The 63,164-nt window shown below is 35.4% G+C and overlaps 1 protein-coding gene across 1 annotated transcript; it reads left to right on the top strand.

The window, feature by feature from the left end:
- Positions 1-34,182: 34,182 nt before the first annotated feature.
- Positions 34,183-56,182, top strand: LOC125842613 (uncharacterized). Its single transcript, XM_049521932.1, has 8 exons — positions 34,183-34,384; positions 36,111-36,195; positions 36,277-36,345; positions 37,348-37,460; positions 49,357-49,468; positions 49,542-49,685; positions 55,498-55,672; positions 55,907-56,182. The coding sequence occupies exons 1-8, from the start codon at positions 34,333-34,335 to the stop codon at positions 56,030-56,032; spliced, it is 876 nt and encodes a 291-aa protein (XP_049377889.1). The 5' UTR covers positions 34,183-34,332; the 3' UTR covers positions 56,033-56,182.
- Positions 56,183-63,164: the final 6,982 nt, after the last annotated feature.

Genomic DNA, 63,164 nt, shown 5'->3' on the forward strand with positions numbered 1-63,164 from the left:
AGGCAATATTCTGATCGCATGGAACTATAGATCCAGACCATAGAGATGACCGAGTATGAAGAAAGAGCTCAACTAGCAGGAGATCATTTTTGGAAGAACAGATACTTCATTTGGCAAGAAGTTAATGCTGCCAAAAGAGCAAAAATTGATGGAGGACCAGGGGAGATTTGATGTTTATCATCATCCCTAACGTAAGATCATCACTTGTATTTGTACTTTGTTTTGTTATTTGTGTTTCTAAACTTGTATCCTCATGGGATAAGTCACAAGTACTCTGATAAGTGTACGCTATCAAAGATACTTCATCCAATACTAAGAATCAACGATTGTTCAATAGTAATACAACCCAACTAGTGAGTTGGGGTTAAGTCCCAAGGGAGCGGTTCGTACTCAAGAATCAATAGAAAAGCACAAATATGCTCTAGTCAATCATAGCTAAAAAATATTAACGAAGAAAAACATAGTTTAAATTATAGGGTGACACAAGTGTCAAATATCAAGGGGGTTTTGTATTCAATTATCAACTAAAACAACAAATAGCATGAAAATACGAATATGGAGACAAAATTCTTTGGATGCGATGGAATTATGGGCTAAGGTAAACAACCGGGTAATTGCAATTAATAGTAAACAACTGCAAATCGGTGAATAAGCTATACTTTAGTGGGGGTAAACTTTCTCTCGAACAATTTATGCCGAATCAAATTGGTTTCTCTCGAACACCAATAAGCAATAATGAAGCACATCCTTCGCTTTAGTCCATTCACTCTCTCGAGCTGAATGCGTGGAAAATGGTTTAGGATTCACTCTTTCGAGCTGAACCCATGGCAACCCAATACCCACAGACTATCGATTCAGTAATTTTGGTTTTAAAACCTCTCTCTCGAGCAAGCCAAAAACACGAAGTTAAGATTGTATTTGCAACTACAACCCATTAAATTCAACCACAATTACTGAACGAAATCACTTTTAAACAACAAATAAACTATCAATTAACAATACCCAACAGTTAAATCAACCCATAATCACACCCCAAGAATTGGGGTTTTAGCTAGACGTAGTAAAAAGGTAAAAATCGTTACCAAGTTGTGTTTCCATCAACTGGGTATGATTGATATTGTATTTACAAAGGTCTGAGATGAAGAATCTTCAACACCCACTTTAACTTTCTTAGAAATGGAAATCTTCAATTCTTCAAAGCAAAGGAAATATTGTCTCTCTATTCATTTCTAAGCTCTCAACTTCAAAAACTGAAAAATATTATGTTTCCACAAGAGATCAGATACTAAGCTAACAAATTTAAACAATTATTTATAGTTGTCAAAAAGTGTTTTGAGGAGGTTCAGTCGCCGCAGTTAGTCGGGATTGACGATCCAATCGGCGATCCACCCTTTGGTCATTTTCATCGCCGTTTTGCTTTTGCCTTCAGCATCTTCAAGTTCTGTAACTTTGGGCGATATGACACTATGTCGCGGAACCGTTCGGTGACTTACCGACTGCTCCTTTCTCTCGCCGACTAGATTTTCTCCTTTAGGGCTTGGCACTGTGGAACATTAGGCGAGACCCTGGCTGTTCGGCGACTTGCCTAATGGGTTAGGCGATCCTCAGGCCTTCTTTCCTTCGTTCTTTCAGCTGCCTTATTCCTTTTTGCTTAATAGTGTCCATGCTTTGTTCCTCAATCCAAATACCTGAAATTCAAGGATTTACATCTGTTATTGGTACAAAATATGCATTTGAGGACACTAAATCTATTAAAATAAAGCCCTAAATGAGTCTAAATCGTGGATTCATCAACACCCCCAACTTAAACTTTTGCTTGCCATCAAGTAAAACTCAAGTTCACCAGTTCAAAAAGGATGTCTCAAACAGTGCTACACAAGACTCAATCATAAATGCACACAAAAAGACTCAACTTACTCATGCAAAGATCAATTGTGCACTCAAAGACTCAAGTTGTGACTCACCATTATCAAAGAATCACAATACTTGCTTCAAATGCAAGTTCAAGCTCAACAAAGGTAATCAAATACCCTCACACAAAGAATGATTCCATATTCACACACAATGGCTCAACAATTTAAAGTTCTGGAATCAAATGCTACGCTCACACTCACAAAGATGAACACAATGTATGATTTCACCCATAGATTTGCCCGTATTTTCCAATCGATATTTGTTTCAGCTCACTCAAGATCCAAAAGATCTTTTCAAGGCTTGTAACGGGGCTGAGTGCAAAGGTATGGTCATTTAGACTTAATGGCTATAGTCCTCATGAAATTTGGTGTGAACAACACTTCCTTTCCTTTTCTTCATCGTTTTTCATTCGTGCTCACAAGTCATCCCATTATTCACCTTTCATGGATTGTTGGAAACCCCATTTCTTTTTTCATTTTCACAACTTTATTCCGCATTTTTTTCTTTCTTTTTCTTTTTCATTCCTTTCTTCCTTTTTCATCTTTTTTTTTGTATGGATGGGTTCCATTTTTCTCAAAACATGGGTAAAAGGGGACTTTCTTACACTCCTTGATTTGCCTTCTCTTTTCACCACACCCCCAACTTAGGCTTTTAGCCTAAGTTGACTATTCAAACAAACCACAAATTACGAGGATTATGGGTAATGGATCAATAAAGGAGTCACGATTTCATCAAGTTTCTTCCAAGAAAAGGTCAAGTCTCAAGGGGTGTTCAAGCAAGGGTCACACACTCACAAGGTAGGCCATAAAAGAGGTATATGTCAAATTGTTTCACACTTTTCAAAGTTGCCTAAGATCATATCAAGAGATTGCATCACTTAGTCAATCGGACTACGGGGAAAATTCTAGGTGTCATCATGCATGGTTCACAATAAGCTCATCACACAAGGCATTGACACCGATGACAAACAACACTCCACATCTTCGCTAGTGTGCAATGTTCATCACAAGAGACTCAATTCGATACTTGGCTACTCACAACGAGATGCAAATAGTTCACATATTGACTATGCAACTTCATTTGGCCTCATCGTAGTCGCACGTTCATTTTTGTTCGATTATGAGCACTATTAAAGTCATTGGTATTGATCAAAACCAATACTCAAATTTGTAAAAGAACAACCATATTCAACACAAACAAGAGGTGGAATTTTTTTCTAGGAGGGTCGAAATCATGTACAATTAAAAACACATTGCCACAAGCTCATACCACAAAAAGCGGTGCACAACACAATTTTAGCTCAAAACCCAATATATATAAACAAAACCAAAATTCACAAAAGGTCACACAAAAGGTGGGCCTCACCCCACCACAAATTAAGTCATTTGTCCTCAAATGCAAACAAAAATATCCAAAAGTTAAAATAAAGTAAGACAGAGAGGGAGGTAAAGAGGGGTCTTGTCTAATCAGTCGCTCCATTTGTCTGAGCATCAGTGCCCGGTGCATCAATCTGAACTTGGGAATCAGTTCCTAGTGTTACCTCGGAAGAAATAGTAGTTGCACTAGGGTCCGCCAAGGGTGTATCCGCCAAAAAGGCCTGCACAACTGCATCTACCATGTCCTCCCCAGTCTCATTAAGGCCCTTATATAAAACCTCCTTAGCAACGCCATGCATCTCCTCATCCGTCTCCGCCTCAGACTCAGGATCAACCGCCTCATCAACTCTAACCTCATCTTCGGTGGTAGCCGGAGACATAACTGGGTCATTTGGGATCTCCACCGTCCCAAAGATCATAAATATATCAGTGGACTTCAGCTTGTCCACCTCTCTCCTTAACTCAGCAATAGCAGCCTTTAAGGCGGTTACCTCCTTGGTGGCTATTTGGCCATGTTCACACACCGCTCTCCTTGCCACCAGGGCATCAATGGTAGTACTCAATGGTGTCACAACATCAGCCAGGGCAATCTGAATCATGCTCAGAATGGAGGCCTTGAGTCTGGTAGCCCGACGATCGGTAGAGTGGGAAAGTTTCCCCATCCGGAGTAATGAAGCCTCAGTGAGCAGGATCCGGGAAACAGTAGTAGCAGCAGGTCTCGGAGGCACTGCAACCGCAGAAGAACTTGGAGTATCAGAAGGGACAATGATAGGGGTACCTGAAGGCCCTAAGGCCGGAGTATGCAAATATGCCTCCGAAGGTAGTGAGGCTGTGTCCACACCTGGGGAAGAGTCCATCGGGCCTGCTTTCTTCTTCTACGCCGCCTCATACTTCAAATATTCTTCCTCAATCCTCCAGATATCAGTAGAGGATGTGGAAATCACTTCCACATCCTTCTTTGCATCTCTAGGAACCCTAGCTCGTCTGTACAACTCGGTGATCAATACCGAGAAGGGAAGTGAGGTCTGGTGCTGCTTCGCCCTCGTGACCATCTCATGTGCCACAATCATACCCAAATTTAGTCTCGTCCCATCAACGATGTAACCCAGACAGGATGTCTTGGCATGGCAGAGTATGGACTCGTTCTGGGATGGCATAATGGTATTGCTGATGAAGCCAAACCAGAATCGTGCAGTGATGTTCAGATCCTTCTTCTCAATAGGTGCTCCAATCTCAAGCCATTTTGGAGCACTGTCTGATATTAGCGGAGCCAACCACTTCTTCATGTTCTCCAAAGTCTTTGTTCAAATCATGTGCTGAAAGTCATCGTCGATGTCATTTGAGCACTCCAGGACAGTGATAAGTCCACAAATTGGATTCATTTAGGGCTTTATTTTGATAAAAATAGTGTCGTCAAATACTTATTTTGTCTCAATATCTGATGAAAACTCTTAAATTTCAGGTATTTGAAGTTTTAGTGGAATCATGGACACTTAGACGCACTCCGCCCTTTGTTCTAGTACGCAGCCTTAAAGGAGCAAGATAAAAAAGGCGATGAAAGAAGCAGTCGGTGTTTCGCCGAATAATTCTGCGAAGTAGTACTAGGTCGCCCAATGACACAAAGCACGACGATGTTGAAGGCTAGTGCAAGACGGCGACGAACTACACCAAAGGGCAAGTCGCCGAGTTAGTCGGCGATTCCGACTAACCTCGCCAAAAGATCCACTAACACTATTTTCTAAAGTCTATAAATACTAAACTTGTTATTAATTTTTAGGGAGTCGAAGATTTATTTTAATTTCCATAATAGAATAGTACTTTATGAGATATTTTCTCGCAAGTTTGGAGAGGGTTTTTGGGAGACTTGAAGAAAGAAGGATTTCATCTTCCCTAAGTTGGAAGTGGGTCTTCTCCATTCTTTTTCCTTTGCTTAATCGAGGTTTAATTCCTTATACCCTTTTGATTTTAGTATCATTTTAGGTGTATTTTGTTATTTTTGATATGTGGCTAAAAACCCCATTCTTGGGGGTGTGATTTAGCAAATATGTGTTGATATTGTTGTTGGGTCTTGCTTGCTGATAGGATAGATGTATTTTAATGGTGATTTCACCTAGTGGTTGTGATTTAATTTAATGGGTTTGTAGTTGCAAATACAAAACCACTCATGTGTTTTCGGCTTGTCCGAGAGGGAGGTCGTGAAACCAAGACCGCTAAAGTGATGGCCTAAGGAGTGGGTCGACATGAGGTTCAGCCCGAGAGGGTGAGCCCTAGTCCCATATCCTAACACTCAGCTCGATGGAGTGAGTGGGGTAAGGCGTAGGCTAGCCTTCATACGGCAAATGGGTGTCCGAGAAGAACGTATTTGAAACGGGGTAAGTTGCCCGAGAGGGAACTTATTTCCATATAAAGCTTAGCCTAGTCACTATTATCTTGCAAATTTTCTATCGAAAGCATGTACCCAACGATTTATCTCAAATTGTATTGTGGTCACACCCCAAGAACTTATCCCCATACTTGATTTTCTTGTTATTTTTGCTGTTTTTGCTACTTGTGACAAAAACCCCATTTGATATTTGACACTTTTGTGTCACCCCTTTTAATTTGCTATGTTTTTGTTCGTCAATGTCTTTAGCTACGACTAGTTAGAGCTAAATTTTATTTTTCTATCAATTCTCAAAACCACTCCCTTGGGACACGACCCCAACCCTTGGTTGGTTTACTATACTATCGACGATCATAAACACTCGTACTATAGGTTAGTGTCGTTGGTCACGATAAGCATCAAAATGGCGCCATTGTCAGGGAGTGGTGTTATTTGAGATTTTTTAGATTAGTAGAATTTTTGTTCCTCTTAGTTGTAGTTTACTAATTTAATTCTTAGTTTTGGTTTGTGATTTGTCTGAATCTAAACAGGGGAAGCAAGCATGGCAAGAAATATTCGGGAGCTAATGGAGTTTCCTCCATTAGAGGTAATGATGTATTAGGATCGTATCCTAACCTTCAAGCAATTGGAGGATGAGCATATCTATGAGACATGGGCAAGATTCAATGGACTTCTAACTCAATGCCCCACTCATGAAATTCCTGGTACGATCCTCCTTGATTGCTTCTACCAAAGTCTTGACCCCAGAAACAAGATGTTAGTCGTCCAACTGCTTGACAATATGGCTAAAATGAGCCAAGATGTTGAAAATGATTTCTTGATGACCGCACTAATGACTCAAATGGATGAGTTAAAACGAAATATGGTGAAGGTCGAAACTCATTGGAAAAGGAAGGATAAATACATCCCCCCTCATAATAGAAGAAATAATGAGAACAATGAGATCAAACGCATCGAAGGAATGCTCTCAACGATTCTCCGCAAGGTGACCGAGTAAGACAAACAGCTGGAGGGATTGAAAGAAGACATCGAAGGAATGAAACAAATTATTTGGTCTCATTCTAAAGCTGTCCAACTGCTCGAGGACCTAATAAGTCATGTGTTGCTTCAACCCCATCCGCAGAGAAACATGGGGTGGCCTAATGAGGACATGGCCAACCCCAACAACGAAACTTGAACAATGACTTGTGTTGTGCCACGACGGTAAATAAGGCGCTTCTTGGGAGGCAACCCAAGGTCGTAAATGACTAGGTTTTTGCTTTTATGAATAATGGTGCGTTGATGTTATAGGTTAAAGTGAAGATTGGCGAGCAAAAGTCCATTCCCCAAACCGCCAAGTAAGTCGGCGATCTCGACTGGATTCGCCGTTTGGCTCAATGCAAGTGCTATACAGAGCATATAAAACTCGGCTAACTTGAAAAGTAGTCGGTGTATCGCCAACATGTCTGGCGATTTTGACTTAGCCCGCTAACCTGATCCCCAAGAAACTGATGCTTTACAAAAATGGAGGGACAAATGACCACTCAGCGAATCGCCGAGTAGGTTGGCAAAGTGCGACTAACGTCGCCAAATGGACACAAATTGAACTTCATATATTGCCAACAGGCACACTTCTTCATTCTTACTCACTTTCACACTCCATAACTTTACACCAAGGTAGTAATTTACATTTTCTCACCTTAAATGAGTACTTTAGTCACAAATTAGCGCTTGGAACTCGGGTTTTCGCTGTCACCTAGCATTATAATTTTGTTTACTTAGCAAAAAGGTTAGTTTCTGAAAAACCCCCATTCGCTTTTGAAGAGTTCATCCTCATCTGCAATCTAGGTGTCCGTTAATGCGTGTTATATCTCTCTCTGATATGAGTAGAAATTTTCAAATGCCTGCTTCTGATTGGTAAATTGGGGCCTAATTGTTTTTACCTTTCAAATTCCTTTTTCACTCTGCTTACCTTAAAACTAAATGTGGTGAGCTATGCATAAGGGGCGTTGACCATGAATCAGTGTTATGGGTCTGGGCTGAATTTCATTAATGCATAGTTTAATTTTGTTTTTGGAGTTTGTACGATCGATTTTGAGAAGTGAGTTGAATCTCAGGCACGTTAGGTCAGTCTGCGAGCTGAGTTGAGTTCGCCGAATCACTTGACGGTTCACCTACTAACCCTAAATCGCCCTTAATTTCATATCATGAGTGTTGTGGGCTTTGTAACCTTCGGCGGATATATTCATGATCGCTAGTAGATCGACGAGTCTGTCTGCAATTTTGTGCAATAATGTAATTACTAACTATTCTCTCTAACGTTTTACAGATATGGCCAAACAATCGACGAGATGAAGGGAGAAAGGAATTGTGATAAGTGAAAATGCACCTCCGCCTAGGGGAAGGCCACCACAACTTCAAAAAGCAAGGGGAAGGGCAAAACCCTTGAATTATCCAACGCAAGCTCTGACAGCACAGGCTTCTACACCACTGAGCCACCCACATATAATAGTGAAAGTGCGGGGTCTGACGAAGACTACCAAACAGAGGCAAGGAGGGTTGAATTACGATCCAAAATGATACATAATCCATATCGGATCAGAAATAGTCAATCCACCACTCTAGCTCCTCTAGAGCAAACATTAGTGCGGGCACCTCCAGTACAAGGTCCCCAACATGGATCAACGAATAGATCAAAGGCGGAAGGTCTGAGAATGATCATTGAGGAGAAACGATTTTCCATAGATGGGGTTATTGATAGGTATCCAGAGGTGATGGAGTGCATGAAGCACCACAAGTTTCAAATCTTCACACGGCATCGCGGCTCTTACATACCAAGCTGGGTTAGAGAGTTTTACGACGCATACATTGCATTTGTACCTCAACGGAAAAGTCTAACCTCATCTTTTAAAGTAGTTGACTACGTGGTTGTCAGAGAAATGAAGGTAGCATATGACAGTGAGTCTTTCAACACAACTTTGGGTATGTCTGATAAGATTAATGACCATTGCCAACATTTCATTAGGACACAGAAGCTGGATGCAATGAAAAAATGGTTAGCTCCGCTAGTCTCAGATGATAATGCTCCGACATGGTTAGCAAAATGAGTTCTAATTGAGAAGAAAAATCTAAACATAGCTGCACGATACTGGTTCGGATTCATTAGCAACACAGTTATGCCATTACAAAATGAATCAATCATTCGTCATGCTAAGGTAGCTTACCTTGGATGCATCATGGAGAAAACCAGGATCAATCTCGGGATGATCATTGCCTCTAAGATCCATATGCGTGCAAAGCAGAGCCAGACATCTCTCCATTTCCCAGTATTAATCACTGAATTATGCAAAAGAGCTCGGGTACCTAGAGATGCAACGAAGGATGTGGAAGTGGCTGCCACCACCTCCACCAGTATCCAAAAGATTGAAGCCAAATATCTTAAAGACTAAACAGAAAGGAAATAGAAGAAAGTTGTGGCCACTTGATATATACCTGCAGAGGCATCTCTGCCTACTCCGGCCCCTTGGCCTTCAGGTATATCTGATGTCCTTACCACTCCTTCTAACCTTACAGGTCCCTCTGCTGCTTCATTACCACCCAGACCTACGACTGTTGTTGCCTCCTGTGAGCCAATCACTCAGGCATCCTTGCTCCGAATAGGACAACTTTCCCAATCTGCTAATTGTCGGACTGCCAACATAGAAATCTCCATTCTAGGCATGATTCAAGTTGCCCTCGGCAATGCTGTGAGACCACTGAGCACTACTATCAATGCTCTAGAGGCCATGATAGTAGTGTGTGAACACGATCAAGGAGCCACAGATGAAGTAACATCCTTAAAGGTCGCCATTGCAGAACTGAAGAAAGATGTGGACTACCTAAATTCCACTGATATATCCATGATCTTTGGAACAGTGGAAGTTCCAGATGTGCCTGAAATGCCTCAGACTGCCACAGGATATGGAACTGGAATGAAGTATACAAATAAGCCTAAATCAGAAACAGAAACTGACGAAGAGATATTTGAGGAAGTTACAACGATCAACATAGCCGAGATTGAAGAGATCATGATAAATGTTGTTGTGCAAGTTTCCTTGGCAAAGTCTCCTACTGTGAGATCCAGTGGAGCTGGTCCTTCTGATGGTCACTCCGGATACTGATGCCATGACAGATGGAGCAACCGCATAGCCAGGATCACTTCTTTACCTCTATGTCTTTCTTTACTTTGCCTTTTGGATTCTGTATTATTTGCATTTGAGGACAAACTCTCTTATTTGTGGTGGGGTGAGGCCCACCTTGTTTTGCTTGTTCCAGATATTTGTGTTTTGGAGTACATTTGGGTTGTCTGTTTTTAATTGTGTTTCTAAAAACTGCTTTATGATTGTTTGAGCTTGTGGCTCCGTTTATTTTTATTTGCAAAATGATTTTGACTCTTCCAAAAAATTTTAAATTTTTCACAAATTTTTGCCACCCCTTTTGAGTTGATATGGCTGTTCTTTTGCAAAAATTTTGAGTCCTGGTTTCGATCAATACTAAGGACTTGAATAGTGCTCTCAATCGAACGAACATGAATGTACGACTACGATGAAGCCAAATGAAGTTGCATATATAATATGTGTTTACATCCCTACTCTATCCAAATAAGGAGAAACGTCGCGGTAACTCAAAAAATAAAGAATTGATTCAATTTTAAAAGAATTTAAAAAAAATAAGAATTTTAAAGGAGTTGCCACCTAATTTTAGGAAAAAACTAGGAAACCATTAAGTGATCTACGAAACCAAGATATTCTAGGTAAGGGGTTCAAGTTATTCCGAAGGGAAGGGGTTAGGCATCCTTCGAAATCCACAAATGTGGGTCCCGACTGAATTCATTTTTTTTCAAATTGAGGATGAGAATAAAATAATGTATAAATATAATAAACATGCAATATACACAAGTAATATGATAAAACAATAATATAAGAATCGACCTAAATTTGCCTATCGTTAATAATATACAATATAAATAAGAGTATAATTCGAACCTAATTCGAATAACTTGTATAGGAAGCACCTCCGGGTACCTGTAAAGACACTTTGTAAAAGTGTTAGTTATAAATAAATATGAATAAAAATAAATGAATCAAAAATTAATTTAAAAATAAAAATCCGTCTTATTAACATGGGAGGCCTTGGAAATCTACGGTAATTTCTTCATTGGCCATTTTAACTTATAAAAAATATAAACTTAAACTAAATTTCCGTCTTTTATAATGTGGAGGCCTCCAAAACCGATGGAAAGATTTTTTCATTGGCCATTTTTAACAAATAAAATATATAAACTTAAACTAAATTTCCGTCTTTTAAAATGGGAAGGCCTCCAAAATCGACGGAGAGATTTTTTCATTGGCCATTTTTAACATATAAAATATATAAACTTAAACTAAATTTCCGTATTTTAAAATGGGAAGGCCTCCAAAATCGACGGAGAGATTTTTTCATTGGCCATTTTTAACAAATAAAAGATAATATACTAAGATGCAACACCTAAATAATAACAACACAATAGTGCAATAATAATAACTAAATAATAACAACCTAGCTATTGACAATTAAAAAAATTCTCAAAAAAAAAAATAATATGCCATCAATCAGTGGAGAGCCTTCATGATAAAATAAGATCAATAATGGATAAATAAAGCAAATAATAATAATAGCAAAGTACTGCAACTTCCAATCTAATATTGTGAGAAAATAAAATAAACAATAACATCAAAACATATCATTAATGACTATGAAAATGATTTAATTAACTACAAAATAAAATACAATTAATGAAAAGTATATAACTCGGCCACTGGACAGTAAAACTATCAAACCAATAATTCAAAACACTTATAACAACAACAACAACAACAATAATAATATGAACTAACATAGCTGCTGAAAATTAGAAAAAAAATATAATTAACTCCAAACAAAAATCACAAATAGCTAAACATAAATGGCAATAGAATAATATTAAAGCAAACACATAAAATAATGTAATACTAGATAACTGGATCAAATGCACAATAAATAGATAAACAATAATAATAAAAATAAATAAATAAATAAAAAATGAGTGTCAACCTTATCTCAAATAACAAACAAATAATGCTAAATTTTCTAAAGTAATGCACAATAAATAATATAAAATAATAATTAAATACTCGATATTCATCAGATAAAGCAAATAGATTAAAGTAATAACCTAACACTAGTCACTCAATTTATCACAAAAAATAAATAAACCAAGAACGCCGAAAAACAGTAGCATAAATACATGCCTTAAATTAAAACAAACCACAGTAATTATAATAATGGCACAACAAACTTCATCTTCAAACTCAACATGGAATAACGATTCAAAAAGGAAAAAAAATAGATCCGAGTTACCGTTGAGGTCTCTCGAACGTGTAGTAGCTCGGAGCTTGCCGAAGTTATTCGGCTGTTGTTGTTGGTCGGAGTTCCAACGTCAGTTTGGGAAAGCCATTTGATATTGCCGGTTGCAGCTATGGAGTCGTTAACTCTTGATTCGCCTGCTTTGGAGCTCATAGCTCACTGAAGCTGGTTTGTGGCTGCTAGAAAAGAGAACGGAGGCAGTATTTGGGGTCTGTTGTTGTTTTCTCCGTTTGAAGCTTGATGTATGAAAGGTTTGTTTGTGGTTCCCTGTTTGGCTTTCCCAGTGAGCTTGAGCTCGATTCGAGGGAGAAAGGAGTGGAGGGAGAACGGTGTTGTTTCCGGTGCCTGTTTTGCCGGAAATGGTGACGGGAAAGAAAAGGGGTTTTGGGACCGGTGGTGACCGTTTGGTTGCCGGAAAAATGGAGGTGTGGGTGGTGGCTGGAAAATTTTTAAGAAAGGAAAAAATTAGGGTTTCTATCTCTTTCAAAATTATTTCTCTCCATGCCCAAAATATTATCCACCACCTTTAACCTAATAGACACACTATTCTTTATATAGTCAGTTGAAAACTACAATATCACTATTTTAAAATCGTATGTCAAAATCATCGGTCAATAAAATATCTGTGTATGAAATATTATCTGTATTTGAATGAATTTTTAGGCTGTGCAAAATATCGATATGAATATTAATGAATGTAACAAATAAAATGAATATATATATATATATATATAAAAATATATAATGAACGTAACTAATGATATGTAAAAATGTAATTTTAAAATTAACTGATAAAAAATCCTAAATTTTGATAAATGAGGATAGTTATCGATAAACTTATTTAAAATTATAAGAAAAAATTATTTTGAACTATTAAATAAATAAAACGTAAAAGTTACGAATTTTGAAAATGTTAGGCCAAAATTGGGTGTCAACAATATGTAAACTCTTTGCATCTCGTTGTTATTAGCCATTTATCAAATTGATTCTCTTGTGATGACCTTTGCACATTAGCGATAGTGTGTGGCCTTGTTTGACTTAAGTGTCGATGCCTTGTGTGATTAGCTTGCCTTGAACCTTGCATGAATAAACCTAGAATTTGTCTTGTTAGTCTGATTGATTTAGAAGGTGTGCTCTTGAAATGATCTTAGGCAACTTTAAAGAGTGTGAGCCAAATTTGACGTATACCTCTTTTTGTGGCCTACCGTGAGCGTGTGAAACTCTTTTGAACACCCTTTGAGCCTTACCTTTCTTTGAAAGAATCTTGATGAACCCTAGACCTTACTTGACCCACTACCTATAATCCTCTTGATTTGTGGTTTAGCGAATAGTTGGGGGTGTGGTAAAAAGGAAAATGAGAAGTCAAGAAGTGCAAGAAAAGTCCCCCTTAACCCCTGGCGTTGCAGAACAATGGAAACCCTTCGGGAAAAAAATATAAATAAATTTGTGGAATAAAGTACCAAGGAAATCGGGTTTCCAAGCAATCCATGGAGGTGAATGAAAAGATGACTTAGAAGCACTAGAAAAAGAATTGATAACGGAAAAGAAGGGAATGCCTTGAGAATACCACATCTCACGAGGAAAAAGTCACTGAGCCTACATAACCATACCTTTGCGCTCATCCCTATTACAAGCGTTAGAAAGACCTTTTTAATCTTGAGTAAGCCAAATCGAAAGTCGATTGGAAAATAAGGGCAAACCTATGGGTAAAAACATGCATTGCGTTTCTCTTTTTGAGTGTGAGCGTTGCATCTGATTCCTGATCTTTAATTGATTAACCTTTGTGTGTAACATGGAATCATTCTTGATGTGAGGGCATTTAGATACTTTTTGTTGAGCTTGAACTTGCACAAGTAGCAAGTATTGCGAGCATGAGAATCTTTGAGTATACAATTGATCCTTGCATAAGTAAATTGAGTCTTGTTGTGTGCATTCATGATTGAGTCTTGTGTAGCACTATTTGAGACAGTTTTTGTTGAACGACTGAACTAAAGTTTGCTTGAGGAAAAGCAAAAGTTTAAGTTGGGGGTGTTGATGAGTCCACAAATTGGACTCATTTAGGGTTTTGTTTTGATAGAAATAGTGTCCTCAAATGCTTATTTTGTCTCAATATCTGATGAAAACTCTTAAGTTTTAGGTATTTGAAGTTTTAGTGGAAGCATGGACACTTAGGCGTAAAAAGGAACAAAAGGGCTGAAAAGAACGAAGAAGCTAAAGCCTGCGCATCGCCAAGCGTGCTTGGCGATTCGCTGAAGGAATGCACTCCGCCCTTTGTTCCAGTACGCGAAGCCTTGAAGGAGCAGGATCAAAAAGGCGATGAAAAGAGCAGTCAGCGTTTCGCCGAATAATTCCGCGAAGTAGTACTAAGTCGCCCAATGACACACAGCACGACGATGCTGTAGGCTAGTGCAAGACGGCGACAAACTACACCAAAGGGCAAGTCGCCTAGTTAATCAGCGATTCCGACTAACCTCCCTGAAAGATCCGCCAACACTATTTTCTGAAGTCTATAAATACTAAACTTGTTATTAATTTTTAGGGACTTCTCCCGATTTTACCAAATTTGGCCAATTGATGTTTTTTTACCTTAAAAAGGATGTCACCCGCTCTATTATTGGGCAAATTACATCATTTGACACAAATACGGGCTAGTCAAACTTCACCCAACCAAACTAAACAACATGCTAGCAACACCCCACAAAATTTAAATCATTTCAAACACAAGAATACGGGATTTCAACAATCAAAACAATACAAGCAAGATTATCAAATTAAAATAGGCATTCAAACATTCTAATCCTATTAGAGGGGCCCAACACACGTCAATACGATAAGATCATTTGCATAAGAGTACAATTTCGATAATAGTAAACTCGGGGTTCGGAAAACCAACCTTAGATGCTGATTAAAATGATATTGAAATGCTAGGTAGCAATGTAATCTTAATCCGAGCACAAATCAATGACTAAAATACTCTAAAAGCCCGAAAAATAGAAACTAGAGTACGGGTGTGAGTTTGGGAATATAAAAAGTGAGGGAAAGTGAAAGTGTTTGAAACTTTTAAACCTTTGGCTTTAAAAACCGTCCAGTTCTCGCCCAGTCGGCGCGTTAGTCATGCTCGCCGACCCACTCGGTCATCCTCTGAGTGGTCACTTACCTCGCAGAGATTTACAGGACCTCCAGTTAATGTGGGTGTCCAAACAGTGGACTAAATCGAGATCGCCGACCCGATCGGCAATTCTCTAAGCTTCTCCTAGGCTCGCCGAGTTTTACAGACTCCAATTTGAAGATGTATTGAGTCAAATGGTGGATTAGGTCGGGCTCTCCGACCTCTTCGGTGATGCACTAACTGTACCATTTGCTCGCCAACCTACACTTTTCAAACACTTTCCACACTTTAACCTGCACAATCAACACACCATTATTTACCAAAACAAAAATAAAGCAATGATAGGGTCTTGGGTTGCCTCCCAAGTTGCGCTTTAGTTAACATCGTGGCACGATGCAAGTCAACACTTAAACCTCATTTTTTGGGTTAGCCATAGTATCACTAGGCAACCCCCCTTTTGTCGCGGGTCGAGATGAGGCAGTTCATGACCCATAAGTTTCTCAAGCAGCTGGATAGATCTGGAATGAGAGCCAATCATCTGATTTAGCACTTTGACATTCTCCTTCATCTCATCTAGCATTCTATCATGCTCATTGACCTTTTGGAGAATGATTGAGAGCATTCCTTCGACACGTCTACCCTCATCATCCTTAGGCCTTCTTCGCTCATGAAGAGGGATGTATCTATCCTTCCTTTTGCATTAGACTTCAATCTCCATTATCTTTTTTTCCAAATCACCCAGTTGAGTTATCAGTGCGGCCAACAAGAAGTCCCTCTCTACTTCTTGGTTTGTTTCTGCTATATGATCAAGCAGTTGGGTTGCTATCATATAGGGCAATTGTGCAATACCATCCGGGATGAGTTGATCAGCCAACACCTTGTTCCCGGAACCAAGACTTCTGTAAAAACATTCCAGGAGGACTACATCAGGAATTTCATGAGTTGGGCATTGAACCAACAGTGCTTTAAACCTTAGTGACGACTCATGAATCCGTTCACCTTCCAATTGTTTAAAGGTTAGGATGTGATCCCTGAACATCATCACTTCTAACGGAGGAAAATCCATTAATTCGCAATTATTGCATGACATGCTCACCTCTTCTATTTCAAAGCACAAGCACACAAAACAAAACTAAAAATTAAGTAAGTATAACTACAACTAACAAGAACAAAATTCAACTTAACTAAAAATTTCAAGTAACACCACTCCCCGGTAGCGGCGCTATTTTGATAAGTTTACATTATCAAAGATACTTCATCCAATACTAAGCATCATCGATCGTTCAATAGTAATATAACCCAACTAGTGAGTTGGGGTCGAGTCCTAAGGGAGCAGTTCGTACTCAAGAATCAATAGAAAAGCATAAATATGCTCTAGTCAATCATAGCTAAAAACATTTACGAAGAAAAACATAGTTTAAATTATAGGGTGACACAAGTGTCAAATATCAAGGGGGTTTTATATTCAATTATCAACTAAAACAACAAATAGCACGAAAATACGAATATGGAGACGGGATTCTTCGGATGTGATTGAATTATGGACTAAGGTAAACAACCAGGTAATTGCATTTAATAGTAAACAACTGCAAATCGGTGAATAAGCTAGACTTTAGTGGGGGTAAACTTTCTCTTGAACAATTTACCCCGAATCAAATTGGTTTTTCTCGAAAACCAATAAGCAACAATGAAGCACAACCTTCGCTTTAGTCCATTCACTCTCTCGAGCTGAATGTGTGGAAAAGGGTTTAGGATTCACTCTCTCGAGCTGAAACCATGACAACCCAATACCCACAGACCATCCATTCAGTAATTATTGTTTTAAAATTTCTCTCTCGAGCAAGCCAAAAACATGAAGTTAAGATTGTAGTTGCAACTACAAACNAACCATGACAACCCAATACCCACAGATCATCCATTCAGTAATTATTGTTTTAAAATTTCTCTCTCGAGCAAGCCAAAAACATGAAGTTAAGATTGTAGTTGCAACTACAAACCATTAAATTCAACCACAATTACTGAACGAAATCACTTTTAAACAACAAATAAACTATCAATTAACAATACCCAACAGTTAAATCAACCCATAATCACGCCCCAAGAATTAGGGTTTAGCTAGACATAGTAAAAAGGTAAAAATCGTTACAAAGTTGTGTTTACATCAATTGGGTATGATTGATATTGTCTTTACAAAGGTCTAAGATGAAGAATCTTCAACACCCACTTCAAATTTCTTAGAAATGGAAATCTTCAAAGCTAAGGAAATATTGTCTCTCTATTCAGTTCTAAGCTCTCAACTTCAAAAACTGAAAAATATTATGTTTCCTCAAGAGATCAGATACTAAGCTAAAAAATTTAAACAAGTATTTATAGTTGTCAAAAAGTGTACTGCGGAGGTTCAGTCGGTGTAGTTAGTCGGGATCGCCGATCCAATGGGCGATCCGCCCTTTGGTCATTTTCATCGCCATTTTGCTTTTGCCTTCAGCATTTTCAGGTTCTGTAACTTTGGACGATATGGCACTGCATCGCGAAACCGTTCGGTGACTCGCCGATTGCTCCTTTCTTTCGCCGACTAGATCTTGTCCTTCAGGTTTTGGCACTTTGGAACATTAGGTGAGACCTTGGTCGTTCGGCAACTCACCTAGTGGGTTAGGCGATCCTCATGCCTTATTTCCTTCCTTCTTTCAGCTGCCTTCTTCATTTTTGCTCAATAGTGTCCATGCTTTGTTCGTCAATCCAAATACCTAAAATATAAGGATTTACATCAGTTATTGGTACAAAATATGCATTTGAGGACACTAAATCTATTAAAATAAATCCTTAAATGACTCCAAATCGTGGACTCATCATACCCCTAGACTATGACCGAAATCTCAGAGATACACCTTAACTAAACTAAGGTCCTATTACCCTCCGAACCCATTTTTTGTAATTTTGTACACATTTTTAGATTACGTGGCATACAAACATCTCCCATGTGCCTCAAATTCTTGGAGTCATTAACGAGTCACTGAAGGTATATATTTTTAACACGGAGTGTGTCAAATACTAGTATAGAAAGATATCGAAACCACATAGATTGGTTTGTCTACATATGTTTCTTGTTTTAATTACTATTTAAGAAAATCAAGAATAGTTGAATGATGAATTAATTAATTTATAATATAAAAAGTAGAGAAAATACTTTAGTTTTCACAATATATTAAAAGATGTTGGGGATCTTGACTTTACTCAATATTTCTATATAAAGTAAATTATTTATTCCTAAATTTATATTTCTCATAAAAGTATAAATATCTCTCACGATTATATTTATATATTATTACTGAAATTGAACAATTAAATGCACTCCTCTCAGTTATACAATTTAATTGCCAAAATAGTAATATTTAAGAACAAGAAATGTGTGCTTGAACTAAAACATATTCTCCTAAGTAAGTCTCTTTTGATTACCTTACTTGTTATAACTAATTATTACACTATTCGCCTCTCTCGATTACAAATAAGTGTAGATTTAATTATAACATAAAATAGATAGATGTCACTAACGTATTAACAATATACCAATACTCCAATTAACGGTATTACTTCTTTCGCCTCTCTCAATTACAGAATTAGTAATATGTTAATACGTAGTAAACAATGGATATATGTTAATAAATTTAAAAACATCTAACTATAAAATAGATAAAAATTAAATCTATAGCTTAAGCTCACACACATAAAATTTAGAAATAATACTACTATTATATAGAAATATCAAGATCCCTCATTTTCCCAACACAAAAGAAAATTACTCCATAATAAAATGGTACTACTAAAGAAAATAATCTTCTCCATTAAATAAGAAAATAGAAGAAATATTCACGATGATTAATTCCATTATTTAATTAAAAGTAGGACCTAGAATAATTTTCAACAACAAATAACTAAAAAATTAGTACAAGAAGAACTTAAAGAAATATATGGATTGTTTTGTTTCTGCCCCTCTCTACTGCTTTAGCAACTTATTCCCCATGTTATTTATAGCCATTCTCTGAAGATGGAAATCACCATTTTCTCTTAATTTTTCCACTTGCAAGTTGATATTTTTGACAAAATTAAAATAGTAAGTCAATTGTAGACCAACATTTGACAAAGTTTTCCACCTAACTTTTCTTTTTCTTCGTTTTCCATTTTGGTGGCTACCATGCTACTACATTTTTCAACTTTTATTTTCCATATTTGCTGCATCTTTCTTTCATTTCTTTCTTTCTTATTTGTTCTTCTTTCCCTTTTTAGCTTGTGGGTTCTACACAAAGAAAAATATGTCCAACTCATTTCCATATTTGCTCAACTTCCCGTTTCTCTCTTTCATAATTCTTTAACATCTCCATTTGTGTTGGATAATTTCTTGTAAATCGGCACTTGTGTTTCTTTTGCCACATATCTACTTAGTTGATATTTTCTTATTGTATTGCAACATTTTCTGCAAAGAAAGATTAAAAATATTACTATGAAAATTAAATAACAACTTAGAATATATATGATATTTTTCTCTTATCAGTCATGGAGTGCTCCACGTAAGCCAAAAGGTGTATAAAATTACAAAACAAAAAAGTTCAAGGGGTAATATGATCTTAGTTTAATGAAGGAGTGTCTCTGGAATTTCGATCATAGTGTAGGGGGTAATTGTGCCTTATCCCTCCTCATTATGATGTTTTGTCAAACATTTTTGGGTTTTATCAATGAAAATATATTAGGGATAATGGATTGGCTTGAAAGGCATACACATCCTTCAATTCGTTAGGGGGCTACATATTGATTTAGGACGCGCAAAAATTGTTTGTATGCGACGTGTTATAATTTTTTATGTGAATATGTTGCTTTGAATAAGGACATTCTAGCCCACCCTTTAATCAATTTTTTTCTAAAAAATAATCCCCATAAGCACAAAAAGCAATTCACTATCAAAGTTCGTTCAAAATACTCTCCGAGTCTTAAGTTTCTCGATCAAATCTGAATTCCATTACCAAATCCTAAAGCCTTACTCTTTTATCTCAGTGAAAGGTTGAACTTGATGCCAATATGGGGAAAAAGATCAGAACATTGAGGTTGAGGAAACCGAAGAGGTATTGATGATGAGACTGTACCAAATCAATCAATAGATCCATGAAGTAGAGAGAGACTCAGGAAGTGGACCTAGCCAACGTGATTGCTCTAGAGAAGAGTATTGAAATGGATGCTAAGATTGAGACCATTAAAGGAAAGTTGGCTAGGGTTGACGAGTTGATAGCCAAAACTTTAAGAAAAAAGAATGACAAAACCCTTGAGATTAGGAAGTTGCACGAAGAATACTCTTCCACTATAGAAGGGATTGACATGACTGTTGCCAAAAGAAATAAGTTTGAATTTGATAAGAAGAAATTCAAAGAGGGAACTGATGATGCGACCTTTTTTCTAGAACGACTCATAGAAGGGGATGAGAAGATCACCCTTTAGGTTTACTTTCGAGACTATGACATGGGTCCTAAAGTCATTTCATGTGCTACCATTTATCTAACCCTTCGTTCTATAGGCACCCTACATCCCATCAAAGGATCTACCTATAACGTTGAACCCAAAGATGCACACAAGAAGTATGCTTACCATCAAAATCAGAAAGGTCACACTACAGACGAATGCATAAAGCTGAAGACTATAATTCTTGGCATGGTCTACAATAGAAGAAGCAGTCACATATTGGGCCCTCACACAATTATTGTTTGCGATCAAGTGAAACCTGACATGCCAATCACGAAGGACATTTTAATCCACTGTTATGACACAACTTTCGCGGAGTCGTATCTGAGCATCCCCTACTATTTAGTTCAAAGCACAATCCTAACCCCTTCCAAAAGGAAGGAAAAAATAGCCTTCACCCTCTGGCGTGAAGACAATGAAATTTGTCCCTACCGTGACACAAAGGGTCACGACATCGAGAAGTGTCTCACATTCCATTGTGATTTGAAGTGCTTGGTCCACAAGGAAACAATCCATCTTAAGTGACCTCTTGGATACCAGTGAAGAGTCAAACTAACAAGGAGATTAGATAGTTTGGAAAAGAAGCCTTAGGAAAGGCATAGTACGTGTTTCTAGAAGTTTTTCTTATTGTCTGTTTTCAATTTTCATGTAATAAAGTCATGAATGAATGAAGTATCAATTATCCTCATACAAAGTAGAGCTACATAGGGAATGAATTCTATTTTGTCATATACATAGGTGGTCTTTCAAGGTCCGACCCCTATTTTTGAAATTTTTTATTTTTTTTACCTTTGGTATTAGAAAGATTTGAGACTATATATCTATTTGCATCAACAAACATTAAGAGAGCAACAAGAAGACCTTGGCTCAATGCAAGTCAACCTTCTTGACTCTTTAGTCAAAGTTTGAACGAGAGGCCTTGGAATGGTTCACCTCCCAAGACATAAAGCAATGCTCTAGTTGGAATGCTTTAGCTAAAGACTTTATTGAGAGATTTGATTATAACGTAGAGATCATTCCAGACAAATACTCTTTGGAAAATATCAGGCAAAACTCCACCAAAATCTATTGTGAGCATGCATCCAGGTGGAGAAAAGAGTCTATTAGAGTTCAATCTCCCATATCTGAAAAAGAGATCACTAAAGTATTTGTGCGCATCCAAGAGCCAAAATACTTGTCATGACCCGACTTCTTAAGTCATGATGGAACCTAATACACCCCACTAGTAGGTAAGCCTAACCCTTAGTCCAGAGCCATAAGCAACTGACTATCAAGTGGAAGCCAACTACAAGATGCATAAAGTTCAAAACAAGTGAATAAATGGTAAACAATATAGAGATACAAAACAGAAACCATCCCAAGACTTGACATCAGCCAATAGTCGAACATCTAATCCAAAATAAGAGTATAAGGATTTTACAAATACAATATAAGGACAAGATGTCTCCCAATACATTATAAATACTATGCCTAACAGACAATAGATGGAAACCGGCAACTCCGAAGGCCAGGAGCTCACCCTAGTCTCCGAACTCCAAGCTACCCCGCATGATGATAACGCTTAAATGTACTATTTAAAACCAATTAAAAGAGATAACGATCGTCATCAATAAAAATACCTAACGAAGAGTGTAGGGCGAATCCCACATGGAATGATATATCGTAGAGAATTCAGTTAAGAAGTTTGGATTGTAAAATCATTCATTTGTAATAGTAATAACAAATGGGTGAATGTTTCCACCAATTTAACAAAAGGCTTTGATTATCAATGATCACAATTAAACTAAAATTACCAAATCTTCAAGAAATAACAAGTAATCTATGGGTGCAGGGATCAGAAATCAATGTCACATAAGGGTAATTGTATTGCTCTATAGTGATGAACATTATTCAGCTAGGTCATCTTCAATGACGCTAATCTTCTTTCGATCTCATAGCATCCTTGCATAGAATCTCCTTTTTGTCTCATTTGTATGTCAATCTGAACAACCAAATAGCTTACTCTATTCTCTCTTTTGATGCAGAAATATGGCAAATGGATTTGACCCATAACCTTTACTTTTCAAGCAAGTTGCAGACATCAAACCTAAATTGCTAGTATCAGACTAATCACCTAGTTCAATCAATCTCTTTCGAGTGTCAGCCAAAGATCGGAAGTAGGAATTAAGTTTGCAACCTTAACTCATAAGTTAACCCCATGCTAATTGGCCCAAATTCATGTATGAATAACAGCAAAAAAATAGCATAACACAATACCCACTACATTAAATCAACAGCCAACCCCATAACTATACCCCTAGATCTTGGGGTTTTAGCCACCCACCACTAAAAGTAAAGAAATTATACCTTCCATGAAAGAAACCACGGATAACATAAAATTAAGCAATTACAAGCAAACCCACTTTGAATTCAACTTCAATGTCACGACCCGAGTCAACACCCTGAACGTGGTTGGCACTCGAGAACCATTATTGGTCCCCAAGCAAACCCTCATCCTGGCTGACTACAAGCGAAAGACTAACTCAAGTATATAAAAGCTTAAAACTGAATTAAATTCAATAAACTCAAATACTCAATCTTTAAAATAATCTGAACAATACTCAAAATATAAACTTAGAGTTTGTAAAAAAAATAACTCAAAGAAGATACATGCTGAAAACTACTCAACTTTGTCTATCTATGAAGCCTCTACTATTACAAAAGGATATCAGGACAAGACTCACGACATCTTAAAACTACTAACTGTAAGGTAAAGGGGAAGTCCTACGAAATGTAAGAAGGCTCACCAAAGCTGATTGAAATATCACACGACCTCAATGAAACGCCTGTTGATGATCTTGGATACTTGTATCTACATCATGAAATGATACAAGCCAAATGGCACAGTACATGAAATGTACGAGCCTGTAAGGGGAATTCTAAAGCATAAATATAAGCTTAAACTAGTGGAAAAGAAACATACTTACCTTTTCTCAATTCACTCAACTCAAAGAAACAAAGTTCAACTCAACTCAAAGAAACAAAGTTCAACTCAACTCAGAGAAAATAGGGCTCAACTCAATAACATGATATTCAACTCAGTGAAACATGATTCAACTCAACAATAAGATACACAACTCTGAATACTCAACTCTGGATACTCAACTCTAGATAAAGCAACAATAAAAGATGCAATATTTGGAAAGCTTTTAAAACAATAGATAGCAACTCAATGTATTGAAAAATACAATAATAACTTAGTTTGTATATAAAAATACAATATAACTTTGTGGGAGATTCTTTAACCAACAACCATCACTATAAGCTATGTGATGATACATCGTCTAGCCCATGGTGCCATAACTGTCCTATATTTTTCCAGGGTATAGAACCTACTGCTAAGTGGATCCACTAGTCTATGCTAAAAATCATTAAGGAATCATCTAAAAAGTATGACCCTTTTTACCCACGTTGGCTACATGGTTTATGGGAACTGTGAGTTATATGAACTCTCCCCCATATCGGTGCTCAATACTACTCCCAAAATATACTTGCTCATATGTTTTTAAGAAAACATAACTCTTTCTGTGGTTTGAGATGATTTCTCAAACTAACCTCTTAAAAGAGGTAACTACTCTTGAAATAATTTTTGAACTCATAACTCATTTAGAAATTTCAGTTTCTCTTTTATCAATGTAAAAATTAATGACTCTGGGAATACATAGTCCCCTTAGATTCATACTTGAAAACTCTTTCTCTTAAAAGAGATAGTACTCAGAACTACTCATGAAAACTCTTTTGGAAATCAGTGTTTCCCCTCTGCTTAAATGTAAAAACATTTACTCTTGGTATTACTTAGTTCCCATATATCATTTTAAAGAAAATGAACTCAACTCTACTCTTCCTCAACTCATATGCTCAAGTCTTAAACAAATTTAAAAAGGTTTGCAAAAGACTTCTTAAAATAGGGTTTATGCCAAATTATAGACGTGAACTACTCAATTCAAGGTTTTCAATAACCATACATAGAATTCAATACTCGGAACTCAACAACTTCAGAACTTAAGGACTCAATTATACTACTCATCTTAAGAATGCTCAACTCAGAGGGTTCATGCGGAATTATGGACATGAACTACTTAACTTAAGGACTCAATAATACTCCTCATCTCAAGACTGCTCGACTCATAGGGTTCATGCAGAATTATGGGCATGAACTACTCAAATTAAGGACCTTCATGAGTAACACATAGTAGTCCCATGATTAGGAATATAATCCCAAAATGATTAGGAACTCAAAACTCAAGACTTAGAACTTGAAGATACTACTCCTCTCAAAGAAAATCCAGTTATGGAGTTTACGCGAAATTATGGGCATGAACGACTTAACTCAAGGATCTCAATGATAATGTTGAATCATGAATACATTCTCCTCCTTCGCATAATCACTTACTTGAGTCTTGAAACAATTTAAAAGATATTGTAGAAGACTCCTCGAAAAGACTCAAATGAACTTTCTAAAACTTTACTCAAATCAATAGTCGATCTCGAAAGATTCACAATATAACTCAAAGACTTTCTTAAACTCTACTCTTGACTCTTCCTTGAATTTGAATTATGAATTCAAGGATCATGAGTTGATATATAGGATTTCTTGATGATTGGATGTATGTTGGATAGTAAAAATCACTAAGAGAGCGAAGACGTGTTTTGAAAGATCGAATACGGAACGAAGAAAGGAGGCGGAAAGGACCTGACGTCCCTGGCATAGCAGTGGCGCACCGCGCCAGCCCTCATGCTATTGAGGCTGGTCTGGGGCGCACTGCAGGTGCAGGGCGCCAACCCCTCAGGCACTACAGGGGCACGCCGCCCCAACCACATTCCATACAAATCCAACGAACTTTTCTTCAAATTTTTTTCCAGCCCTACCTCATCTAAACTCGAATAATTTCCTCCAGACTCTTTTGGATCCTTAAACCCAACCTAATTACAAATAATTCTACACCAAAAACCCACCAAGAACAACACTCATTCACAACTCTCACCTCAAGAACTCAACAAGAACTTCATTATAAAAAAGGAAGCACAAAACTTTAAGAACTCAACACGATTATCAATCTACTCAATCTCATGGATGAAATTCGTAAAAAAAACTCATGATTGGTGTGTGGGTGAACAAACCCAATAATATGAAAGCTTACATACCTCTTAGGATAAAATCCTTGGCGAAATCCCTCGAAGAATCGCAAAAATCTTGAACACTCTTCCTTTTCTCCTCTTTTCCTCTTCTTGAACTCCTCTAAAAACCCTAAGCGTATTTTAGGAATAACTAAAACCGATTCTAATCAGTTTAGACTCCTAAAACCTCACTAAAAATGTTTAAATCCAATTGGGTAAGGAAAGGACCAAAATACCCTTCATATTTTCGGGTAACTTTCCTTATTTGGATAATCCAACTTCAAACGGACATATATCCCTCATACGAGCTCAAAAATTAGCAAACTCGGTGGCGTTGGAAAGAGGATTCCAAGTCATTTCATTTGATATCTTATGGGTCTCCTAACTTATACTGTGCTAAAAGTTATGGTCGTTTGAAGTTGACCCAAAACTTTAAAAGAACTTAGGAATGACTTGAATGAACTCTCTTCTAAAACCCTAAGCGTATTTGGATTTATGAAAACTGTCCCAAATCAGATTTGTCCCAAAAATATTACTAAAATTCGTTTTAAGCTGATTGGGTAAGGAAAAGACCAAAATACCCTTCGTATTTTTGGGTAACTTTCCTTAACTGGATAACCTGACTTCAAGCGGGCAAATCTCTCTCATATGAGCTGAAAAATTAGCAAACTCAGTGGCGTTGAAAAGAGGATTCCAAGACCTTTCATTTGATATCTTATGAGCCACCTAACTCATCATGTAATGAAAGTTATGGTCGTTTGAAGTTGACCCAAAACTCATACTTAGCATAACTTGCCAAAATTTCCAAATTTACTCTTTCCAAAAATACTTTCTTTCTAATTCTAGTTCTTTCTAAGGTGGGATGCTACAGTGATACATCTAGTGACCTTAACACTTAAGGAAATTTTAAATTCCTCGGCAAAATCCTACTCACAACGAAGGATGGTTCGAGTCTTAGCTCAAAAAAAATTTGGAGTGTTACATTCAATTTGTCAATTTCAAGAGCAAAGTTGAAAAACCCCAAAAACTAGAAAGTGTTTTTCACAAAGTAAAGTGTTTCTCTCTCTAGAATATTCACAAGTTCCTTCATAATTTTCAACTCTCAATCTGAAACTTTCTTTTTTGCTTTCTAGGCTCTCTTTTTTTCTCTCTCCTTTGGGCAATTTATAGCTTCCCAAAATTTGGCCCAAAACTCAGCATGCTACCCTTTGAACGACGTTAGTCAGGCTCACCGAGTTCGTTCGGTGAATCGCCGATTATGTTTCAGCTTGCCTTGTCTTGCTCTAGGCTTCAATTTTTTGAACATCAGTCAACGAGCTTGTTTGAGTCTGCCTTTCACATTTGGGGTATCGCCAAGTACCACCTTAGTTTTCCTTTCGAGGCTTCAATTTTTCTCCTTGCACTGTCACTTTTGGCGATGGTCAACAAGGTCATCCTTCTCATTCGGCGAATCATCTTTTCTTTTGGAGTTCGACGGCTTGTCTCGATAAACACAAGTGTTGTGCACTATCACTTTGAGCGAGTTCATGCTCACTAGGCAATCCACCTTTCTTATTTGGTGATCATCAATGTATAATTTGCACTTTTTTTACATTTTTGTTAATTCTTTCAAACATTCATCCTTGTCTTGTCCATTAGCCTTCTTAGTTGCAAATCATCATAATATAATCAGAATATGACATAATTAGGCATTGAGAACACTAATTATTGAGCTAAATAGGCTTCAAATGAATGCAAATCTACCACTCACCACACGAATCCAAAGCAACAATGATAACTCAAACTAGAATTTGTAGGGAGCAAGAGTGTAGTATGAATACCAAAAATGGTACTTAGTAGGCATTTACCGACTTAGCTCAAAGATAACACAAGCATAAACAACAAGTAATAAGAAAAACATACCACAAATAACTAAATAGGGGATGCTAAAGTAAACATGCAGAATAGAATAGAGACAAGGTACAATGGGTAAAAAACTGAGTCAAGAACGTACCTGGACCACAAGCCAACAACCTACTCATAAGCAACTAAGAAACAAAGCCAACTAACTAAGGCCACCAGGACCCACAACCACAATTCTAAAGTCAAACCTATCAACTAACAAATAAAGATAACAGAGAACAGAATATAGTAAAACAATAACCTAGTCGGACCCTCATAAGCCTGGAAGGTACAAACAACAAACATAACCCAACCGGCCCCCATAAACCAGATGGTACAATAAACAAATAAGTATATTGGTGATAGGCAATGCATGTGAGTGCAGAGGATGCAAAAGGACCATCCAGAGAGGTGCCATGAAACTCTAGCTCCCAGCCCAAGTAACCATGACCACAGTCAACTCTCACCCCAGCTAGTAAGAGTGACAAATCATTCCAGGCCGCCCAACCAATCAGTCCACTCTCAGCCCAGCTAGTAAGAGTGACTCGGATCGTGTCAACTCTGAAAGGATCTGAATATATCAAGGCCACCTATCCATATATTCCACTCCTTGGGGAGTAAACCGCCTAGCTAGTAAGAATGACCTGGGGCATGTCGACTGCAAAGAGAATCTCAAAGTATCCAGAATCATGCAAGAAAATGTGTCGAAGCATCATCTAGTCAAGTAAAAACTAAGTAAACCCTAGATGCCTCTAAGATCTCATATAGAAAAGGAGCACGTCCCCAATGCCTCATAAACTCAAACACTAGTAAATCAAGTCATCTAGGTGGTACGACTCCCATTAAAACCAGTTTAGGATAAAAGTCAAGTAAAATAGTATTTCATCAGGAATGATAAATATGCCAATGAACCGAGGTCGTACTACGAAACTTGTGAGAATGAACAAACAAATACAATGCATGCCATCAATATTATTCAAACAAGGCACTCAAGTCAAATAACCATACAACCAACCAAAACACGCTACTAAAGGGAATAGTACTATCTGGGGTCCAATTGTTCCTTACATATGACCTCAAGCCCAATAATATAACCAAGCTTAGGTAACAATACCGTAGGTCTGCCACTGAACAAAAAGCGTAGGGACCAAAGAAGAGGTCTCAAAACAATAAAAAAGGGAACTAACTCAAGGGATGACACCCTACCCCAATCATACCACCCCATTCCCTGATTGAGCATAACTAGGACCAACCCACGAGAAAGACGAGCCACTAAGGTCACAAGCACCAACTCAAGGAGAACAACCTAATACAAGCTCTATAGGGAGCAAATCCAAACTATGAGGATGGTAGAACACAATCTAAAGCATCTAAGGTCACACCTAGTCTAAGGCAACAAAACACCAATCTTAGAAGGGTAACCAAGAACATCTACACCACAATCAAGGCTACCAACCTAAATAAGGATCCCAACACCCACACTAAGCCTAAGGCTCTTAGAGAATCTAGATTAGATAGAATAACAAGAGCAGGGCTAGAGACCCGGCAAATACCATCCAAAATTACATAAAATCTTTACTAGGAATCATCTAAGACACTCAATTAAGAAAATAGACTAAAGCCTACCTTAACGTTGATCACGAGCGCTCCAAATCTACCACACACGAGCTATCTGCCCCTAGAATGCCTCCAAAAACTGCCACACTATCAAATTATCAATCACAATACCATTATGAACCTTTTGACACTAAAATCGCAACAATTGGAAACAAACCAAAATTTGAGTCAAAACGGGAATGTGGGACCCGCATTGATACTCTTGAAATTAACTCCGTCAAAAGGTCCTAATTGACTAACCAAGCCTGTGTCCCGAAATAGGAACCAATCATGTGTCTAAATCAACCCAAACACACGCAAGCAACAAAAACCCCATTAAAGAGATGATGAATCCCACATAATCAATATTTTACCTCAAATTCAGAGAATTCAATAATTTTCTTTTATAGACTCATGAAGCCACGAAGATTTTGGACGCCCACGACTTTGAATCACCTCAAACAGAGCTCCAACACGCGAGTTATCGCCATTTGAAAATTGGAATTTAGGTTGATTCGTGTCACTATTATTAATTTAAAAGGCTAGTGACTTGACCATCGCGAACTCGGCCAGGTGACCCTAGGGCTTCACAAACGCGCTGGTATCTTGCGAATATCGACTGCCAAAGCATCACGAACGCAACCCTAGGCTCATCGAACGCGGGGTCTGAGTAACAAGCCTTGGTGAATGAGACCCTAGGCACGCAATCGTGAAGGCCTCACATGGCTGCACCAGTAACACCCATATCAACTGATATGCTTAAATCCCAAATTCTCCAATGGGGTGACCAAAATTCATTTGGAACCCTGTGCATACAAATGAAATATGCTACCCTGGCGAATTTGGCATTCCGGACTCAACAGAACCATCTAAACTTCCATCTGAGGACGTCTCAATGAAACGTGGGTCCCACCACCAAGTTTCATTTTAAGATAAAAATAATAAGAAGGCTCAAAAATAGATCGAAAGCCTAGGGAACCGCACAAAAGGTAGTTCTAAGCAAAACTCGACAATCTGGAGTTAATTGTGCTGACATAATTCTCATCCGAGCACGTTTACCAAAAATGTTGACCAAAGTCAAACCTTGGCTTAAGCTTTCAAGTTAAAATGCCATACGACACAAACTTACCAGAAGTCTTGTGACCTGAACCAACCATGCCCCTAGCCTAAAATGGCCATTTCATAGCTGATGAAACCGTCAGAATTGCATTCTAAAGCCGTCTTCCTAAAATTTTGACTGATGTCAATCGTTCAAGTCTCAAAGGTTCCAAAACACGCAAACTTGCACAAATCCAAATGCATGACCTAGCGACCAAACTGCCAGTCTCAACAAGTCATAAATGACTTGGGATCGCTACATAAAATCTCTAAACACTGGAAAGATCGGAAAACTAAGACAATGACATGGAGGGTCATTACAAAAATGATGTTAATTCTGAACCTAGAGCTGGGGCTGATAATGAGGTTGAGCAATAGGTGTTTGTTGATTTTGGAAAGTTGAAAAGGATAGAGGTCATATCAGAGGAGGTTGAAGGAGCCAAGGGCTTAGATGGACTAGAAATAGAGTTTGTGTAACCTCTAACACCAATTCCTAGACCATCACTTCTATTTTTGCAGATGTTGTAAAGGAAGGTTGAGGATGGTAAGTTTATGAAATTTATCTCTATGCTTAAGCAACTTTCAGTAAATATTCGATTTGATGAGGCCTTAGAGCAGATGCCAAATTATGTAAAGTTCATGAAAGACTTTGTTAGAAAGAAGATGATAGTCGACTTTGACATGGTTGATGATCTACATCATTGTAGTGCTAAGGTCCTTAGTTCAGAAGAACGAAGATTTGGTCACGTTCACTATTATTTGTACTATTGGTGAATTTAATTGCCAAAGTGCTATGTGATTTGGGGCCCAACATCAACCTTATGTCACCAACCATTTATAACATTAGGGCTGGGAAGCCCCCAAACCAAGTATTATGCATATTGTTGATGACTGATCCCAAACCAAGTACTATGTATATTGTTGATGACTAATCCCAAACCAAGAACTATGCATATTATTGATGATTGATCGATAAGAGGCAAGTAGGTATTTTGTGTGACGTGCTAGTAAGAATTGAAAGTTTCATCTTTCCAGTAAAAAATGTTAATTTAGATTGTGATGTGGACTTCGAAGTTCTCATAATTTTGGAAAGACCATTTTTGGCGACAAGCAAAGCGCTTGTAGACATGGAAAGTGGTGAACTCAAAATTTGAGTGAACAATGAAGAGGTGAAATTCAATTTGTGTCCTCTATGAATCAACCACAAGATGGTAATGTTGTTTCAGTGATTGATGTAGCTGAAGTAAAAAGCTTGAATTCAATTATAAGTCAAGACCAAACTCAAAAGACCTGGAATTCAAGCAAGACCACAAGAATCGAGATCAAGTTCAAAACTCTTAAATTATATATTCGAAAAAAGAATTAAATGGCTCATAAAGATTGTAACACTCTATTATATATGTAATAAAATAGTGTTGATTGTTGATATTTTCCCATGTATTATTATTACCTCAATCTGAATTTTACTGTTAACTTATAACTAAGAGCATATAATCATGTTTCATTGTAAAATTTAAAAATAAAAGTTATTTTTGTGAAGTAGTGTTTGACCATTAAAACAAATTTAAGTTGTTATGACTTTCTATAAGTAGCCTAGGGGTTGTGTTGTAGCTAGTTAAAGTTATGCGAGTATTAGTAATGTAGGGATTAGTTATGAGAGAATCTATATATTATTTTATGTAAATATTAGTTATGGAGGGATTAATTATTCATATATTAGTTATATATGTATGAAGTGTTGCATCTTTTATCAGGTCATAACTTAAACATGTATTTGTTATTCAGATATTTAAATTGCAAATCAAATATTGTTTTAATTTTATTCATGAATAATTTACCTCCTAATCATCTACCGAACATGGTAAGATTTCTTATACAAGATTTTATATATGTATAATTCACCCTCCAAATATATATATATATATATATATATATATATATATATATATATATATATAAAGAGAACCCTAGGCCCGCTTACGTGGCACCACCACAAATTAGAATTCCCTTTTAATTTATTTATTTTTAATACTAGCCTTCCTCTTTCATGAAAAGTTGTGACTTTCATGAAAAATTGTGACTTTCATGAAAAGTTGTGACTTTTATGAAAAATTGTGACTTTTATGAAAAGTTATAACTTTTACGAAAAATTGTGACTTTTATGAAGATTTCCAACTATTTTGAAAAATTACTTTTATGAAAGATTGTGACCTTTCCGAAGGATTGTAACTTTTCTAAAGACTTGTGACCTTTCCGATAAGGCACAATAAACATTTGTTCACACTATCCTTTGTTTTCTATAATTAGAGGGATTTCCTCTCATTTTAAAATAACGAAAATTATGAACTTTTTCTTTTTCTTCTTCTGCACAATTAAATATTCGTGTCCTTTGCTCTTGTTGAGTGACTCACTACACCATTGTTTTTGTATGAATACACTGGGGAGTATAATTGTTTTATCCTGAGATGATCTATTCCTTTAAACCTTGAGTACTAGGGGGGAATAATTTCCTTAAGGTGTGACTGTGCATTCAGTGGACTTGATTTTTTTCTTTCTATTTCATTCTATTGTTACAGATGCTGGTATGTTTTACTACAGTCATTAATTTATGCTTATATTATTAATTGTTATTTTTGAGAACATGTTTTAAACTTTGTTGTTTATGTTTCTGCAAAGTTATTGTTATAAGTATTTGTTAATACATATTAAATAACACATGTTAATGAGTATTCACACAAGTTTTCTCTACTGAATTGTTGAAGGCACAGTAAAAAAATTCCTTACATATCTATACTATCAGCTCTTGAAGACAAAATTCAAATTTGGTATGCCGTTGTAAGGACATAAAAACCTTATAAACTTTATCGCACCTTGATGTGTGAAGTGAACCATGAAAAAAAGACAAGAATTAATAAACTTTTGACATAAGTTCAAGGATGTGCCAGATGACCTATAGATGAATATGAATAGACTGAAGCCTTTTTTAATCCCAAAGACAGATAACTACACAATAAATTAATTGATCATATTCAATATGAAATATGGACAGATTCTCAAGTTTACTGCAAGTTGTAAATACTTTTCTTGAAGCAATAGATGTGTTTCTCAACACTGCGATTGGAATAGAAGTGTAGTTTCAAATTGAAATTTATCACTTTTGTATGTTGATTTTTAAAAAAACACCCAAACAAACTGAATAGTTTTGTGTAATATTTTTTTCCTTTCAAGTATATATAATAAGTTGAATTATTGTCCAATATGATACATTCTCCCTTTAATTTTTCATTTTAATAATTACTTATGATACATTTAAATGGGGAACTTTAAAATGATATATGTAAAGTAAAAGGTAAGGCTGAACTTTCTACACGTTAGAATTAAAATATTTGTTCACTTTAATCAACATTTTATTTATCCCTTCACCAACAATTATTTATTTATTAGAAAATTTAATATCTCCGATTGATGTTCATTTGATTTCCTAAAAATATCAAATAGTAACACTTCCTGGAAGCAAAATGATAAATTATAAAATCAAATTAAAGATGATTGATTGAATGATAAATTATAAGATGTTATAATTATCATCTTCCTTTATATTATTAATGTTTGTTACTACGTAATCTTATATGTAAAATAATATAATATTTTAATTTTAATGACGGATAAATTTTAAGTGTTATTTTATAAATTTCGTGCGCCGGTCATTTTAGTAGTTAGAGATAAAAAAATGAGAGCACCTTTTGTATTATTTTTCAATTTTTTCATGTCGTCCAAAGTTAAATAAATAATCATCGGAAACTGCAAAATAGCTACTTTTTCCATCTCCGCTATTGTTTGTGCTTCAACAACAGCTCTGAGATTTCCCAATTATTAGGGTTTTTTTGCTTTGTTGTTTTTCATTCAGTTCAAAAATGGAGAAAATCAGGAAAGCATCTCATGCTGGTTCTTGGTACACTGATAATCGTAAGTTCCGCCAGTCGATTTCTCTTCCGAATTTCACTTTTATTATCAGTATAGTTGTAATATTTGATTTAACAGATTAATCCTTGAGTATCTTCCTGTAAGCTGATATATAGCAAAAATTGTCACTTTTTTTTATTTTTGTTGTTACTTTGATTATTACCGTCTTTAAGTGGCTGAAAAGTAGTGCAATTGGAGGTTTTGCTTGTTTGAATCGAGGCTGGTTTCATAGATTATGCATTTATAGTTTCTTCGGAGTAGCAAAGGTTGGATTGAGTCGAGTGAGAGTACAGTAATAGCAAAGTTAATTCTTCAAATTAGATTGTGCATTAGTGAAGAATCATTGATTGTCTTCGAAACTATGGTGCAGTGCAGTAAAAATTGGAGGATAAATACGACCAACAATGAGCTTTATTATGTATTGCTATTGTGGACTAGTTCTATCGAGCTTTATTATGTATATTCAGTGTTGTTATATCAATCAATCATCCGTACTGCATCCAAGATTAGTTGGACGTGGCTATATAAATCCTTTATATCCATTTTGCTATATTCACATGTTTTGTTTCCAACAAACAGAGTGTTTAATATCGTTAGGCTATTTTCATGGTGGCGATCAACGTACACCAGCATCAGGGATTGGGATTGGCTATTGTTAATGTGGTTATGCTTGAAAAAGTTGTTGTAAGCTACATTACGGGTTTACATATTGTAGTTAGTAGTAATGTGACACATTAGCAATTTATGTCCACAAAAAGACTGGCATTTCTAATTCAGTCATGCTAGGAAAAATCAGACTCCCTCTGTCCAAAAATAGTTGTTATGTTTCTCTTTTCGAGAGACAATTTGACCAATCTTCGAAGCTAAATTGGATTAAACCTAATTTAAGATTTAACCAAAAATTTAGATATTCAAAAACTACATGAAATGACTGTTACCTTTGTCAAAAAAAAAAGTAACTTCTTGAAATGTGCTATAAGTTGCAATTTTTCTTAAATTATCAATATGGTACAAAAATACTAAGTAACCAGTCTCAAAAAAAGGTATGGGATGGAGGGAGTATAAGCTAAAGATCAGATTCAGAAGCAAGCTGCTGGAGATTCCTAGTTAACAGAAGAGGTGCCTTAATATATTTCTTTATATCTTTCTTCCATCTAGCGTAGGGTCCTTTAGCCAAAAGTCCCTTTTCTCAATATTGTTATCATGGGTTTTCTTTTTCTTTGCATTATTATTATTTTTGAACTGGGTGGAGCATCCGGGGTCTGAAATTGTCCAAATAGCATGGTGGACAGATCATTTCTTTGTTTAGTCCTTGTCATATGTTCATTCCTATCATTACTTCAAATCAAACAATGGGTTGAAAAATACGCCGTGCGTCCGAACTTCTATGACATTTTTTCAATTTTAGGATGTTACAAGATGCTTCACCCCATTAGCTTAATAATGGTATTTCATCAGTTTCAAGTATTCAATTAACTAAATCAAATCTGAAATTTACGTTGACGTTTTTCCATCAGACTAAATTTTCAATGTTTACTTCAACTTTTTCAACCACTACTACTGATTTAACATACAAGTCGAGTAAATCTCAAGCTCCATGATGAATGGTAAAACATCAACTAAAATGAATATGGAGGGATTGGTATAAAAGCCAAATAGTGATGCTTTAGGGAAAGCTAAAACAGCCCATTCTTATAATATCTTTACGCTTAACTATTTTCCTTGCCAGCCCAAGAACTAGCAGAACAGCTTGATGGCTGGCTGAGAGCTGCTGGCTTAGCCAAGTCTTCTGATGTACGAGGTGTAATTGCACCGTAAGTTATAGCCATTTGCTGCCAATATATTATTGATCGTATGCATCATGTGGTTCTAACTGGTTATGTTAAACTAACTAGTCATGCAGGCTATTCATATTCTGGTCGTGCAGCAGCTTATGCATTTGGGAACATAGACCCGACCAACATGTGAGTTTATTTAAAATGTGCTCTTTCAATTCCTATTTTCGAATGTGAAACCCCACAAGCAGACTAACAAAAGTTCTTTTAAGGAAGTGGGATAGTTACTTGTCACAACTAAAAAAAATTTATGAAGTGAAAATTTATATTAGAAAGGCATCAAGAAGCTGCAAAATTATAGAAAGAGTTGTGTTAGTCCAATACACCAGAAACTAGGCTGTATTTACAGAAGTCAAGTTGTTCCAACTAAACAAGTTAAATAAGCATCGATCTTGATAGATGGAGTTGAGATTCCATCAAAGCATCTGTGTTTCTATTTTGTTCGAAAACACCAAAAGTTACAAGCAGGAATCATCATGGAGAAGAATTCAAGAGAAATTTTCTTAGAAGTGAAAACATACAAGTGGAAATTACTTGCTACAACCGTTCTCAATTGACCAACCAAGGTTGATTTGAGTGGAGATTAAAGAGAACAAACTTTGAATGTGCTAGTGTTGGAATATGTGAAACATACAAAGGATACATCAAGTTCAAAATATTCTAGAATAGTATTTCCCCTCTCTAAATTGACATTGGACTTTTGAGTGTAAATTAAAGCTTTGAGTGACTGTCTTACAGGATTTTTGATACTTCCAAAGGAAAAGAACTTTCAGCTTGTGTCTCTTCTGGAGTTTTTTGAAATATTATTTGCATTTGATAAAGTTATTGTTCTTTTTTCACTTCAGAAAATTGTCGTAAGAGGTTCTTTAAAAGCAGAATTTGCAACAATCGGGATTGGGGTGGGGGTATACTTGTTTGACTTTTTCATGATAGAAAGTTTGCTACCTGAAGAAAGAGCTCACTCATATTGGTGGAGAATTTATAGAAAGTAGTTGGTCGTTCTTTTTGGTGAGGGATTAAACTAAGAAGTATGTCAAAAAAAATTGGATCTAGGAAGTACTGGAATAACCACTACATGTGATACAGTATTTTGAGCTCTGTACCTCAGTATTTTGAACTCTTGTTTTGCAGTTCTCGGATATTTCTACTTGGTCCATCTCACCACTATTATACTCCAAAATGTGCACTTTCAAGAGCCACAGTGTACAAGACTCCTATAGGAGATTTACCCATTGATGAAGAAGGTATTGCGAACTTCTTCTATTTTCATCAAACATATAAAAAGTTCAGATAGCTGCTATTTGTATAATCCAGGAAAGAACTCTGCAGAAAAGATTTGGCATGGAGGAAATGGAAGTCTTAATTTGAATACTCTCTTTCATTTATATTGCTTGACTCGACTTGCAAGGGCTTACTCCTGACATATGCTAGTTGACAGATTACAATTAACTCTTTTGCTTTCATTTTCCAACTTCATCACACGATTGTCAAACCAGTAGTTATTATTTATCTTTCAATTGTTGTGTTACCAGTGTTTTAGGAAGCGAGAAGCGGAAAAAAGCGATGAGGGTTCGCTTCACAGAAGCGAAGCGTGCGCTTTTTTCAAATAAAGCGGTAGTTAGTATTAAAATTAAAAATATTAAATAACTGAATAGAGGTAATATATTCTTAGATTAAAAAGTAAATAGATAGTCAATAATCCTCAGAAGTCATAACATATAAAGCAAAAACATAATTAAATCACAAAAGGATCGAACTCCTATTCTTCAACAAGATCCTCAAACTCTTCAAGTGCCATCAACAAGGTTTCTACTTGGTCATCATCTTCTTCATCATCGGACGACTCATCAACAAGGTTTCTACTTGAACTTGAACCTCTAGCTCCTCTTTCCTTGCCCTTTAAAGTACTCCCCCTAAAACCATAAATATTCTCCTCAACACCACTTGCCATAGCAACATCACCATAAGTGAGACTTTCTCCTTCGTACACTTCTTCATCTTCATGATTTTGGGGTGCTATAGTTAACCATTCATTTGCCTCATCAATACTATCCAACAAAATTGGATCAATGGTATTACGACTTGTAACGACGCACCAATGTTCTATTATATTTGATGAACCTAGATCATTGAGGTGTTTCAACTCAAGCCTATTTCTTTTTTTAGTATGAATCTGCACATAAGTCGTAGAAAGTAATTAATAGGAGGACTTAGGACGATTAAGATACTATTTTATTTAGTAATCATGTAATGTAGTTTCTCACATGTTCATACACGCTCCAATTTCTCTCGCAACCGGATGTGCTACAAGTTAAACTTTGCACTCTAGTAGCAAACTGTTGCAAGTTTGGGACATTATGACCATATAGCATCCACCATTTAACTGTAGAAGAGTTATTTTAAAAGTTAATGTGAAATAACTTAAAAGATGAAAGGCTCACGTGGTGACCTTAAGGTTCTAGCTCTAATGGTTGATTCAATTCCAAGTTGCCTATCAACTTTCATTTACACACCAACCTCCTCCCCCGTTTTTTCTTGCAAACTTTTGTCTGGGATCATCCTCTCAACACATTTATGATATCCCTGCCACACTTCTTTGGTTAAAGTATTCATGTCATTATTTTTATAATAGATCCCTCGGTTCAAAATGTGTCCCGCTGCATGCAAAGGTTGATGAAGTTGATCTATCCACCTTGCATCAATGATTTTAAAAACACTCTCATATTTCCTTTTATCATAATTGAGTGCCTTTTCAATACTTTCTTTGGCCCCGCAAGGTTGTGAAAAGCGACAAAAAGTGCGCTTTAAGCGCGAAGCGAGGTGAGGCGCACCCACTACGCCTTTCTTCCCTGAAGCGAATCAATAATTAAAAAGCAGGTGCTTTAACTGTTGAAACGAGAAGTGCGCTTAAAGAAAAGGCGAACGAAAGCGCGCTTAAATGAAAAAGGCGCTAATTAGGGTTTCTTTAAAAAGATTGTAAGGTTTTTTTTAATTTATAAAAATATACTGGGCTACTGCACTTTTGCGACTTCAAAATATTTCCCTCCGATTGTTGCGAGGCTGCAAGGTAAGTTCTCTTCTTCTCTTGAACTAAAGGACCACCAACTCTGAGTGCTTGAACTAAAGGAAGCCCTACATCATATATCCACCAATCAAAAGCAGATACAACACGATCCCTTAATATCTTCCTAGAAGATTCTAAATCAATAGGTCCACCTTTTATCTTTTCGTTTGGTTTTTGCGAGAAATAGAGATTCATAGGACCCTTGACATTTCTATTGGTGGATGACCCACTCCCACTACTTGAAGGCATCATTTGACATTTTGAGGGAGTCCCCATTGGCGTATTCACTTCAACTTCATCATCATCAACAAGATTAACCTTGGATGCTTCATGGTTCATTTGAGTTTTAAACTCATTTTTTTTAAGCAAATACTCTTTGATCTCTTTCTTCACACTATCCGGGACCTTCAGACATACTTTTACATCTCTATAACCGCCAATAAGATGCTTTTTGTGACGAAATATTCTGCCATTGTATGTCACATCACAAAAGATACATTTGACTTTTGTGTTACTGCCCATAGGAGTTCCATACGCCCAAGCCGGATCCTCTTTTTGTGACATTTTGAATAAGAAAATACAACTTTACTACAAGTAAAAAAAAAAAAGAAGTGTAACTCAATAACAAAACAGCAAATAAACTAAGGAAACATAAATAAAGATATAACAGAGCAGCAACCAGCATACACCATACACTGTATAGAAATAGAAAAAAATAGAGCAGCAATAGAAATAGAAAAAAACAGAGTAGCAACCAGAAATAGAAAAAAATAGAGCAGCAACCAAAGAGAAGAAGAGAAAAAAACAGTGCAACAGTCGACACTCGACCAAAGAGAAGAAGAGAACTTACCTTGCAGCAGTCGCAACCTCGTAGCAGTTGGAGGGAAATATTTGAAGTTCCAGAAGTGCAGCAGCCCAATATATTTTCAGAATTTTTTTAAAAAAAACCTTACAATTTTTTTTAAAAAAACCCTAATTATCGCCTTTTTCATTTAAGAGCGCTTCCCGCTTCAACAGTTGAAGTGCTCGCTTTTTAATTATCACTTCGCTTCAAGGAAGAAAGGTGCAGTGGGTGCGCCTTGCCTCGCTTCGAGCTTAAAGCGCGCTTTTTGTCGCTTTTCACAACACTGTGTGCTACTATGGTAATGGTGCTGCATATTTGACATACATATTAATATCTTGATTCTCTTTTTTTTTTTTTTTTGAAACTGGTAACACTTGTATTTCATTTAGTACTTAGGTAGTACTGAAAAACCATATTTACAAAAGTAGAAAGGAAGTATAATCTATCCAAAAACTGAACCAAATCTAAATGGATCCTAAAACATCTATGATTGACTCAGTTTCATTGGAGTAGACATTTGTACACCAAAAGCAGAACAACAAAACACACTTAAGCTTTACTTCCTGCAAGTTATTGTTCCTATTCTCAAAACATCTCTCGTTTCTCTCCCTCCATATAGTCCACCAAATACTAGCAGGGATCATCCTCCATCTTTCTCTGTTTGTAGCCCCAACTCCAGCTATCTCCCAACTGAATAGAGTCTCATCAATCTTGCTAGGCATACACCAAGATATGCCTCTGAGATTAAGGAAAATCTTGATTCTCTTTTTATAAATTTGTAATTAGTTCTTGATTCTCATCAATCTTGATTCTCTTTTTATAAATTTGTAATTAGTTCATACCGTGTATTATTAAGAAGAGTAAGCAAATAATCAGCTGAATTCTTCACATAATGAATAAGATAGTTATACCATATAAAGTCTCATATATAACTTTGAAAGATTTCACCTGTCAATCTACAATGGTGGAACCCATTGATAGGGTTTGTCTAGGAGAAAGACAAGGCCGATGCTAGAGCTGGCAATTCCAATCCATCTTTATAAAATCAGCCCATTTACCCTTATTCAAATGAGTTGGATCACTTGTATTTGAATTGGGTAAATATGGGTTTCAACTTATTGTTTGCCTATAAGAATATGGACAAATATGGGTATCCGTATTTTGCCATTGTAAGTCGAACTCTAATATAAAATATTTCTATAAGAAGGAACCAAAAATACACATTGTAATTAATTGAACGCTAAGGGGGTGTTTGGAAAAGTTGAAAAGTGCCTTTAAGCACTCATTTTTAGGCCAACAAAGTTTTTAAAATAAGCCAAAAGTAGGGTATCCCCTACTTATGACTTTTAGCTTTTGACTTATAAGTTACTTTTTATAAGCCTATCCAAACGGGCACTAAATATGTTGAGTCATTTATTCGAAATTGATATTCTCATATCAGTTTTTCAAAAAAATCAGTTTTGCTCTTTTTTTGCTGTTGGGTTAGTTTTTATTTACTGTTTTTCCCCTTTTCTTTCCTTTGCCATTATTTTTCTTTCCATTTTTTGCGTGCTCCTCCTATATCACTAAATTGAAGGATTTTTTGTTTGTTTTTACTTCCTCCTACATAGTAGTTTTTTTTGTCAATTTGACCATGGAAGTAATTAACACCTCCTTAAAAAAATTGGAAAGCAGATGTTTATTGCTTTCAAGAGACTAAGATTAACATGATTGTGGAGGACATTGCTAAATTATTGTTGCCTACTAGGTGGATGAAATGTGGTTACCGGGAAGCTGTTGGTATGAGTGGGGGAATCCTGATCATGTGGGATAGCAGGGTCTGAAATGGGGCATTAGTAGAGGCTATTTAATTCGCCATCACGTATAGATTTGACTCTGTCCAGAGCTCCTTCACTTGGTTCCTCACTGGGGTGTATGCACCCCATACCAGAAGTGAGAAACTAGAATGTTGGGAGGAATTAGCAGCTGTAAAGGAGTTATGTGGGGGTCCATGGCTAGCTTGTGGAGACTTCAATACAGTCAGGTTCATGGCAGAGAGGACCAACTGCAGCAGGATGACAAATGTCATGACAAATTTTTCCAGGTGGATTGAAGATATGGAACTTCATGATCCTCCATTGAATGGAGGGAAGTTCACTTGGTTCAGAGGAGTCAATCATAGTGAAGCTAGGTTGGGCAGGTTTCTGCTTTCTACGGAATGGGAGGAGTCCGGCAAAAGATACTTCCAAGAGTAATATTTGATCATAGCCCTCTAGTCCTTAAATGTGGGAGCTGGGATAAGAAAAGCTCAAGCTTTAAATTTGAAAATCGGTGGCTTAAGGTAGATGGATTGTTTGATCTGAAAACTGGGTGGTGGAATGAAATGGTGGTAGTTGGCTGTCCTGATTGTAAGCTTATAAGAAATTTTAAACAAAAGCTCGAAGTTTGGAGCAAAGCTACTTTTGGTGAACAGGTGAGCTGGAAAAATAGTCTGCTGAATGAATTTACTGAATTGGATTCGATTCAAGATGATAGAATTCTGACTGAAGATGAAATGGTGATAGTAGTAGTGGAACTGGAGGAATTGGTTATGAATGAAGAAGCAAGTTGGAGGCAAAGGTCAGAGTCTTTTGGCTGAAACAAGGTGACAATAGTACTAGGTGCTTCCAGAGAATGACTTCAACTCATAGAAGATACAATGGTGGTTCAAGGGGAGGAGATTCAAGATCCAGAAGGTATCAGGCTGTCTATTTTAGAGTTCTATAGCAAACTCTATTCAGAATCAGAAACATGGAGACTATCTTTTGAGATGCTATGATGTCCTAAAATTACACAGTAGGAACATGAATGGTTACAGAGACCTTTTACTAAAACAGAGGTGCTTAATATCATTAAGCAATGTGATGGTGATAAAGCACCTGGCCCTGATGACTTTACAAAGCAATTCTTCAAGGAGTGTGGAAGCATCTTGAAAGATGTCTTGATGCAAACAATTCATAATTTCCATCTTGAAAAATGGCTATAACACTTACACCAAAGATGCTAGGAGCAGAAGAGTTAAGGGATTTCAGTTCCACCTATCAAACAATTTGATAGGTGGAGTGTATAAAATACTCTCTAAATTGATCATTGACAGAATGAAAGCTGTCATGGGTTGTTGATGAGCAGCAGATGACTTTCTTGAAGGGTAGACCGATAATGGATGTAGTTTGCCAAATGAGTTGGTAGACTCTAGGGTGAGACAGAAGACACCTGGAATCTTGTGCAACTTGACATTGAGATTCTAGAAGATATGGGGTATAGCACCTTATGGATTAGTTGGATAAGATTCTACATCTCTAATGTAAAATCCTCCCTCATTATTAATGGCAACACTAGAGGATTTTTCAATCACAAAAGGGTCTTAGGCATGGTTACCCCATGTCACCATTCCTATTTATCCTAGCCATGGAAGGTTTAAATCACATGATCAGATTAGCCAAAGAAAATGGGTGGATCAGAGGTTTTTGTTCTCAAACAAGTGGGGGCAGTGCTATGGAAATCACTCACCTTCTTTATGTAGATGACTCCCTAGTCTTATGTGATGCAAAATTGGATCAGATAAGACTTCTTGAGCTATCTTAACAATTTTTTGAAGGCATTTTTGGGTTACATGTCCACTGCACAAGAGCTTTATTTTCCCTGTTAACCAAGTGAATAATTTAGAGCTGCTTGCTGAGAATCTGGGTTGTCAGATAACATCACTACCTACCAAGTATCTTGGCATGCCACTAGGTGCAAAGAACAAAAAACTTGAAATATGGAGTGAACTACTGGAGAAGTGTGTCAAGAAATTAGCCAAGTGGAAGAGCCAATACCTATCACTAGGTAGGTTGACCCTCATCAAATCTGTGATGGATGCCCACCCTATCTACATGATGAGCTTGTTTCCAATACCCAAAAGTATTGAGAAGAAGATAAACAGATTAAGGGTCCTTCCTATGGCAAGGAAACAAAGAGAAGAGAGGCTATTATCTGGTCAAGTGGGATTTACTGACTTAACAGAAATCAAGGGGTCCTGGGCATTAAAAATCTCAGTATATAGAATGAATACCTACTGTAAAAGTGGCTTTGGGGGGTTTTGCACCGATGGTATGGTTTTGTGGAGAAGGTTTATTTTAGATAAATATGGTATGCTAAGTCAATGGGCCTCTGGGGAGGAGTTGATTTCTTGAGTGAGCATTGGGTTGGGGAAGAGAACTTGAGAAGTCTTTTCCCTCAACTTTACATTGTGAGCTCACAAAGGAATGCCTTAGTCTCACAGTCGTGGATCCCCCATGGTTGGAATTTGATCTTTAGAAGAGTACTAAATGATTGGGAAGTAATAGAAATTGCTAGGCTTCTTCAGGTGCGGAACAAGGGGTCTTCTCAATGAAGTCATTCATATGCTACTGGAGGAGGAAAAATAGCCAAGGCAATACAGAATTATGGCCTATGGCCTTGGAGGCTAATTTGGAAGGTTAAAATCCCTCTAAAAGTATCTTGTTTACTTGGTTGGTGATAAGAAAACATGTCAAATACATGAAGTGTTACAAAGAAGAGGTTTCCAGATTTGTTCAAGGTGTTTTATATGCAATCAAGAAGCAGAGGTAAACAACCATTTATATCTTCATTGCAAAGCAACTACATCTATGGAACATGTTACTATGTATTGCAGGTGTCAGTTGGGTAATGCTTAAGTCCACCATGGAATTACTCAATAGTTGGAAAGGCATTGCAGAAGAGGAACTAGTGAAGATGGGTGGAAGACTATCCCAGCTTGTGTTTAGTGAACATTGTGGAAGGAATAAAATACCATATGTTTTGGGGCAAAGGGACCAATAATTAGAAGATTAAAATCAAATGCCTTAGTTTACTTTATTTGGTGTAAACACGATATGATGGGGGATACAATTGATCTAGTTGATTGCATAGGTAACTTGTTAAGTTTTTTGTGTACTCTGCGTTGAGGAAAGTGCAGTGCATGGGTTGTAAAATGAACTTCATCATCCTTTTATTGAAGAGTTGTCTCTGAATACAAAGATACATTTACTAAAAAAAAATATAACTTTGAAATCGTCCCACAGACTTAACTTCATATTCTTATTAATGTGTTGGCAAGATGTTATGTAATAACTCAGAATAATTCTGAGACGTTTGGGTTAAGTCTTCTTATAGTTATAAGGGATAGCTGCTAATCAGGGGTGGACACACGTGGTTGGAAAGATTTATTAGATATAAATGTATAAAATAATAAATAAAAACAAAATTACATGATTAAATAAAAGCTGATGAAACTACTATAAATATAAATATATAGAATAATAAGCAAAAGGCACAAACTGCAAAAAGAGCTCTATGGTCTATTTGGGCTTTAGTCGCAAAGTGCAAATAGAAAAAAAGTACTAATATATATATGTTTAGACAGTATAGTCTAAGACTAATAAATATAAAGTATGAATAACAAATATATGGGCAAAGAAATTGATTTTTTTGATGATAAAGTGAAATACCAATTTTTTAGTGTCGCCTCTTCAAGGAACACACATTCGCAAGGAAAAATTTGTCTTGGAGCCTTAATGATGACACTGAAGCGCACATTAATTGAGATGAAATGCTCAACCTGTTTTTAGCCTTGCTTTAGGGCTTAAGGGCGGCGGTAAAACACTGCTAAAAGCGTGCTACTCCCTATAGACATTTATTTTTGCCCAAAAGCTCAGTTAAACACCTCAATATTTAACTATAAACACTTTTGACCTCCCAAAAATTTGACCAAATAGGCTACAAGTTACATCTCAAAATTCATCTAATTTGGGAGAAAATGTCAATGAGTCGGAACAATTGACTAAGTGAGTTGAAAGTACCTTAAATATAAAAACAAGCATTTAGTACTAATTTTAATAGGGTGATTAAGAATATATTTCAAAAGGTGAAAAAGTTGAGAGTTTTGTAGTAACAAATTATCTTTTTTAAATGTGATGTTGATAGGAATTGTTTATTTTTCTAAATGGCGACTCTTATGAAAAAGATTATGTGTATGACACTGCTGCTAATGATTAGATTATTCACTTAAGCACTAACGAATAAACTTTGCATGTGGGAATCATTTGTTGTTATTGGGAAAATGTGGGAAGACTCTCAGACCTAGAAAGAGGCCACAACTAATGGATATGACAATTTGATAGTTAACATTAGACATATGTTACAACCCCCTAATGTAGATCTAGTTATGTGATGCTTCAAGATAAAATTAGATGTTTTCTTCCTATGACCTATGGTGTTGGTTCGTTAAGAGAAAACCTATAATCCCTTGAGTTAAAGTACTCAACAATTGGAATAATTTTCTGCTTATCTTTCCATGAATTCAAATAACTTTAAATACAACACTGGTGGATTAAACACCCTCCTAATAACAAGGAAATAACTTCCTAGTACTATTGAAATGAGAAAGTGGAGGAGTAACCTCCTTACTGCTACAAAGAAATAGGAAACCTAATTAATGTATAAGCTGAAGTAATTTGTTTAAAAATTTCCATGCGTAAACGGTTGATAGACTAAAGGGGTGCTAACATTACTCCCCTCCTTCAAATCATGCTTGTCCTCCAACGCCAAGTGTGGGAACTAGTAAGTACTAGTATTTCCCTCTTTTTCAGCAAATTATTCCTCGTCGTGAATGGAATCAATCCAAAATAATTTCTTACACTGATAGCCTTGAGTGAATAGTTCATAATTGAAATTGAGTCCCTTGAGCAGTCTTTCATCCATTTCAGATCTGGTCAATTTCTTCACAAATCTGACAGGTTGTTGAGGTGAAAAATCCATTGTCTTTGATCTACAAACATCTAACAATTGCGAACAAAGGGATTGTTCCTTGCGTTCATAAAGTCGAGAAATACTCAATCATATCCAAATTTGGAGAATTATGCAACTCTACCTCAATTGCTATGTCATCGGCAAGACCACTTGTGTAAGGTTACCATCCCGCAAAACCTATTGCTCAAACTTTTCTTGGTAATCTATCGGATCCAATTTGGCGTAACTTTGCCGATTCTCCCAATTTTTGACTTCTAATTGGTGGTACAAAACAAAGGTTGCATTGACCTTTGAATTCATCCAAAGAGCATTGCTACATATCTTTCTCTAGTTGAAGAAACCAAAGTTGTGCAATTCCTTCCAAATGAAAAGAAGCAAGTCCAATTTCTTCTTCTTCTGGTGATTGTTGGTGTCAAAAGAAATGCTCGCACCTGTTCATCTACTCCAAAGGGTCCTCGTGGCTACGGGTGGGCTTGGTACGGTATTGAAAATTTTGGTTCGGTATTTTGTGGTACGGTAAATCGATTAATATAGTTTGGTCAACTTCAACTTATCTATATTCGTAATCGTATAATAAAGAATTATGACTTTGGCTTTTAAAGAAACGTCTCAATTATAGCATACTAATACTTGACACATGTAAAAATATTCAAAAGAAAGTACAATCAATTCTCTTAATCAATCAATCGCCCAAAAACAACATTCAAATTAAGATAGAGTAGTCAAAATTTCAACATTTAAATAATTAGGTACTATTTTATATATTTGTTAGTATTATATAGCTACATATATATGAATTTTATATACTTCGGTACAGTATTCGGTATTTCGATATTTTTTATAAATACCAAATACCATACCGAATACCAAACTTTTTAAAATGCATACCATATACGATACTATCCAAACCGCGGTGTTAAAATTTTTGATTTCGGTATGGTGTTTGGTATCTACCATACCGTGGCCACAAAATCGTGGAAAATCCAACTTTTTATATTTTGGAATGATGGAATTCCAACAAGTTTTTGATCCTAAACCAGCAACCATTGCTTTACCTTTCCAACCTCGATTTTGACTGCCATTTTCAGGTGCTTCAACATCTACATTTGAATTTTCTAAATCCTTTATGAGTGAATCGAAGCAAGCATTTATGGCTTCCAGTCTTGCTATATTGGTTGCATGTTTTTCTTGGAACAAAGTCAACAATTGTGCCAATTGTTGTTGGATTAGATTTCTCATAATTCCCATCTCTGATACCATATTATTGCGGTCCCCTGATATTGATCTAGTTACGTTGGAAGATGAAATAAGATGTTTTCTTCTTACGACCTATGGTGTTGGTACGTTAAGAGAGAACGTGCAATCTCTTCAGTTAAAGTACTCATGAATTGGAATAATTTTCTGCTCATCTTTCCATTGAATTCAAATAACTTTAAATACAACATCGGTGGATTAACCACCCTCCTAATAACAAGCAAATAACTTCATACGACTACTGAAATGAAAAAATGGAGGAATAACCTCCTTAGTGCTAAGAAGAAACAGGTAAACATAATTAATAGATAAGCTGATGTAATCTACTTTCTGATTTCTTTAAGTTTTCCATGCGTAAACTGTTGGTAGACTAAAAGGGGTGCTAACAACATACTATTAAGCCCCCATGACTTATGTTTAGCATAAGTACAACGCTTGAAGTGTGGGTCAGACACGTCAAGAGTTTAAGTTTGTTGCTACAGGAGCCTGGTATATAAGTGGGAGCAGGGACGCTTGAAGTGTGGGTCAGACACACATCAAGAATTCAAGTTTGTTGTTACAAAAGCCTGGTATATAAGTGGGAGTAGGGTAGAGGTACAGGCTCATACTTCCTAGAGTTTCTAACTTGTGGACCAACTGCCTTGGGCCAGCTAGAACTATTTGTGGTCATAGTGTTTTGAAAGCTAACAATTTTCAAAGTAGGTTTTGTTTGACAGTTTCTTGGATTTAGTCGCTCAATTTGGCGTGAACACCACGATCACACACACAAACATTTATATATTTGAAGGACAGTCTATTGGATATAGGTGTGGACAATCTATTTCATATAAACACTTAGATGAAATGACATAACTTACAGAAATTAAAGTAGATCTTGATACGACACTCTGTAAAGTAACCCCAAGGATTATTCTAAGGCCAATTTGCTAATTCTAGTCCTCGTACTTGACTTCTGGCAATTAAAACAATCAACACACCAGTAGATGGCTATAAATATTGAGGCAGTTGAAACACAACCTTAATTTGTCAAAATGCTTCAGTTCTGCTTATTTACATGTGTAGTGTAAAAGTTAGCAAGCTTCTCCTCCTTCAGGTAAGTTTTCCATGTTTTTTCACGGTAACATTGAAACAACACTCTTATATAACCCCAGCTTTGGTTTAATACCAGTAAATGACGAGCTAAAAGCTACGGGGCACTTTGAATACATGGATCTTCGAGTTGATGAAGCTGAACATAGCATGGAAATGCACCTTCCATATCTTGCTAAAGTTTTCCAAGGGTATACTTTTCTAAATTAAATTTCACTTGTATGATTGTTTTATTCAGAGATAACTGTTAAGTTTCTAAGGCAGGTATCCAGTGAAAATTGTGCCCATTCTGGTTGGGGCTCTTAGTGCTGAAAGTGAAGCCCTTTACGGACAGTTACTCGCAAAATATGTGGATGACTCAAAGAATTTCTTCTCAGTGTCTTCAGATTTTTGTCATTGGGGATCAAGGTGAGTTTCATTCATCAATGTTGCATGTAGTTATATGTTCATCATATACAGAAAATCTGATCCGTGTATTGATGGCATACATTCTTGATTGTGGTGAATGAATTCTATTCCCTCTCATTAAAATAAGTTGATAATTTACCTGAAGATTGAACTTGAATGTTAGTTATTTTTGGTGCATTGGGATTTTTCAGGATTTGATTTGGTTGTCTTAGAGCTTGTTTGGATGGGCTTTTAAGCTGGTCAAACTGGCTTAAAAGTCAGTTTTTGACTTATTAGGTGTTTGACAATTATCAAAGTAACTTATTTTAGGTCAAAAATGACTTATTTTAAGCCAAAAGCTAACAGCTAGGTGAGGGGTGCTTTTTTTTTTTTTAAACTTAAAAGCCCTTTTATGTTGACCAAGTATATTACCTTTTTGCCCTTAATTCTTTTATACAATTCCCAAATTGCCCATATTGAATTAACGTTAACTTATTATTATTATTATTATTACTATTATTACTATTATTATTATTATTACAGGATCACTGACCTAGCGGTGGTCCGCCCAGTCATAGATCAAGCAAGTCAATATCCTTAGAGGTAGTCCAACTACATAAGAATCGAAATACACAAGAATTTTAACATAGTTTCTCAGACTTCATGGTTTAATTATTTTACTCAAGCAAAGGGCCTGTCAAGAAGCTACTACATACTTTTATTGAGCCCATGTGTCTGATAGTTCTAATCGGGTATCAAGCGCCCTACTTATTAAACTCTTTTTCGGGCTAAAAACCACGGCTCATCAGACGGAGTCACAAAGACAAAGTCAATAAAAGTAGTACTAGATCCGACTGTACCTCAATCTCAGAACCAAGTCGAGAAGCCATACTAAAATTCTTCTATATTTAAATAAAGCTTAGATCCGTTCATGGTCTATATAAAAGAGAAGTTAGTTATCCGGCATAGATATAATTTTTTAGCCGGACATGGTCACGGCTTAGATCGGAGAATTTATAAAAGTAAAAGACAGGAAGTAAGAGAAAAGAAAATACCTTTTTGTTACCAAACCGCACACTTTATTATTCCGGCCAAAATCCGACAAGCTTACAATACTTAGTAAGAAAAGTTTACAAGAAAGAGAGAGTACAAAACGGAAGAGAGGGTTTCTAAAACCTGCTCTCAATTAAAGAAAAACAAACTTATTTATAGAAAAAAGAAAGCATCTTTGTACAGGATACTGGGCCCCTATCTGGGTCCTGGTAATAGTGTATCTACTGTAGGTGAACAGTGTTGCTACAGTAGTGTGGGCCTGCTACCGACGCGGATAAGTTTTAAACTTCTTTTTACATTTTGTCCTTTAATTTTGCCAAAAAATCTTCGGCTTTCTTCAGTGCATTCACTGGCGCGTCCTCTTCATATGGTTGTGCTTCGTGCATATCTTCACTTGTTTCACTACGCATTGATGAATCTAATTTTGCGTAATGACTTACATTTAGAAGAATCTTTTTTCTTTACTTCTTCTAGATATTTCATAATCATTTCATTTTGTTCTCCTTTATCATGATTAGAAATTTTTCTAGCCATATGTTTTACGAAGGTTGAGTCATCAGTCATAATTCCTTTATTAGGAATCGATTTATAATCGTGTATGGTTTTCGTTATTAGATCCAACAGTTCTTGTCCGTATATATACTTTGTTTGAGGATCTTTCTTCATCAACTTGTCCCAAAAATTATTATAATAATTTCTGTATAGGCAAGAAATTTGTTCCTCAGTGAAATCTACTTTCGGAACCCATTTATAAATCCATGGAATCGAGAATTCTATAAAAAAATATATATGTTCAATTTGTTGAAAATAACAAATATGTTCTTGATTATATAACTTGTTGAGATCTGGGGAAATCTTGACCCATTCTTTGTATAACTTGAGAAATGGTTCGAGCAATATTTTTATGGTTGGCCCGTGGTATGACCACCAGTGTAAAAACCAATTTGGTATAGGATTAGCAAATATCTTGGCACATACTTTTATAAACCAAATATGTTTATGCCTCTCATTGTTATAACAGAGGACTTTATTAAATGCCTGAATATAATCCCAATAGGTAAAGCTTACCATGACTTTGTTCAGACTGAATTGTCTTTCAGTCATTGAGGAAATACCCCAATCTTCAATATGAATGACGTGTTTTATAATCATTTTAGAGAAGTTACAAACATTTTCACTTGTATTATATCCTGAAAAATGTTGAAATTCAACACCTGTGCTTATCAGCAGAGTCTCATAATATTTCCGAGTTTTGTATGACTCACCCGGGAAATAAAGCCCATTAACTAAATACTTATGGAATATCTTCCAAGGTTCTTCTTTTCTCTGTATGTTAGAGTTTTCTAAGAGAAATATCATTTCTCTTTTTTCTACCTTTTCATATGTTTTGATATCATCAACTTCTTCTTTGGCGATTGAAGCAATAGAATCACCTTGCTTTTGAGTTAGAAACTCCTGTAGTTTAGCATATAATTGATCACTTTCTGGAATATCTTCCAGATGTATTAATGATGAAGCTTTTTCTTGTGCTCTAGAGTTTAAGTTATATAAACTCATTCCTCCCTTTTGTACAATCTCATTCTCGGTTCCATGGATTCATAAATGGGTTTCGGAAGTAGATTTCACTGAGGAACAAATCCCTTGCCTATATAAAACTTATTATAATAATTTTTGGGACAAGTTGATGAAGAAAGATCCTCAAACAAAGTATATATATGGACAAGAACTGTTGGATCTAATAACGAAAACCATACACGATTATAAATCGATTCCTAATAAAGGAATTATGACTGATCCTGTATCGTTTGTATCAAAGCCTAGGAACTTTCATGGTATATATATAATTGATGTGAAGAATTTCGGCATAGATATATTCTCTCTTTTATGGATCAAGAAGATATTAAAAGTACTCGGTTAGAAGAGGTAAATATACCTCAAAACCTTGATTTATTAAACAAATGGACTATTCCGAAAGTGAATATAAAAACTATTTATGATTATGGTTGGTTTGATAAAATCTCAAATAAACAGTTGATTAAAACAACTGAGCAATCTTTGGCGTTAAACTCGTCAGAACAAACTATTCGTTTATTAAATAAGCGTGATATTGAATTTTATAAATTTCAATATAAATTCTTGCATATTGGCATGGTTCAAATTGCCTTCAAACCTTTGACTCTTAAAGGGTTACCAGAGACTTTCTTAGCTACTCTTCGTGACTCGAGTTTTCGACAGTCTTTGATGGGTTCGATAGAATCTACAGTGGCCCAGTTTATTTTAATGCTCAGCCAAATTTGCAGTTATTTTTGACTGATTCTAATATCTTAGATGCTTTAACTTTGAATGTTAAGACGCATGGTTATAACTATGCAGCTAGTTCTGAATTAATCTGATTGTCTTATAGAATCTATTTTAAATTACTTGCTACTTTAAATCCTAGATGTAAGTTATATGATATGTCTGATCAAACTATTTTGGTGACTAATTTCACCAGATCTAAGGTCACTACTAGAAGACCTATAAAATGGGAAGAAATTAATTTTCCTACTACTTGGATTCTAGATTTTGTTATAACCCTTGAACAACTGACAGATGCTGTCACCAATTCCGAATATTCTCATATTAGTTAAAATTTCGATGGAAAAATTTGTATGCATTTTGATGAAAAAAGTATTCCTTATAGTAGACATTTTTTTGCTTCTGATAGAAGACTAACTATTCAACATATTTCTCCGATAGAACCTTGTTATGGTCCAGCTAGAAATCGAGTTGCTTCATTGCATACTTTATCAACAGTTATATCTGCAAAAAAACAAAAAATTAAAATTGATCCTCCGTTAAACATTGTTCAAACAAATGATAAATCATCTAGGTCACTACTAGAAGACCTATAAAATGGGAAGAAATTAATTTTCCTACTACTTGGATTCTAGATTTTGTTATAACCCTTGAACAACTGACAGATGCTGTCACCAATTCCGAATATTCTCATATTAGTTAAAATTTCGATGGAAAAATTTGTATGCATTTTGATGAAAAAAGTATTCCTTATAGTAGACATTTTTTTGCTTCTGATAGAAGACTAACTATTCAACATATTTCTCCGATAGAACCTTGTTATGGTCCAGCTAGAAATCGAGTTGCTTCATTGCATACTTTATCAACAGTTATATCTGCAAAAAAACAAAAAATTAAAATTGATCCTCCGTTAAACATTGTTCAAACAAATGATAAATCATCTAATGTTTCTGATAAAGATATTCCTTCTGTATCCGAGATGGATTTTAATCTTAATGATGCTTAATGATGAGAGAACATCAAATTGATTTTAGTCCAGGTTCACTGGCAAGAAAATATATTCAAAACGAATTTTTAAATGAAAAATGGAACCGGTTTAAAACTTGGTTTTTTGACACTTACAGTAGAGAAGATTTAAATAATATTTCTCAAGAATTTTATGAAACTTGTGCATTACATAATCATATTATGTTCTTTGTGTCTTGGTTTATAACTACTTATTTACCTTTATTCATCAACGTTCTTGAACGATCTTACAAAGATGAATCAGGTAATATTATTCAATCCATTTATCCTCCTCAAGCTCCGTTTATTTTACCAAATAATACTGGTATTACTTTTACTGCTTTTCATAAATTTTTTGATAATGAGGTGGCCGCAGTAAGTATTAATGAGATTAATCGACTTATTTCTCAAAATAATTATTTGGGTTTGTATGTTAAAGTCATTGGTGAACATATTTGTTCTCTAGATAAGAAGTTAGATAATCTAACTAATCTGATTATTCAAATTGATGACAAGTTAAAATTAGCGAAGCAAGTCTCTGAACAAGCTTCTACGTCCAAACAGCCTGATGTCCCTATTCAAACTACACTACTATTATTATTATTATTAGTATTAGTATTAGTATTAGTATTAGTATTATTATTATTAAGTAATTTTGTTTTAATTTTTTGTAAGTATAAAAACCTTAAATTAATCAACTTTTTATCATGTTAACAACTATAAGGGTATTTCAGACATTTTGATAAAAAAAGTGTTTACCAGCACTTATTTGCCAAAAACATCAACAACTTTTTTTTCAACTGCAGCACTTTTATCCAAACACATAACTACTTATTTTAAAAATAAGTTTCAGCACTTTAAAAAGTTACTTTTTAAAAGTTACTCTTTTTAAGTCAATCCAAACGGGCTCTAAAGACTGTTGGATTGGCTTTTGGCTTATGACTTATAAGCCAAAAGCCATAAGTTAGGATTTCTAACTTATGACTTTTGGCTTATTTTTGTTTTGTTGGCTTTAAAATAAGTGCTTATAAGCACTTTTTAACTTTACCCAAACACTTCAAAACTGCTTAAAAGCACCTAAAATAAGTCAATCCAAATGGGCACTAAAGATGGGCAGAAATCTAGAAGTTCAATAATCTGATTAACATTACACTTGTGTATATATATATTGATAACCAAACAAGAAAACAAAACAATTATTTTTATAGAATATAGCTGCGGTAAAAGGAATATGAATTTATTTGACATCCTGGTTGACATAAAGCTTTGTTTCATCATAAGAAGCATTTCAATTCTTGCTTCTCAAAAAGATGTTAAGTGCATGGTATGTGATAAATTCTTAATAATGACTTCTAGATGGACTACAACGCATACATATGTGTTTGCACTGTAATTTTTCTTAGTCTGCTGATGGATTCTACTTGATATACATATTCCTTGGCATCGTTCTTTATATCAATTGGGCTTCTATTCTTAGGTTCAACTACGTGCATTATGACAAAAGCCACGGATCTATTTACAAATCTATTGAAGTCTTGGATAAAATGGGTATGGATATTATAGAAACAGGAGATCCAGATGCATTCAAACAGTACCTGTCGGAGACGGACAACACCATTTGTGGACGGCATCCAATCAGTGTTTTTCTCCACGTAACTCTCCTCCTCTCTTTTTGACAAATTGTCTTTTCCTGAAAGGTGTTTCCTTCTCTCTTGTCTATGTGGTTGTGCATAAAACCTTTTTCCAGGATTAATTATGTTTCAGTAAGCTTCTTAACTTACATATCTATGCCAAGTTAGGTTGGTGTGTTGCTTTACTTTTATTACATATTCTGGTTCATTGATTATGTTATCCTCTTGACTGAACTTTTATTTTCATTTATGTAGATGTTGAAAAACTCATCGACTAAGATAAAGATTAGATTCCTTCGATATGAACAGTCGAGCCAGTGCAAATCTATGAGGGACAGCAGCGTAAGCTATGCATCGGCAGTGGGAAAAGTTGATGGTTGAATTTTATCATTACAGAAGTTGCTTCTCTCTGGAGAAGCTAATTATGTGAATGTTAGTCAAGCTAACCGTGTAATATCTGATAATCGTTGCCTTGATATTGGACCATCTTATTCTGGGTTTCGTGTTAATAAAAATTCATACTAGTAATTTTTAATCCCATAAGCTAAACAATTTCCTTGATGTAATTGCTCTCTATGAGCAAGATATACGCAGGTCCTCCTTATGTGCTTGTGTTTGATGTTGGAGTAAATTTTTATAATTAGTCAATGGGTTCGCTAAAAGTACATCTTTAATTATTATTTTTTTGTGGAAAGGGGTCAAAAATACCCATCAACTTTCGTTTAATAGTTAGGTTTACTCTTCATTTACCTACTATTATGTGTTTTACATAGTTTTAATCTTAGGCCAGTATTTTTTCAAAGCTATTCTAAGGTCTTATCTTCCTCCATAAAACTTTTATAATTAGTCGACGGCTTAGCTAAAAGTAGATCTTTAATTATTTTTCTATGGGAGTAGGGTAAAAAATGCCCATCAACTTTCGTTTAATAGTTAGATTTACTCTTCGTTTACCAAAGTATTATATGCTTTACATAGTTTTAATCTTGGCAAATATTTTCTCAAAGCTATTCTAAGAAAGTCTTATCTACCTCCATATTTTTTTTTCACTAGATTGTTACATTGTGATATATTAAAATATGATAAATATAACATATGAATAGATGCAATCAAAAGTAACTAATCAAAGACGATCAAGATAAAAAGATCAAAAATGAAGAAAAAGAACTCTTCATATTTAGAATATAAAAGTGGAAACTAATCTAGTAATACTATGTCACTTGTTTCTCTGACTAGAGCAACAACAAATATCCAGTGTAGCCTAACAAGCGTTGTTTGATGATTAAAATGTCTCAATAAAATTAATGGTCTAAATCAAAATTTTAATGAGAGACTTCAAGTATATACATAGTTGTATATTATACATAATTTTTTTAAATCTTGGCCAATATTTTCACTCAGAAATCATGAGTTCTTGTTAAACATCAATGTACCCCCAACAATTATGGCAACAAACATCAATACACCCCAAAAGAATTGATATACAAAAAAAAATACTTTAAACAAAATACTTGTAAAGATTATGAAAAATTTACCAACTCAAGAGAAAAATGATATTTGATTAAAAGATATATATATATATATATATATATATATAGAGAGAGAGAGAGAGAGAGGTGTCGTTCTTCTCAGAATCACTAAGGGGTCGTTTGGTACGCTGCATTAGAAGAAATAGTCCATGTATTATGTATGATCTTATTTAGTACTATGTTTGGTAGGAATTTGGGCTTATGTATAACTAATCTGTGGATGGATTAGTTATACAACCTATATGGTATTATAGGATTATTACTAATACCTTCCATTTGGAGGTATTAGTAATACATAGGATATAATACCATAGGATAAGTATATGTAAAGATAAAAATATCCCTCAAATTATTTTAATTATTTTCTTAAGTTTATGTTTTATGTTTGTACTAGTAAATTTATTTAAATAAATTAGCTTACAAATTATTTAGAGAGAGTTATTTGTTACTAAATAAATCCAATACAAATTTGAAATGTGGGCTATTTAACATTTACTAATTAAAGAGGCAAATATATATATATTTGTGCAGTTTTCTAGTTATTCGTAGTTTGAACAATTTTAAAAATTAAATGCATATTAAAACTATAACTTGCAATATTTATGTGTAAATGTAGATGATATATACAATATTACCATTGTTGATCGTCTTTTCGATTTTAATAGTAGATGGTTTATCTTTTTTGAATTGAAAGTTGACATCTTGTGAGTGATCGATTTATTAAGATGACAATTATTTATCCTCAAATAATTCAAGTGAAAAAAATAGCAAACATGACAACGAAATTGTTCTTCTCGTAGCTAGTTAGAAGACAATAAAAATAATATTGTCCGGCAATTATCTACCTTAACCCAATTATATAATAATTCAAGGGTATAATTGAAAAGAAGATTTTTAAAGAGTTTTAATCCAAACACAAGATGAAGTGGGAAACAATGAACCAAACACTAGATAAAAATAAACCTTGCAGTACTAATCCCTGCATTACTAGTTTTTGCGTTACTAATCTTTGTACTAAACGACCCCTTAGGCCTCATTAGAAGAAATAGTCCATGTATTATGTATAATATTATTTAGTACTATCTTTGGTAGGAATTCGGACCTATGTATAACTAATTCATGGATTAGTTATACATCTTACATGGTATTATAGGATGTATTACTAATACCTTGCATTTTGAGTTTAGTTTGTTCAAAATGATTAATCTAGAAACTATTCATGCTTATCTTTAAATGTGTTCACTATGATACGTATTATGGTTTGACATTAAATGGTCATAATAACATTCGATGATTTCAGCTTTGTCTCTTAAACGATTTTATTTCTACTAGTGTACAATTCATGATCTTGGTTTAGTTATCTCTTTAAATACCCTATTTTTGTTCTAAATCAGTCCATTTTGGTCAAGCACTTGATTTTCCCCTTTGAATTCTTCTAAATTAAATGAGTATGTTAGTATTGTTCATTGCATCAATGATTCCATCATAGTGTCATAATTATCCATTTCATTTGGAAGTTGAACGAAAATTTATGTTTGGTTCAGTTATGAAAGTATTCGACCCGATTCCCCCTCCTTGTCGTCTTCACTGCTAAGGAAGGATCTGGACCATCGTAAAACACATAATTCTTCATTAAAAAATAAGGGTGTTGGATAGCTAAAAGAGCATTTCAAGTTTAAGATTTTTTTAGAGGAAAATGTCCTCTTCTTTTGTTGTTTCCAAGCCGTTGGTTCATCGGAGCTCATTTAAATTAATCTGTCTTATTTAATATTTAGCCGAATTCATCGACTAAATTCAATTTTGGTTAAAATTCTTAATTCACTTGGCCAAGTTTGCAACCCATATGACCATTTTGTAAATTGAATTCCTAACCATTTCAGTTCACCTCTTTTAAGGGGAGAAACCCCTTTCAAACTCCATTTATTGGCTCAAATCAGTTCTAATCTCAGCCCAATTTCCATTTTCAATTGAGAAAATTGTATGAAATAACAAACTATTAATTCAAATTAAATGCTATAGCTATAATTTATTTTAATTGTATTTCGCAGCAAACATCCCCTTTTTTTGCCATCTAATTCAGCATACAATTAGTCATTTTATACATTTCGGTATAAAATGTATAAAATGCGTTTGTGTTTATATAAATCGAGAGAAAAGTGTATATACAAATATAAGTACATATGTTTTTGTCTTATACACTTATAATTATACAAATATAGTTCTTATTATACAAATTACAATGTATAAATGAATTTATACAAAACTGAACAATTTATATAAAATTGGATGTTTGTAGCGAATTATACAAATCAAAAGCTCCATAGCAAACATAAAATTTGCTATGAAGCGCAATTATGCAAACTATAACTATAACATAGAAATATAATTTTTTATGTTTGTTATATACGCGGAAGTTGCTCTTTTCAATTAACCAAGCCCACTTTTCAATCAGCAAAAACCCAGAGATACGGATACAACAGAACCCATCAGCATACATACGCGTACACCGACCCGAACAGCCAACCTCGTCTTCTTCCCAAAAAATGGAAACTCAGAACAATCCAGCAAACACAGTGAGCCCAGCGCGTGTACAAATCGTTTAGGTGGAGGCATCTTCGTCTTTCGTTCAAATCATACGGTTCCTATCAATTATCCGTTGCAAGTTTCGAGCTGGCAGCCAATGGAATTCAAATTCAAAATTTGAATTCCATTCATCCCTCATTCCCCTCTATATAAGCCTCTTTCTTCTTCATTGTTAGAGGTTGGAAAGATAGAGATGGGAGAACACACTTCATATATAAAGAGAGAGATTTTACAAAAAGAGTAAAAACAAGTAACAGAGAAAGACCTCCTAAGGGGGTTATCGTTCTTCAAGTATACACTAAACATTCTGAGTCTAGTTTCCTTCTCGTTTGTTTGTTGTCCACCGGAGTCTGTCAGAGTCTCACTTCAGCTCATCATTTGTTCCAGTCAGAGGTAACTTCTGCCCCATGTAACACTCTCTCATTCTTTCTTTTCGAATCATTTGGAAAAGTTTGTTGGGCTTCGAATATTGCCATGTGTTGTATTTTCTGCTTGATTTCGTGGGTTTCAAGATGATGTTAAATTTGGATTTTCTCGTGATATGTATGTTGCTGCTATCTATTGTTTTAGTGTTGCTGATTCTTTGCTTCTATGTTTAAGCTTATTTAATCCTTTTTTCTTCTCTAGTCTTTTACTGGCAGATGAATTAGTATAAGTGTAGAATTTTCCTTCTAGACTTTAGTCCATTTCTAGCTCTAGTCTTCTTTCAAGTTCCTCTTTTCTGATGGATCTTCATCAGGTTTTGCACTCATGAGTTTAGCTTATGTTCAAAGTGGCATTTAATGCCATGTCCTTTCTTTCAAGTTGTTGTTGTTTCATTAGCATGATCCAGGTTTCTTGTAAGATGCATTAGTTTATTTGTATCCTCATGATTTTGGTTAAGTATGTGATAGCTATAGTGTTGTAGTTTTTGGCTCCTTAGGTTCATTGAGGCAGGGATTCATTTCGATGCAAAAAATGGAGTTGTTACTTGTTAGTTGGATTGTAAATAGACTTCTTTCGGGTTTTGATGGTAGTTTGGGAGATTGATTGAGTCAATGCATATCTTAAAGATGAATTAATGTGCTTTGCTTCAATTGTTTTTAACGTTTTTTTAGTTGTGAATGTATCTGCAATATCCTTTGATTTCTTCACTATTCATTCTCACTTTTGTCAAAGGGGTGTAAATGTAAGCATAAATATTGGCTATTTCCTTTTTGTTTCGAGTCACTGCCACAACACAATAGATGTGTCTAATTTCTGTTCTCGAGTGGCTGGATTGTTGTTTGGGCTTATTTGAAGTTCCAACTCATGATTTAAGATCATAATTCTTCATAGTTCTGCTCTTAATCCAGTTCATAGCTTTATATTTCAGATGTTTCAGATTTCCTGTTCATTATTTGCTTCTAAGTGAGCAAGTTTTTAATAGTTCAATGTTCAACAGATTCATTTCCAGTATGCTTCAACCTTTTTGTATTGTCTTGTTTCGGTTTGGATAACATTCCATTATTTATTTGCTTCTTGGAACCCAAAAGCTGTTGGAATTCTTTCGTTTATATTGCTAATCATCCGTAATACTCATCGTATAGTACATTAAGTAGCCAATTTGTTTATACTATTAGGATTTATTAGCATCCTTGTGAATTTAAATGTGTTGTGTTGTTAGCTTTATCAATTTTTTTAAGTATTTGAGATGTATCCAGTTTAAATTTTGTTTTAGTACTGCCTATGATTGAAACCTTGCTGCTCCCGTAACTTTTTTTATAGTCTCTGTTTTCCGCTGATGTTTGGTTCAAATTAGTCACTAGCATGTTGTTTTAAAATGTTTGTGTATTGGGTGCTGATTTTGCTCAATTTTGCATCTCTAGAAATTTTATATCTATCCTTAAATTGAATTTGAGTTATGAGAAAGCATTTTCCTGTCTAGCTAACGTATTAGCATACATTTGCATTCACTATAATATGCCATATTAATAGCATTCTTATTCTTATGTGGTTAGTGTTTGGGCATTGCTGTTATTTTTTTTTTGGCTTCAAATGGTCTTTACATTCATTCATGCTATTGATTTCTTTACTCTTAATGCTGCCTTTTGCATCTAATTTGGGAAATTGACTTAGCTTGTTTTGATGATATACAACCTGTTATACAAGCATTGTTAGGCTAATATTTATTAGTTGATATAGCATATTTTGACTTAAGCTCATCTCATTGTCTCATTTTATTTGGAAGTTGAACAAAAAATTATGTTTGGTTCAGTTATGAAAGTATTCTAAATTTCTTTATATCAATTTATCCATTGAAGAAGAGGAAAATAGATTCTAATCCCTTTCCTTTGTTTACTTTGCATGTGAACTATCTTCGTCTCTCATATGAGTTCATCAGGACTTCCCATTTGCATTTCGTTGGGTTGAAATCCAACATTCTTTGTTCGAGTCAGCCTTGTCAAGAGTTGAAAACTAATAATATACAGGTGGAAACTGTGTTATATACAACTGAAAAGAGGCTCAAACCAGAAGAAGTTTTTCAAAAGAAGCTGAAAAGGGAAATAAAATTGGCCCAATATTCCTGGGCAGCAACAGTTTAGGCCCGAAAGGCCTAAACTCATTCTCTCTCTCTTTTGATTATTGGATTGTATTTAGTTATTCTTATTTTGATTAATTCTAACTTTGAATACTTAGATTAACTTAATTAAAGAGGAACGAATCGCAAATAACAATTATAATAAATTTAATTATGCTCCATAGCTTATAGTTTGCATATTTACGGGCTGTAGCTATAGTTTAAGTTGTCTTGTTTGTATAATTCGCGGATTTGTATAATTCACATGTTTGTATAATTTTCGGGTACATTTATATAATTCAGTTATTTTTGTATAAATTCAAAATAACGAATTTATAAAATTACAAACATCAGAAGTCTAAGCAATTATACAAATTATATTATACAAATTTCGAATTATACAAAAGTTATACAAATTCTGAATTATACAAATGTGTGAATTATACAATACTAAAAGGTTGAGCCGTGTCATTATAGCTAAAGTAAGTCGTGAATTGTAAGTAAGGCAAACTATAGTTATGTTAAGTACTAGTTTGTTTATACGTGTAATTTTTCCTTAATTAAATGAAAAACTACATGGGTTTCAGGTGAAGCTTGGCAATGAAAAAAACTAATACTTCGAAGAGGGTAACAAATTTTTTGAATGCATGTATGTTATTATTTTTAATAGGATTCGAATATTAGATAAAAAATTGATTAGTTTATTATGAATATATTATTAGTAGAATACTGAATACATTTGATAAACAATTTGCATACGTTTTTTTTTGGCGAGGCAAAGGGGCCTTGATGCAGGGGGAAGGGTAGGGGGCCTTAAGGTGAAGGGGGGCTCAAGGTCAGGGGGCGGGGCGCGGTGCCTTAAGGT

Source organism: Solanum stenotomum, chromosome 10, assembly GCF_019186545.1.
Source record: "Solanum stenotomum isolate F172 chromosome 10, ASM1918654v1, whole genome shotgun sequence".
Lineage (NCBI taxonomy): Eukaryota > Viridiplantae > Streptophyta > Magnoliopsida > Solanales > Solanaceae > Solanum > Solanum stenotomum.

Bases quoted from the DNA above. Each gene is read 5' to 3' on its own strand.
- LOC125842613 (XM_049521932.1), top strand. From the start codon at position 34,333: ATGGAGAAAATCAGGAAAGCATCTCATGCTGGTTCTTGGTACACTGAT. The intron at 36,196-36,276 runs GTAAGTTATAGC...TAAACTAACTAG, and splicing joins GTACGAGGTGTAATTGCACC to TCATGCAGGCTATTCATATT. The intron at 49,469-49,541 runs GTATACTTTTCT...TTTCTAAGGCAG, and splicing joins CTTGCTAAAGTTTTCCAAGG to GTATCCAGTGAAAATTGTGC.